This window comes from Ovis aries, chromosome 22 (genome assembly GCF_016772045.2).
Source record: "Ovis aries strain OAR_USU_Benz2616 breed Rambouillet chromosome 22, ARS-UI_Ramb_v3.0, whole genome shotgun sequence".
NCBI classification, from domain to species: Eukaryota; Metazoa; Chordata; class Mammalia; order Artiodactyla; family Bovidae; genus Ovis; species Ovis aries.
Window position 1 is genome coordinate 49,851,652 of NC_056075.1, and position 72,089 is coordinate 49,923,740.

At 50.8% G+C, this 72,089-nt stretch overlaps 1 pseudogene; it reads left to right on the plus strand.

Annotated features, from left to right (window-relative positions):
- Positions 1-28,910: 28,910 nt before the first annotated feature.
- On the plus strand, positions 28,911-29,569 carry LOC114110293 (small ribosomal subunit protein mS26-like; annotated as a pseudogene).
- The last annotated feature ends 42,520 nt before the right edge of the window (positions 29,570-72,089 follow it).

Sequence of the window (72,089 nt, forward strand, 5' to 3'; positions counted from 1 at the left end):
CCAGGCAAGAGTACTGGAGTGGGGTTGCCATTGCCTTCTCCGTCATATACAAGCACACACATGCAGACAAGAATGCCAGATTGTTCTATCCAAAAAAAAAAGAAAAAAAAAAGCACCATTGATTAGATCCATCAGGGGTCCATCAGGATCGCAGGCATTTCTGCAGTCCCAGTCACAGCCCTGGGATCCTGCGACCCACAGCCCTCTCTCCACCTAAGCTGATCCATTTTCAGTCCCATTTGCATTTCTTGAATTCCAGTAAAATAGTTTGACCATTATTCTATTGGTACATTTATATATTTTTGTAGGGTTTTTGGTGACATTCTACACAAATTTTATTGGATATATTAAGCATTCAGAATAATTCACACATCATAAAAGTATGGAGTGAGGAACTTTCGCAAAACGGATGGTTTGTTTAACCTCAGCCAGATCAAGGAACAGTCGTCACCACATTTACAGAAGCCCCCTCGCTGTCCTGCATCCCAGAGTCCACTTCCTGTCCCCACACTCGCCTCCCGCAGGAGAACCTAAAACTGACCTGCGAGAGCAGAGTCCACCTGCTTCCGTGAGGCTCTGCACGACTGGAATCGCAGTGTGCTTGCGTTTCCCTTGCAGCCGTAATTAGGGTTTCTGATACTTGCTCATGCTACCCACGTAGCCCAGTTCATCCTGTTGTGATGCTCGTCACCATGGATGGGCGTCTAGACTGCTTCCCATTTGGTGCTGAAACCAGTAATACCGTCATGAATATGACCACCCCTGCCCTTTGTCGAACCTGTGTACGAATTTCTGTCGGATCCTTTTCTGGGGAGGCAATCGCTCAGTTATATGGGGTTTCCAGTGTCGCAGAAACACCACACAAATATTCTAAGAGTGGCTACGGGTTCCCGTCCTCCTAGCAGCACAGAAGGGTCCCAGTTGCTAGAGCAGCTAGAGGTTTCCCCGCTCAGCGTTATCTACTGGTTCAATCTCAACAATTTTATAGCATGTGTAGTGGTACAGTACCGTGGCTTAAGTTTATCAAAGTACAATTTACGTGTTATAAAATATACTTTTTCTAAGTGAACAGTTGGATGAGTTTTGACAAATACACACTTTCGTCACCTTTAAAAGGCCCTGACGCTCCCTGTGGTCAAGCCTCGCACCCCTGTGTTGCGGCAGCCACTGGCTGGCTCACCGCTGGCTGGCTCACCACTCTCCACCGTGTGGTCTTGCTGTTCTAGACTTCATACCCAAACGAGGGCAGTTACGCAGCATGTGCTGCTTGTCTCCGGCTTCTTTCTGCTGAGAAGCATGTTTTTGCTGTTCATTCGTGTTGTCATGAGAACTGATGCTTTATTCACTTCTATTGCTAAGGATCACTCCCTTGTATTATGAACACTACAAAAAATGCTTACCTGTTTTGTTCTGTTGGGAACGTTGAGACCATTTCTGGTTTTACACTATTCTGAGTGAAGCTGACGTGGACATTAGTGAACACACCTTACCTGAGCTCAGATTTTCTTTTCTCTTAAGTAAACGCACAGGAGTGGGATTGCTGGGTAATATGGTGACTGTGTGTTTGACTTCATCAGAAATCGCTGAAGTGTTTTCCTAGCAGGCTGTCGGCTCTTACACGCCCAACCTCCCAAGGATGGATTTCCTGTTCTTCCAAGTTTTCACTTTACTGGGTGTCATCATTAATAACATGTATTAGCTTTTTAGTAGTGGGTGATGGTAGCTCACCGTGGGCTTTGTTTTGGGTGGACTTATAAAGAGCAGTTTCAGATTCGCAGCAAAAATTGAATGGCAAGCGCTTGCTGTGCTTGCTTTAAATTCTCATTTCTGATGACTCTCATTTCTGACATTACGTGTCTTCTTTGTGGTGACTGTTCATCCAAACACCTTCTGCTGAGGAATACCTGCATCTGCCGATCTTTAATTAGGTGGCTATGGACTGAGGATTTGTCCCCCATCCCCCAAATTTGCGTGCTGAAGTCTAAATCCCAGTGTGACAGTGTCTGGAGGGGAGCTTCAGGGACAGGAAGGGGTCTTGAGTGGGGGCTTCATGCAGGGTTGATGCCTTTATAAGGGGGGAAGGACAAGAGCTCTCTCTGCACCTGTGAGGCGAGGCTGGAGGAGGCCATGCCACCTGTAAACCAGGAAGACGTCCTTCTCCCAGAACCAGGCCTGCTGGCAGCTGACCTCTGTCTTCCAGACTCCAGGCCCATGGGGAATGGATGTGTGTTGTCTAAGCTGCCCCATCTGTGCCACTGTTGCATAAGCCTGAGCCCACTGGGGCGTCGGTCACCACCCTCATCTTCTGATGCCCCTTGCTATGTGCTGAAAGCAAGGTTTCCCCCCAAGTACATGTATTGTAAGCATTCTCTCCTAATCTGTGGCTTCCTTTTTCTCGTTTTCATTGTATTGACAAAGGGTAGAAACTTTTTTTTTTTCAAGACCAACTGATCAATTCCTTTCACTTATGCTTAAGCATGAATAAGAAACCTTTGCCTAATCCAAGGCTTTCTCCTCTATTTTCTTCTGGGAATTGTGTACTTTTACCAGCTACCCTTTGGTATATTCTGTTTCAAGCTACGGTCTGTGTAGGCAACGAGGAAGGAGCGATGCATCAGCTCTTCTGTGATTTGTTTGACTTTATGCTATTTCAGAGCAGCTTTCCTGCAGCTGCTGCTGACGGACGGCTCTTCTCAGTCTCCAGTAAGACCGGTGAGTGTTCGGTGTGGGCTTCTGGGTCCTGCAGTTGGAGGGGAGATGCCTTGTGAGCTTAGGATCTGTTCCACAGGGACCCTCAGAGACCGGACTTGGCACGCTCTGAGCTTAACAGTCAGGTCCTCAGGAGGACCCCAGAGCACATTCTGGAGCTCTTTGTCCAGAAAGAAATGCCCACCCCAGAGGGCTCTGCCCTGTGAACTCCAGCCACCTTAGTCTCCAGGATCCCTTTTCCTGTTTTGGAAAATTCTTACCATCACTCACTGAATTTTGTCTCTTCCCATGTCTCCTATCTTCTCATCCCAGGGCTCCAGTTGTAGATGTCTGAGAGCTTTCCAGCGTGCTGATTTTTGCTGCATTTTCTCTGAATCTTCGTTGCTGTGCTTCAGTTTAAGTATGCCCTGTTGACTTCTGCACTTTGAAATCTGCAGTTATGCCCACTCAACAAATTCTTCATTTCAGTTAATATTTTTTCAGTCCTAAAATCTCTATTTAATTCATCTTTATAAATTCCAGTTCTTTGGAAAAAATATTGTCTACTATTTTTCTTTTTTTTTTTTTACATTGGAGCTAAAATTGATATGCAACTGTATTTTCCAAAATGTGTTGTTTTCTACAAACTGGCCACAAGAGATGACTTGAAGGGGGAGAAAGAGGTTTGTGGGTGGTGGACATCTAAATCTAGGAGGTTCTTTATAGGATTTCTCTCTTAGGGATCTAAAATGCCTATTAGCTGTAGAAAGTTTTGCCACAAAGAAAACTATAGATTTATTTTTTCACACAGTGTTTCCAAAACTTCAGCAGCTGCTGCTAAGTCACTTCAGTCGTGTCCGACTCTGTGCGACCCCATAGACGGCAGCCCACCACGCTCCGCTGTCCCTGGGATTCTCCAGGCAAGAACACTGGAGTGGGTTGCCATTTCCACGCAGCATCTATGGTTGCGGCCCCGCCTCTCACTCTCCCTCTGCAAGGGCCTTGCCCCCACGGAGAAGACACTGGGTTCCCACTGTTCTCATCACACTCTCTCTGCTCCAGGACTTTCATCCTCCAGCTTCATGTCAGCTGACCCAGGTGGCTGACCCACCCGAGTTTTCACCAAGCGCTGCGGGCCCCCCATCTCAGGCTCGTATCTCCCTCCTTAGCACAGTAAGATTCCGAGAAACCTCAGAGCTGGAAGCGTGCGTGTGCAGCAGGGCCTGCCACGGCCGTCTGGGAGCTGAGCTTGTTCGGCCCGAGCTGGACGCCAGGGGGCTGAGCTGTGTGGGCCAGTGAGGGGCCCCGAAGTCGGGGGAAAGGACTCAGGACAGTGGCTGCGACTGATGCCACCACGTGCAAGGGCTCCAGGGAGACGGGCTCTCCCCGTCGGGTGGCTGCCTGAGCCCAGGAGCAGTGGACGTGGGCCCCCGGGCTCGGGAAGGCCCTCTGCCCCCCGGAACTCCTGCAGGCCCTCCCCGCAGGGAGGCTGGGGGCTCCTGACACCGCCCTCCTGGGAGGGGCCCCGCCCACCTTCGATGCTCCCTGCGCCTCCCTCCCCCTCCCTAGCGTGCCCCCACCCAGCGCTGTCCACCCCACCCCGCCTCCATCAGGTTCGCTCCAGCCTCGGCTCCATTAGCAGGCTCGGGTCGGCTGCACTTGCAGTCAGCCGGGAGCCCTAAAATGCTGCTGCCCGAGTCCCTTCCCAGAGATTCTGAGCCGATGGGCCCACATGTGACCGGGCGCCAGGTTCTCCCGTCTTCCCAGGCGGTGCTGTTGGGCTTTCAAGGCCGAGAACCACTCTCCCCCCGGAAATCTCCCTTGCTGCGCGCTCTGTCCTCAGTGAACGGCTGGGGCCCTGCCATCCTGTGCATGCCTCTGGGATGGCCTTGATCAATCAGCCTTAAAGACGGGCTCTCACCCGGTCACCGCTCCCACCAGGCCCAGGACGTGCACGAGGCTGCAACCGGCGTGGGGGCGGGGGACACGCACAGGTGGGCTGGAGGAACAGCAGGGCTCCGGGTGGTTTTCTGGGTCTTGGGCTGGGGTTGCCTCCACTATACGAAGTTCAGAATCCAAATCTCTTAAACCTTTCAAGTTTGGAAGAAATGAGAGTGTATAAATTTATTTTTTCTTTACCGTTTTAAATATTACTTGAATATTGCTCAAGAGTTAGAGATCACCTGTGTGTTTACATGGGATTGCTTATATATGTGTGTATGTATGAGGCATGTGCTTGTGCGTGTGTGTGTGCCTGCCATGTATGTGTGTGTTTATATGTGTGTATGTGCCTGCTATATATGTATGTGTGTGTGTGTGTGTGTGTACCTGTGTGTACCTGTTGTGTGTGTGTGTGTGTGATGCTGTCTCAGCAGGCTTTCCTCATTGCCCTGTCTTGAAAACTGTCTCCCAACACTCAGGTAGCAAGCAGTCCCCAGATTCAAAAAAGGGGACCCTCTGACTCATAGGCTATTTTCTTTGAGTGAAACGCAACCTTCAAAATCAGGGCAGCTACAGTCTTGAAGTGAAATGTCTTTTTCTTAGCCTCTGACAAGCATCTCCCCAAAGTACAATAAGTGGAGAAAATGTTTCATCACAAAAAATTTAAATATACTAAACCAGTTGCTAAATATGATTTTTGTAATTACTGGCATGGTCTTATTTTATATTATCAAGGCTAGATATTTTAAATGAGATTTTCTATCCCCTGAGCAGCCCAAAATGCAGAGGTGTTTAAATAATTGACTTCCTCTATATTTTGATTAAACTCAACCAAGAGCACTGCGTATGAAGGCGAAACAAAAGTCCTTTTAAAACTATGGTGACTTCAAATTTTCTGTTGGTGACCTGACCTTAAGTGCAATTTATTTGCTTAGAAATCTGGATGGAGAGATATGGCCGTGGTTCTATACTTCCTGGTGGCTCAGCGGTAAACAGCCTGCCTGACAACGCAGGAGACGTAAGAGGTGTGGGTTCGATCCCTGGTTTGGGAAGGTCCCCTGGAGGAGGGCATGGCAACCCACTGCAGTCTTCTTGCCTAGAGAATCCCATGGACAGAGGAGCCCGGCGGGCTACAGTCCATGGGGTCGCACAGAGTCGGACACGACTGAGTGACTTAGCTCAGCGTACACGGACACCCCTCACCCAGCCCCCGCGTCCTCTCACACCAGCTCCGGCTGGCTCCTGGGCTCCAACCCACCAGCCTCCCCGTCACCTTTTTGCACAACCTGCTCTGTCTGCATTTCTGCTCTGGGAACCCTCCTGTCTACGGTCCTCTCTCATCACAAAGCCCTCCTCCCGCAGAGAGGCCCTCCCAGCTCTTGGCACCCAGCTGAGCCCCCGCCCCTGCCCCACCCTGCAGCCTCCTCCACTGTGAGCATTTACACACTGAAGCCTCAGCGCGCCTGGGGATGGCGCCTGTGTGTGTCTGCCTGCTGGGCTGTACCTCCAGAGGCCAGGGCTGTGTCCCTTCACCAGGCTGAACCCACGCTGTGCCCGCCTGGCCCAGAGCCGGTGGTGGACGTGCTCCCAGGTAAATGGCCGGGGTTTGGGGGTTGAGAATCTCGGGCTGGAAGCAGGAGAGGCTGCCCCTAGATGGACTCCATGCACCCCAGGCAGCAGCGTGCTCTCCTCACACCCCCAGAGGCGATCCAGAACTCAGGGTCTGGAATGATGACCCTGCAGCTAAAGGCACCTTTGGGACCTGGAAACCTTCCGCTGTAGCCTGCATTTCTGCCTCTGCCGTTGCCCAGGCAGGTATCCTTGTACTTCAGGCTCTGAAAACAGTTACGGGGTATTTTAATTTGAAACACAGTTTTGGTGATGGGACTTCCCTTGCTCTAACCCACTGGAAAGATGCTCCATGCCTTCGGCAGGATTGCGCAACTCTCAGATCTTGGTTTCTAACACAATTTTCTAATAAAAGACCAGACTCTTCAGAGAAGCCGCTGCTCCTAGCACTGAGGGAAACATACAAGATGTGCTGGGGCTGCAGGGCCAGAAAGTAAGGATATGGTGACTGCCTCCACTGCACACACACACACGCACACACACACGCACACACACACACATGCGTGTGCACACGCACACACACACACGCACACACATGCAAGTACATACACACAGGCACACACGCGCACACATGCACACACGCACACACATACACACACACTCACACTGAAGAGGTTAAGTCAAGGGGCGCAGCAGACAACCCAGACAGCCCCTGGAAGCCAGGCCTGGGGAGAACGGAGGAATTGCGCGCAGTCATGTCGGATCAAAATCCGAAGAATGAAATGAACACGCGTGAGTCTGCGATAATATAAAAACGCTGGATAAATAAACAGGAGAGAAGAGATAGAAATGGAAGCATGCAGCAAGAATTCTAAGTAATCTATGTGGACCCTCCCCAAGGAGGGGGCATGTCTCTCCCCCACCCTGTTGGCTTATGTCTCTGAACCAGAGCGTGGGCTGGACTTGCTTCCAGAGAGCTTGGCACGCAGAGGGGGAGGAAGAGAGTATCCGGCAGTGGAGACACCTGCAGCCAGGGGGCCCGTCTCCGTCTGCAGGGAGCACTCTACCCTCGCTGGCCCCTGTGGCCTGGGGGAGTTTTTGAGCTCCAGGAGTGGGCGGATCTCAGTGGCCTCAGCTTCTGACCAGAGGGTCTGGGCATCAGCCGACTGTGCCTGTGGCTCCACCTCCTCTCTCTGGGGAGGAGATCATTCCTCTTCTGACCCTCATTTTAATTCCTTGGTGTTTTCATGAATCTGGAGACGGCAAAGGCAACCGCATCGTCCCCATTGGCCCAGGGCTCCTCCCTACACAGCTGCTGACCTCCCCACTCTGGGCTCCAGGGAACAAGCTCTCCTCACTCTCAGGCCAGAAGCCGGGCTGTGCTTCCATGGGGTCGACCCTGGATCTCCGGGGCAGGACCCCAGGGTCCTGGGACCTCCAGCCCAGAGGCCACATCTTGTCACCGGGAAGGCTCAAGCGCATCTCCCATTCTTGCTCACCTGGTGAGTCCCTGTACCGCAATTCCATGCGGTGCACAGTCTTGAATTTTATTCTGCAGTTTTAACACCAAGACCATTGCAGACTGTACATCCCGACACGTGGGCTCAGGTGAAACACTGGTGGAAGACGTCCAGACACCCACAGAGGGTCCTGCCCAGCAAATCACCCCATTCTGTTTCCTCTCCCGGACGGGCCCCTGCGCGAGCACCTGAGTACGGCTGGGAGATCACTCTTCTCCTGAGCAGAAACAGGCACTGCTCCTCCTTCACACACTGAAAAGTCGGACTGGAATGTGTGTGATTGTCCATGAGAAACATCAGTTCTGTCCAGTGAGCTCAGAGGAGCTGCTGGGTGGAGAAGGATCGTTTATGACCATGACTCTCAAGTTGGGGCAGATGGCACCCACAGGGTCTCAAACGAACTGACAGCATTTGTGAGCACCTCGACTATTTCCCTGTGTGTGTGTGTGTGTGTGTGTGTGTGTGTGTGTGTGAAATCGGACCTGGTGTCCATAGCTCGCCTCAGAGCCTCACGAAGCCCCCAGCTTCAAGCACCCTCTGCAGGTAGAACAGGAACCGCTTGACCACACCCCACAGAGGACATCAGGGGCTTCCCTGGTGGCTCAGATGGTAAAGAATCTGCCTGCATTACAGGACGCCTGGGTTCAATCCCTGGATCAGGAAGATCCCCTGGAGAAGGGAATGGCTACTCACTCCAGGATTCTTACCTGGAGAATCCCATAGACAGGAGAGCCTGGTGGGCTACAGTCCATGGGGTCACAAACAGTCAGACACGACTGAGCGACTAGCACTTTCATTTCCATAGAGGGCAACCTGTTGACAGTGACACAGAGACTCTGACCTTGATGAGAGACACCTCGTGAGGAAAAGGACAGCGGCCTAAGTGAGTGGCCAGAGCTGACGCAGAGACTGCATGGGCTTTTCCTCATAGAGAAGGGAAGATGTTTATCAAATGACATGCCGCGGTCCTGTGCTTCTGTCTCACTTAAAACATTTACCCTGCGTGACACTTAGCATCATTTTCCTTCTCACCTTTTTCCCAGCTAACCAACCAGCCGCCAGGCCGGTCGCTGTGGGCCCCACCAGAGGAGGTGGGCCTCGGTGGCAGCTGCTCTGGGCATCTGAGAGCAGGTGGTCCTGAGAAGGGGGCCATTCCCCTCTGCAGACCTGAGGGCTTCACCTGTGGGTGGTCTACAGAGGTAGGGAGCATGCCAGGCTGGAGAGAGAAGGGTGTCAGGAAGGCAGGGGCCCTGCAGCGGGGCCCCTGGGTGGCTGGTGGTCAGATGAGGGACGCGGGAGGAGCGGACATGCCTGCAGAGCTGGGCGCTGTGCAGACAGCCCTCGGTTCACCGCTCAGGGCTGGTCTGGGCGGGAAGGAGCAGGCTCTGGGACCCAGGCACTTGAACCTGAGCTGGGCTCTGCCCTTCCCTGTCCATGTGGCCTCTGCCTGAGCATGCCCTCCACACAGTGGACACAACGGAAACATGGCTTAGGGAAAAGACACGTGACTCCCACTTGGTTCAGCTGGGCAGCTGCTGGGCACTGAGTCCGGGAAGAAGTGAGGGTGATCCTGGTGGTCCCAGCAGGTTGTCCATCTGAGGAGGGGTCATAGGTCCACCCCAGTCTCCATCTAGGTCCTCAGACACACACCAGCCTCTCTGTCCACACACCCCATCACTCACTCACCTGCTGCACCTCTGACTTGTCCCAAGGCCCATCCCTGCCCTGAGTGGAGCCTTGGCAGAAGTCCACAGACCCCCAGTGCCCACTCCACACCCTCACTTACCCCTCCTTACACTGTAAACTGGCCCACAAGGACTTTCTCCCCATGATCTGGGCGCCACGTGTGACAGACAGGGTCACCAGGGACCCTCCAGGAGCAGCTGGCTCGGTGACCAGCTAGACACCTCCCCACACACACAGCTGGGCCCCCGAATCACCATGGAGAAGCCAGCCGTTCAGCCAGCACCGCCTGCAAGAACCGTCTCTCAAGAACCCAATAATCCAGTGTCGGTCCATTTTCTCTGTGGACTTCCTGGAAGCAGATAAAGCACAGGGGCCAACTCCTTTTCTTGCTCTCCAAAGTGAATGACTGCTGGTTTAAAAAAAATATATCCAAGTTAAATCCCTTCTACCGCTGTATCCATGTTCTATCACCGCTGCAACAGAGGCCCTTTAACACGGAAGCATAAACAACACAGAGCTGCGGCCTCACCGTCTGCGGGTCAGCGGTCCAGTGCAGCCTGGCTGGGCTGAAATCCGCGGTCCAGGGGAGACTCTGTCCCCTAACCTTCTCCACCTCCCAGAGGCACCTGCACCCTCTGGCCGCGGCCCCTCCCTGCATCTTCAAGGCCAACCGTGTCACTGGGCAGCCTGACCCCGCCCGGCTGCCACGCCTCCTCTCTGCTCTGCGTTGCTGCCTCCATGTCCCACGTTTAAGGGCCATTTTGATTACATGTGGACGGTCCAGCGTCACGCGTATTGTAAGATCCGCTCACTAGTAGCTTTAATCCCCCCTCTGCCAGGTAAGCTAACATACCCCCAGGCCTGGGGGCTTGGATGTGAGCATCTTTGGGTGCTGTTTGTCGGGGGGAGGGTGGTCTGCTCATCACAGCTAGCAGACGCTGGAAAGCAGCAGCAGAATGCCACGCACACACGATGGGATGTGTGCTTAGCCGCTCAGTCTGGCCCGACCCGTTTGCATATGATGATAGAATGCTTAGTATTTCTTTTGCAACCTTTTTAAACGAAAGAAAATAAATGGAAATATTTGTGCAGTCATTTTTAAAGATTTTTTTTTTTTTACTACACGTGAAAAAAAAGATAAAAATCCCGTATGAGAGGCGATGACGTCATTTCTTGAGATCTCTGATGTCAGTACATTAGCTCGTTGTCTACTTAGCATCTAAAAGACTTTACACAGCCATAAACGTTTAACAGGGAATAACCCACTATAATCCCTGGTCTTAAGCTAATCAACAAAATGGACCAGACAATTCCCAAAGCCTCTGTTCCCAGCCCTGTTTTTAACAGTCTTACAGTAAAATTACAGGGGTGAGGAGAATTGTGTGTTTGGGTTTGCTGGGAGGGTGGTCAGGGAGACAGGATGACTGATCACCCTGGTTTGTTTGAGGGTTTCCTGGGATGGTTGGTGGCACACCAGTACAATTGCTCAGCTGGGCCTTCAGACATGAGGTGCCTCCACACAGCAGACAGCCAGGCTGCCAGGAAGCCTAACAGGATGTTCTGAATCCCTGCAACATGAGAGCATGGATTTGCCAAATGCCAGCTACTCACCCATCTCCTAGGAGCACCCTGATAACCCAGGAGTGGGGAACCTGGAACTTGGGGTCACATCTCTGGAGCCCAGCAAAGCTTGGGCTCAGCCCCAGGCCTTTCTGACCCCAAAGCTCACACTTAAACCCCACCCCCAGTGTTAAGTGTTAGGCAGTCAGTCATGTCTGACTGCGACCCCGTGGACTGCCAGGCTCTGCTGTCCATAGGATTCTTCAGGCAAGAATACTGGAGTGGGGAGCCTTTGCCAGCCCCAGGGGCTCTTCTCCACCCAGGGGCTGAACCCATGTCTCCTGCATTGCAGACGGATTCTTTACTGTCTGAGCCACCAGGGAAGCCTGGCTCATGTCCAAAGCTGTTGGCTACTGATCTCCTGTTCTGCCCCCAGCCTCCAGTGGGGTGGTCGCATTTCAACTGATGTGGCCGTCAGTGGAAGTGACGCAGCGCGGTGTGTGGGTGTGTGGGTGTGTGTAGGTGTGTGTGCAGGTGTTGGGATGCAGATGTTTAAATCCACAAGAATTACCACCTCTCCCAGGCTTTGTTTAGATCCTTTATATAAACTTTCCACAGTGAACAGTCTCTGGCCTTAAACTTTAACCACAAAAAAACAAATGTGACCTGCTCCCTACCAGGAATTATTTGTGTCCTACACTTTTTTCCAGGCTCAGAGCCAGAATCTGCAATTACACTGCTCTGAAGGCTTGGAGGTGAGCCACCTGAAACCTGGGCATGGGGGAACTTTTGGGTCTTCCTCAAATTCCAGGCCTTTGCCAAAGATATCTCAGGCTCAAACGGCATCCTGCTGAAAAATAAGTAATTTTAGGAAAAAGGTGTATTGGATTTAAGGAGAAAAAGTCAAATGTAAATAATCACAACGGGAAAAGAGAGGCACATCCGTTGGAGGCTTAGACTAAGATAGAACTATTCAAAGATTGTGAAAAATTCCCTCTATCTGTGTAATCATCTCCGAGGTGACGGGGGTGGAGGATCAGTCTCCAGCTGAATTATTGGCTAATGTTATTCATGACCAGCCCTTATCAGGCTGCATCCAGCCTGCATATATTTATATCCTGTGAAATTTTCCTCCCTGAAAACTTGCATGGCAGGAAGACACCTGTCTTACCTCACAGACCACACAGACTAGCTGAGCAGAGATCGCTAATTGGTGAGCCTTCTGCTGTGGAATGTCACTGAGGTCCTCATCACCCCCGACTAATTGTGCTGTGCTAAGTTGCTGTGTATTCTTGCCTGGAGAATCCTGGGGACAGAGGAGCCTGGTGGGCTGCCATCTAAGGGACTGCACAGAGTCGGACATGACTGAAGTGACTTAGCAGCAGCAGCAGCAGCAGCAGCAGTGCTAAATTGCTCCAGTCGGGTCTGACTCTCTGCGACCCCATGGACTGTGGCCCGCCAGGCTCCTCTGTCCCCGGGATTCGCCAGGCGAGAAGACTGAGTGGGTTGCCACGCCCTCCTCCAGGGGCTCTTCCCGACCCAGGGGTCTAACCCTCGTCTCTCATGTCTCCTGCACAGGCAGGCGGGCTCTTCACCACTAGCGCCATGGCCAAATCCTAGTCGTGGGACTCTCCGTAAAGCGCCCAAACTCCTGCTGGAAGTAACAAGGGAAAAACCGCCAATGAGAGGTCCTGCCCAACAGCTGTGTTTTGGCAGCTAGTTTCTGGGCCAGGTGCTCCAAGTGGGGACCGCGCCTCATGGGGGACCTGTGTCCTGGGCAGCCGGCTGACAGCTCTGCTTCTCCCCAGCTGCGGCTGCAACATGGCCCACGGTGTTAACCTTGATCCAGCCAGCTCAACCCATGGACTGTAGCCTGCCAGGGTCCTCTGTCCACAGGATTTCCCAGGCAAGAATATTGGAGTGGGTTGCCATTTCCTTCTCCAGGGGGATCTTCCCGACCAAGGAATCGAACCAGTGTCTCTTGAGTCTAATGCACTGAAGGTGGACTCTATCCACTGAGCCACGGGGGAGGTCCCACAGAACAAATGGAGTTCATGTCAAATATACTTTTGAGTCATGAATAAAAATAACCCTTGTCTTATTCTTGGGCTTCCCTGGTGGCTCAGCTGGTAAAGAATCTGCCTACAATGCAGGAGACCCTGGTTCAATTCCTGGGTCTGGAAGATCCACTGGAGAAAGGATAGGCTACCCACTCCAGTATTCTTGGGCTTCCCTTGAGGCTCAGCTGGTAAGGAGTCCAATGCCATGTGGGAGACCTGGGTTTGATTCCTGGTTTGGGAAGATTCCCTGGAGAAGGGAAAGGCTACCCACTCCAGTATCCTGGCCTGGAGAATTCCATGGACTGTCTAGTTCTCGGGAATGCAAAGAGTCAGACATGGCTGAGAGACTTTTGCTTTCACTTTTTCATTCTTGTAGGTGATAAAAAGCACGTGGCTCTCTATGTTATGAGTATATTAAAGTGAAGTGAAGTCACTCAGTCATGTCCGACTCTCTGTGACCCCGTGGATTGCAGCCTAAGAGGCTCCTCTGTCCGTGGGATTCTCCAAGCAAGAATACTGAGTGGATTGCCATTTCCTTCTCCAGGAGATCTTCCCGACCCAGGGATCGAACCCAGGTCTCCCACCTTGTAGGCAGACGCTTTACTGTCTGAGCTGCCAGGGAAGTCTAGTCTAGGGAAGTCTGTATTAAACCTTTTTAAAAATAAGATCCTATTTTGCTAGATTCAAGGAGTTCTTGGAAGGTTCTTGCCAAGAACTTTTAGACGTACACGTTTGTTTGATCTGCTGTGTGTTCTTCCCAGCAGAGGCTGATTGTTTACACGATTAGAAAGGAAGCCAAGCACCTGTCCTTTGTTGCTTCCATGAGTGGCTGGTCTCATCACAGATTTCTATCAGTTCCCCTTCACGCTCATGTCTGCAGAGCAGACAGAACCTGTGGCCTGGGAAGCCTGGAGCAAGAGTGCCGGGAGACCTCACCATGGGCAGACCCCGCCCAGCACCGAACCCACCTGTCCCCCAGCTCCACCTCCCTGTCCTCCGTCGTCTTTCCAGCCAGCTTCCCATTTCTGAGTCTCTACACGTGCCCTGAGAACAGATGCGGTGGGGTGTGAGATGTCCCTCTCTAGCTGTCTAGCTCTGCGTCAGCTTCTGCCGACCACCCTCAGGGACAGCCGGCCCCATCCTGGGGCTCCCACTAAGCCATCTGCCCTTTTCGGATAGAAAGAGCTCCCCGGGCCAGCGCTGCGAATCTATTCCTGGGGCTTCCGACTCCCTCTGTGCCTACTTGTCCGAACCTCCTCTCACTCCTCCGCCAGCTGCGTCTCCCCCCGGGCACAAGAGAAGGGGGATGTGGAGCAGCCTGAGGGACTCGGGAGCCGGGGCACTCCCTGCGCACCTTCCCCGGAGCATCCCACAGGCCCTCGTCGGTCTCAGCCTCCCCTGGACTGGCCCTCTTCACCCACTGTCACCCCAAAGGATGCCGACATCTGTGTCCATCAAATAAGCGCCATCTGACTCTCTGGGCTCTGGTGCTTTTAACAAACCAGGGCCACCACTGATGGACACAGCTTCTTTGTGTGATCGAGGGAAGGGCCCTTTTCTCAATGCACATGAACAGGGCGTGCTCTGACCTGGCACCGTGGCATCACAGGGAGGTCGAAGGATGCTCCCTGGGACACACTCCTGCAGGAGCTTCTCCACACAACCAGCGGTGTCATAACAGTCGAGCGCTGACAGAGCCAGCTGCGTCCATGAGAAAGGTCTGGACTACCTTCTGCCACATCCACGTCGCCCTATGTCTCATGCGGTTCACAAACTAGTTTTCTCACTTGCTGCAGTGATTTCTAGCATTCGTTTGGCAGACTGTCTGATGAATCTGGTCAGGGTGTTGGAGATTCTTCTGGGAGCTGTGAGGCCGCTCACAGCTGCAGTTCCCTGTGGTTTGGGCAAGCCCCTGACTCCCGCAGAGCTGCTTCTCTCCACTCTCTGTCTCCCGAGTTCTGGCATGAGACACTAGGCTCACTTCTGAGAAGGTATGCGAGCGGGGGCAGACATCCAAGACCTGCTTTCTGACCGCGTGCGAGTCTCCCCCCCAGGGGTCTCCCTGGGCTCTTCTCACACTCTCAGGGGCTTAGAGATAGACAATATTTCTGGCCTTCTGGCTTGTCTTCCAGCTGTATCTTTGACTTACAAGCACTCAGCACCCCCACACGTGCTGTGTGCTGTGGGCATAGGTATGGGGTGCATGGACCCACCACAACTGCTGGAAATATTCTCTGAGAAGAGACTGGAGTTTGGGCCACCTTCTCTCCCTCCCAGCATCACCAAGGTCTCCAGGTGCAGAATCTGCAGACCGGGATCAATTAGAAATTGTGATTGAAGCTGAATGTAATTAATTCTGTAATTTGAGCGATTCAGGTTTTAATTATACTAAAATTGCCTTGTACACCCAGGGCATTTGGAAGGATCCTCAACAAAAGACAACCAGGTAGGAATCAGCCCCTGCACGCCCCTGATTCTCTTTGGCATCACACAGCTTGCTGCATCCAAACGTGGACCGTTCAACTGCACTTATGAACAGCCATGCAACCCGCGTGTCTGGCCCCTCGCTCTGTGGCTGCTGAGGCAGGAGGGTGCTGGAGCCCGCTGCTCATCGGCCATCAGGGAGTGGATGGTGTGCAGCACAGCTGACCTTGGTCCAGAGGCGACAGAGGCACCGCCCCTTCTGTTTGTGCACCTTAGGTTTCAACCTCTGCAAGGATACCTGCCCTTGTGTTCTCTTCATGCCAAAGTTTAATTCAAGCTCCAGGTGGTCAGCTGTCTATCTGACAGCTTCTGTAGGCTGCTCTGGGGAATGACCATTGGCTGGCTGATGTTACTTCCCATGAGATTAATTTCTGGTGGGGACTTGGAAGTCTCTGGAAAACAGAATGCTTCTTCTGACAGTGGTTTCTTACTCCTCAGAAGGTCAGATGGAGTCACATGCATTGGACCACTGCACAGCCTGGATTTGCTCCAGTGGCACCGGAGAGTGTGCAACCCCAGAAACAAGGGTCTCCCGGGCTCTCCGAAGGTCTCCACGGCTTGGTCACCCACTGTGTGCAATACCAGGCCTCCTCCTCCCCTCCACGTTGGCACTGCTGACGGCCAGGTAACGTTGCTGACCCTTTAACTCATCGCAGTGTCCACCTCTCCAGCCACTGACCTCTCTGGGCTGCGTTCTAACGTGACAAGATCAGTGCCAGCCAGCTGAGGGGAGGGCAGAGAGTCAGCGTGCCTGGGGACTCTGGGTGTGGGTCCAGGTTCCTTATCCTGGGCTGTCCCTCATCTGGGGAGGAGGAAGGGCAATGACCCTTCCCCTCGGTGCAGAGAATGGTGGCCCTGCCCCCACCCCACCCCACCCCTGCTGGAGCACTCAGGCCACCATCCTGCCTGCAGCGTCCAGAACCACGAGAGACCCTCTGGGAGGAGCCTGGCTGCATCACTTCATCCCCATCCCTTTAGATCCTGCTCTTTTCTCCCCCTCTGGACTTCTCACCACCTTCTTTTTGGCTCCTTGGGCCTTGACCTCCAGACTCTGTGCTCCAGTGACGACAGCTGGTAGAAGATGCCGCATGGGTTCTCAGGAGTGGGGCCTCCCACCCGGGCTCCAGTTTTGAGTAAATAACTAAACCACTGTTTCCCAGGAGCGGTGAAGCCTGCAGCCCTCTCCGCGGGGAGTGGAGTCTGATGGCAGATCCAACACTGAACAGACTGAGGGGCTGAGCATTTCGCGTTCATCACCTCCCCAACCATCCGCAAAGTACCTTCAGAAACGCCCAGTAGGTGCAAAGTCGAGCTGCTGGTCTGCTGCTACAGCAGCATGCTCAGCTCTAAAGACTCAGCTTATTCAGATGCCCAAGGGCCCCCGCTCACAGATGCGGCCCTGCAATTCCTCCTAAAGCTACAAAGACAGCTAGTAGCTGACTGAAGCATTAGCTAGGTATCCAAATTAGAGGAACTAGGAGACTGTCTTCCAGCTCATACTTCTCAATTCCTAACATTAGGCAGAGATTCCTACATTTAAAAAAGAAAAGAAAAAGAAATGTGCTCAAAAGTGACGCTGACACAATGCGTTTCTATCTCAGCTCTGTTCTTTCCAGCGGGACGCTTAGCTGTGCATGGGGGTTAATGGACCATCATCTCAATCGTGTTTGCTGATTCAGCTTTATGGAAAAGAGACCCTCATAAATAATAATTACCAACTTTGTTGATCTTCTTGCATTCTAATAAATTACACGAAACAAGTGACAGGATGTATCGATTTATACTTCGGGCCATATTTTTAAGACATCAGACCCCGGCCACCTCTGCTCACGTCTCCGCCCGGGACGTGCAGCACCTCTATTTCATGGAGCTGTTTCCAGGAGGTGAAATGAGGCCCCTGACGCAGGACAGCACTGGCTGTGGCTCACATCTTGCAGACCACTTGACCAGGAGCGCGACTACTGCTGTCCAGAGGTTGGAGGCAATGGCCTTGATAGGTACGAGTACTCTTTAGAGTAATCAGAAGATGTATAAGGCTCTTTAAATCTCAGGATACTTACGAAGAGATGAGTTTTGCAAACATGTCAATAATAGCTCTCATTGAAAATTGCCCATTCTGTGTCCGAGTTCATTTTCGGGAAGCTGAGTTTCCAGACCCGGTGGAATTTCTCTCCTCAGTAAAGCAGCACGCCAGCAAATTATAGACCAGGCATCTGATGGAGTTGGTGTTATCCACGAGTACACTGAGTGATTAAAAACGAAGCGACGGAAGCTGAAGAGGCTAACTGCCAACTCGGGCAGGGTGCCTCGGGGGGCCTGTTGCGCGCAGAGCCCTGGAAGCTGGCAGCCGTGGCCCTGGGGGTCGTCGCCGTGGCAACCCTGGCAAGACAGCTCTCGCCTCTCAGGGGGGGCCTGCCCCCAGCCTGCCCAGAGCGCACCCACAAGCTGAACGGACGCTGGCCCTGGACTTACTCTCTGAGCTCCATTCTCATCATCAAATGCTGCCTCATGCCTGAGGACTCATCAGGACGGAGTGCGGAGGCAACTTGCCACAAAGTCTTCTCTGTTCTGAGGTTCTAGAGTGGGGACCGGGGGCTCCCTGAGCCCCGTGTGTCCTCACACGGGTCCCTGAACGCCCCGCCACCTGTGATAGCTGCAGATTCTGCCCCTGGCCGGGGGAACCCTGAGTCTGGGGCCTGAGTCTGGGCTGGCTGGCCTCCAGCCTGCGCTGTCCCAGCCACTGTGCCAAGTCTGTGCTGAGCTGCTCCCTTTCCTTCTGGAGCCACAGCCCTGGCACAGCCCTGTTTTTCCTCCCTGTGGGAACGTCTCCATGCATCCACCCGGAGCCCTGATTCTGAGCATCCACCCAGAGCCCTGATTCCGAGCCTCATACCCTTCCTTGCTCAAATCTCACTGTGCCCAGAGGACTTGTCAGGACCTACATGGGGGCTGGAGACCAGCCTAGTACACCCCAGAATGTCGAGCCAAAAGACCCCCTTTCTAAACTCTGCTTTCTGCAGAATGGGGCCACGGCGCATGAGCAGGGTTGGGACTATAACACAGCCCTGAGTGGGAAGAGCGATGAGGAGAGCAGGGGACAGTGTTCCTTCAATGATTTCACAGTGAGCCTTCCCTGCTCAGAAATAGAGCTTAGCAACTGAGCGCTGCACGAGGAAGATGGCTGTACTGTGGGACAGATGTCAGGGGCAGACACCCGTAGGACCTCAGAGGCTTCGTCTGGCTGGCTCCCTTTCCCTGTGAGGGGACCTTGGAGCATCTGGCATCGCTGTGAAGGCCAGAGGCCCCAAACTCAGGGTCACGTCTGTAGGACCTTGGGGAGTGTCTAACCCAGTTTCCTAGGTTTCTGAGGCCAGAGTGCCCCTTTTTTTGAAACACAAATGCATACTTGGAGTGACTCTTGGTCCAGCATGAACCCAGGTAATGTTACTCTGGAGAGTAAGAACTGTGTTATCTCTCATTCAGTCTGTTGCAGTCCTGGCGTGGAGCACAGGGCTTGGCTGGGAAGGTGCTAAAATGTGACGAATGAAGTGAACAATGAGTGCCTGGATGGGTGGAAGTTTGAGGGGGTGAAGGGGTGAGGGGGTGAATAGGTGGGGGGTGTATGGGTTAGTGGGTGGATGGATAGGTGGAAGAGTGAGCGGGTGGGTGGGTATGGATGGGTGAGTGAACAGATGGGTGAACGGTCAAGCGGGTTTGTGGGTAAGTAGATGGGTAGGTGGGTAGAGGCATGAGTAATGGGTAGATGTATGGGTTAGCGGGTGGGTGGGTAGATGTGTGGGTGGGTAGAGGAATGGATGGGTACATGGGTGGGTGGGAAGCCAGATGGGAGGGTGAGTAGGTAGATGGGAGGGTGAGTAGATTGATGGGAGGTGGGTGGGTAGATGGGAGGGTGAGTAGATTGGTGGGTGGATGAACTCCCATGAGATCCAGAGATCACCCAGTAGCCTCAAAACCAGGCTTAGTACCAAGCAGCTCAGTAAGGTCCTTCCCAGAGAAGGCCCCATTCTCCTCGGCCCTATACACATACAGTGTTACACCAATTTACGTGCATTTGTGTGACCATCATTTGGAACCCAAGCTCAGCAGAGTCCAGGCCAAGGACACGTACTAGTGCAGAAAGCCCGCTGCTGGACAGACAGACAGCACGTGTCCCTGTGGTGTCCCCTAACACCCACACCCAGCCATGTGACAGACACGCAGCCCGAAGGAGCCCAAGAGCTTCTATCTAATGCAAGCTTAAACGTCAGACTGGGCCAGTCCAGGTCGGTTATTACCGTCTAACATTTCTAACATGAAAAGGAGTATAGCAATGAGTTCAGACCTGGTATCCAGAAGAGACAATTTGCTGCTCATTCAGTGAAACTCAGTTTTGCAGAAAGCAGTCTGGTTCTCAAAGTGTCCCCCAGCGAAGGACGCAGCAAACCATCACTGCACACGCGCCAAACTCGGGGTTCCACGTCCACAGAGGCTTTAGAGGAAGGACATCAGGATACAGGCTCACACTGCTGGATTGACGGCCCGCACCGCCGGCGCTGACGGCTCACACTGCTGGTGCTGACGGCCCACACCACCGGCGCTGACGGCTCACACTGCTGGTGCTGACGGCCCGCACCGCCGGCGCTGACAGCTCACACTGCCACACTGAAGTTTCACACTGCCGGTGCTGACAGCTCACACCGCTGGTGCTGACGGCCCACACCGCCAGCGCTGACGGCTCACACTGCTGGTGCTGACGGCCCACACTGCTGGTGCTGACGGCCCACACTGCCGCACTGAAGTTTCACACTGCTGGTGCTGACGGCCCACACTGCCGCACTGAAGTTTCACACTGCCGGCGCTGACTCTTCACACTGCCTCACCGACAGTTCACGCTGCCGCACCAATGGCCCACACTGCCGGATTGACGGCCCATACCGCCAGCGCTGACGGCTCACACTGCCTCACCGACAGTTCACGCTGCCACACCGACGGCCCCCACTGCTGCCGCATGAAGGCCCCCTGCAGGCTGTCTCAACCAGCCAAGCGGTTGCGCATGTATGTCGAGAGCCTAACTCGCCCTGTGCCTCAGCCTGCTGATGAGGTCAGGGGAGCTTGGCCCCTGCTCCCCTGGGGGGACGCCAGCCATCTCAGGACTGTGCCTTTGACACGAGTTCCAACTTATAGATACATTGAACTAATAAATTCCAAGTTGAGGGGTTTGAAAGCCAGAGTTTGCATTTCTGCATTTGAGTCACTGAACAATTGTTTACAACCCAGAAGGTAATTGACAAATTTCCCCCCAAGAAGTTATAATTAACCTCTGCCCATCAACTAACTTGAGATCTGGGTCTGTTGACCTTCTTCTCTGCAAGCTCTTAATCCTTCAGATGAGTTCTGTCCTCCACCGCATTACCCAGGGCAATCTGCTCCCTGATCGTCCATCCCCCTGTGAGGACACTAGCTGGGTGTGACTCCTCCGTGAGTCTGCAGTCTTTATGCTGCTGTGGGTATGGTTATCCACAGCACTGTGGTGGACATGGTTAAAATATAAGCAGCATTTAATAACATGAAAGAGGCTACAGAGGGGTCTGCTTAAAGATGAACGTTGCTAGATAAGCTTGATCTAATTTATTAGAGCCGGCTTATCTTTGTCTTCCAAAAATAACGCAACAAACTGACTGCGCAGAGAGATGATCTACGCAGACCAGAGAGGGGGCCAGAGGGATAATCCGTCATGACCTAAGTCACCAACACAGTGGCCTCATCTTAAATCAGCGTTCACTTTTAAGACAAACCGTGTTATCTTAACGATGTTAATTCTTCGTGGATAATGCTTGGGGAAGGCAGGCCTGAGGAGCGCTTAGGGCTGGAGTCCTGGGGAACCCTTTGATTGCTGAACTATCTGCTTGGATGTGGGGTCGCTGGGAGGCAGGCGTGCCTAGCTGGCATTGAGGGAGCACCAGCTTAGGTCTGAGCTATGTGTGAGCTTGCAGGTGACATCTTGGCCTCTCCAAGCGGGGAGGAAGTCAACTAGCCACAGAAGCAGAAATGTCATTTTCAGAGAATGTTCTGGTTGATGAGGCCTGAGCTTTCTCTGGGCAGGAATCTGCACTTGCAGTTTGCTTGACCACAAGTCCGGTTTCTGTGCGACACTCATCACGACTGCGCGACTTCCCTTTCACTTTTCACTTTCACGCACTGGAGGAGGAAACGGCACCCCACTCCAGTGTTCTTGCCTGGAGAGTCCCAGGGACACGGGAGCCTGGTGGGCTGCCATCTATGGGGTCACACAGAGTCGGACACGACTGAAGTGACTTAGCAGCAGCAGCAGCAGCAGCATCAGACCCCTGACCCTTTGTGTCTGCAGGTATCCTTGCCACGTATTTATAAATCCTCTGCTTTCTTGGGTGCCTTTGTCCTGGAAATTACGTTTTTTCAGTATGTCGAGTGTGTTGCTAGAGTAGAAAAGACTCAACAGTGTACTGTTCTTTTCATTTTCGCTACTCTGGTCCCTGCCCTGGGGTCAACGTTTGGCCAAAAAGTGTGCTATGGTCAGAGTCAAAGAGGGGGGTGGGGCTCTCAGAGTCAGATGGTAAAGACAGACCGGCGGCGTGGCCTGTTTTGTGTTTGTATTTTGCATAAGCACGCTTAAAATCTCGGAACGTTAACTAGGAGATGCAGCTGGAATTAAGAACATAAAGATGCAGTTACAGTTTTCACAAATGAAGCATTCAATAAGGTTTGCAGAATGCCCTATATGGTAGATCAAATGGAAATGTTTCTGCCGAGCTCACGGTAAAGGTCTAGGTAAATGCCAACTCACCTTTTTAACACCTGTTCTCCTCACTGCCCACCATCTCTTGATTATTTATTTACATTGATTTTTCTAGGAAAGTGTTAATCCCAAAGTTCCAGGGGGCCTCTAAGTTCACAAGAGTCAGAAGGACAGAGCTAAACAGCTTACGGGCTTCCCTGGCGGTTCAGCAGTAAAGAATCCGCCTGCCGGTGCAGGAGACATGAGTTCCATCCCTGGGCTGGGAAGATCCCCTGGAGAAGAAAATGGCAAACCCCTCCATTATTCTTGCCTGGAAAACCCCTCGAACAGATAAGGCTCGTGGCTACAGTCCATGGGGTCACAAAGAATCAAACTTGACTTAGCAAGCAAACAACAACAAACAGCTTGTCAACAGCCCTGAGCCCACCCCTCCACACACAATTCTGCATTTATAATTCAGTGACCCCCCTCCTTGCTTGAAAGAGAGTGCAGAGCAGTGTAGATTTAGATGCCACGTCGACATTTCTTCACTGTTCTCCTGCGTCCCTGTGAAAACACTTCAAAGCTCGCGGGACCAAGTGCAGTGTTTGCTGATCTCTTAGGAGGCTGGGGACAGTCCAGCCCAGACAATTCCTGAGTCTTCAGTCTTCTTAACATTGATCCCAGCCAGTTAAGATTCCCTAAATTCATGTCAAACAGTTCTGCTGGAAATGGGCAAATCTGCAAAATGACAGGCTCATTCCTAATTCTAAACGGTGCTAATGAGGTGGCATGGTCTTTTTAATCTAATTGACGCGGCACAGATGTGACAAGCGACTCTGAGTTTTACGTTGTCACAAACAGGAGAACTGGCAACCTGTATGCTGGTGAAGCAGTGGCATTTTTTAGATCAAGCCTTGGTAAACATGCATGACTGCCTGAAGAGAGAGCCCAGCATTAATCACATTGAAGTTATTTGCAATCGGATAAAGTTCAATTGCAATGAGAGAGGGGGTCTTCAACAGACTGCTCTGTTTAGCTGATGTGCAGCTAAGTTGTCCCAGCAGGTTCCCAAAAGCAGGAAAGTAGAGACACAGATTTTTATGGATGGGGAAGGCAGTCGACCGGAAAACTCCTGAGCGTTTTGTAAGATGGTCCCTTCCAGGCATGTTCCAGGCATTGTTTGGGTTTTTTTTTTAATCTTTAAAGAGTTTTGTTTTATTCTTTATCTTCTTTATTTATTTATTGTCTGCACTGGGTCTTCACTGCTGTGTGGCTTTTCTCTACTTCTGGCAGGTGGGGGTTACCCGTCACTGGGTGCCGGCTTCGCACAGCTGCGGCTTCTCCTGGGGCCAAGCTCGGCTGTCGGGTGAGTGGGCTTCAGCAGCTGCAGTCCCTCAGTAGTTGCGGTTCCCAGGCTCCAGACTGCTGGCTCAGTAGTTGCTCCGTGGCACGTGGGATCCTCCCGGACCAGGGACAGAACTCACATCCTGCATTAGCAGGATGACTGTTGACCACTGACCGTCAGGGAAGCCCCCAGGCAATGTTTTGACTGGGTTGGGGTAGGTGGTGGCTATGATTCCCCCAACACACCAAAGGACTTGCTTTCGATGAGCCTACCTGAGGCTAACGGGCCAAAGTTACTAAAAGTGGGCCCCAGATGCTTGAAAGCTGAAACTCAAGAGGCAAGATTGGTGGAAAGGAAAGCTTTCTTTATTCCTGAGGCAGGCAGCCTGGGGGAGGATGGGGGAAAGCCATGTCCAAAGGTGGACTCCCCCTCCCACAACCAGGGGGCAAGAGCTCTTATAGGCAGAGGGAGGGGCTACATGCAGAAACAGTACCAGCAGCTCTGAGAGTCATCTTGAAATTGGGCATCGGTGGTCTGATCAGCATCGTCTTGCTTGTTTTAGGTAGAATTAACCTTCAGTCCCAGGGCTGGTTTGTTCCCATTTCCTTGAGGCTGGTTCCCAGAACGGAGGGCAGCTTCTGTCTTGGCCGCAGTCTGGTCAACATGGGGTTAACGTCCCCATCTGGTGGGGGTTTCAGTATCTATGAGACAGCTCACAGGGCATGGCTCAGAATATTATCTATCGCCCCTGAAAAGCAGCTAAGGTCCTGGGCTATGCTGTGCTCGGCTGTGCTGCGTGGCTCAGTCGTGTCCGACCCCCTGCGACCCCATGGACTGTAGCCCACCAGGCTCCTCTGTCCATGGGGATTCTCCAGGCAAGAATACTGGAGTGCGTTGCCACGCCCTCCTCCAGGCGATCTTCCAGCCCAGGGATGGAACCCACGTCTCTCGAACTGCAGGCAGATTCTTCACTCTCTGAGCCACCAGGGAGTAAGCTTAATCAGAGAAGTGAGAAAACACAGAAATGAGGGAGAGCAGACAAGGAGACCAAATAATAATGATGATGGTGGTGATGACGACGATGACGATGATATCGTCATTGTTCCCCTTTGTTTCTGCGTTTTCTCATTCTCCGATCAAACTTATTCTTGGGCTAAAGTTTTCTACAGGAAAAAGGAACGCGGAGGATGTGGGGGGCAGTGGCAAAGACCATAGGATCCTTCTCTGTGTCACTGACACCCAGAAAGGCCAAGAATGTTCCAGCCAGCCCCAACATGGCTGTGGAACAGCTGGGTGGCCTTCCGGTCCTGAGGGTGGGGCCAGGCCTTCCCCGCATCCGATGGGAACCCTGGTGCAGGAGGTCTTTGGAACAGTGCACGTCCAGCTCGGCCCCCAGCTTGAGAAGTAGATGGCGGCTTCACTGCAGCAAGGCCTGAGGGGCAAATGTGGCTCCTGGGCCCCTCCTGCCAGACAGTGAGACTCCATCTCAGCCTAAAAGTAAGGGTCCGCTAGCTCCCTTGAGGGCAGAGCAAGGGAATGTGTTAAAGCAGTGGCCTGCAGCCAGTCCCACTGGCCACTCTGAATGATGTGTTTCTTTCTCACTGAAGATGAATCTCAAGAAGTCCTCAAATCAGACAAGCAGGGAGACTCGGTGCCACCCCCACCCTAGAGCAGGCGCCCGAGCATCGTCCACTACTTTCCATTTTTTACATCAAAAGAGCACAGTGTTTGATGTTCTGCCGCTGCTGCTGCTGAGTCGCTTCAGTCACCTCCGACTCTGTGCGACCCCACAGACGGCAGCCCACCAGCTCCCCCGTCCCCTGGATTCTCCAGGCAAGAACACTGGAGTGGGTTGCCATTGCCTTCTCCATTTCCTTTCTTCTTTGATGCTCAGAGGAAACCAAACGAGATCCCAGACTTGGAAGAGGAAACCCTGGAAACCCAGAGAGCAGCCTTTAAGCGGCCAGGGAGGATGGGCGCTCAGGGCAGACTGTCTCTCCAGCTGGACCTTCCTGGCTCCCGGGCCATCGCGGCACTGCAGCCACTGTGGAAGGTGGAAGGCGGCCTGCTCAGATCCGTTCGGGCCCCACAGAGCAGGGTCTCCTTCTGACTCACAGTTTCACTCACGTGAATCGTCTCTGCCTGCTCCTGCAGACGCTCCAAGACACCCCATTGGTGGGACTCAGTGTATCTCCTGCCGACGACTCGGGGCAGGGGGCAGCCACGCCATGGACTCCCCCTCTGAACTCCTGCCCGGGAATCAAAGCAGCGTCTGGGGAAAGTGAGTCCCCAGGTCAGCCTGGTGGAAGGAATGGGAGGAGAACTCAATCTGCAGGGGCGGGAGGAAGGGGAGACAGGGTCTTCTCTGGGCTGCTCTAGGGCCAAGTCTCAGGCAGAGGTCAGGAGGACGAGCCCCCAGCTGCCTGCCTGCTGGTCTTCTTGACCTGGGCTCCCGTCTGGGCCCACGGGAGGACCGACCACCATGCCCATCCTCTGGACGTGGAGCAACAGGGGAGCAAAATGCTCACTGACTGTGACTCCAAACGCTGGACTGGACGAGAGCCGTGGATCTCCATGGCCCAGCTGGGCATCCAGCGTCCTCCAGGAAAGCCAGTGTCCTTTCCAGCCCCACTGGAGAGGCCCCGCAGCCCCAGCCCGAGACCAGAGGGCTCTGCAGTGACAAGTGCTGGAGGGTCCCCTGAGCAGGGAGACACTACCTGTGCCTCCCATCTTGACCCCTCAGCCGGGCACGAGGAGGTGTCAGGTCACCCAGGGACCGCCTCTGGCTGTCCAAACGACAGGGCTGCCCAGGCGGCGCTAGTGGTGAAGAACCCACCTACCAATGCAGGAGACCAAGAGACCCAGGTTCGATCTCTGAGTTGGGAAGATCCCTGGAGGAGGGCATGGCAACCCGCTCCAGTATCTTGCCTGTGAAATCCCACGGACAGAGGTGCCTGGCGGGCTACAGCTCTTGGGATCGCTAAGAGTTGGACACGACTGAGCGACTGAACAGGCTCGCATGCACAGGACACTCTGTCTCAGCCTCCACTGGGCCTGGCGGTCCGTCACAGGGAAACGTCTGAGTCACAGGCAGCCTCTCATGGGGGGACATCTGTGTGGCTCCCTGTTATCCAACTCTTGTAACAGGCCAGACGCATCAGCTGGTGATTGGCCCAGAGTCCAGGCTTCATTCACTCAGGGACCGAAGTGAGGCAGACAAATGGAGATGCTTACTTCAGAATTTCCCATTAATGTGTGGGGCTGTAAATACAAAACAATATTGATGGCTCAGATCTAAATTCAGATCTTCTTCCTGGAGATAGCGATAAATAACATGACAACTCTTTATACATCAGAAGCCTTATTTGTGAAGAGCATCTAAGCAGATATAAATGTCACTCCTTCAAGGAGCAGAGAACAGTTAACTCTCCCCATGAGAGTTCTGGGGGAGATACTGGCAGGATGTGGAGAAGGGGGGTGGGCTAGCCACGGGGAGACCCTCGGACTACAGGTGTGGAGTCGCATACCTGCGACAAGTCCCCCCCGTGCAGGGGCCCAGTGGTGGGGCCGCTCAGGGGTACTCCTGAATTCAGAGCAGCTGGCACACCCCCAGCAGGGCTGGAGGGAGGCGAGAAGACGTGGACAGACAGGGGAGCAAAGCCAGTGGGGTCAAGAGGACAGAGGCAGACGAGCAGGCATGGCAGCCAGGGAGCATCCCCCTGCGGGTCCTGCTGCGCCTTAACCTGCATCGCCTCATTTAACCTTCCCTTCCCTGGGGAAGTAGGGGCCCTGTCCACTCTGTGCAGTGAGGGGATGGCTGCCCAGAGCAGCCAAGGAACAGGTGAGGAAGCACCCAGGCCTGCACAGCCAGAAGAGGAGAGTGGGGAAAGCCCATCCCTCCCGCCTGGACCCCCATCCCCCCCGGCGGGGCTCCAGGGGGCCTGTCCTCATATTGCAGGCCCACAGGACCACAGACAGAGTCAGGGTGTTTGGAGAACAGGGCAGAGAGACCTGGCCCATGTTAATCCTACCTCGTGGATTCACCTACTCACCATGATTTATTTGTAACCAAAAGCAATCCCCCCGTGCTTTCACAGCCTCTGGAGGGTGTGTGGAGGGGGGCACGGCTTGATTAGCCCTTTGGGCTCAGTGAGGTTAAACCAGTTGACCCTGGGAGCAGGGATGAGTCTGACTGGGGTTTAGGAGGCGGCGAGGAGACAGAGCTGCAGGTCCCAGATCTGAGAGGTCCAGCCGTGAACACTCCCATCACCCTCAGAGCCAGAATCTAGACCTTCTGTGCTTGGATCTTCCTTCTGAGGATTAAGGACAGACAGGGGTGAGCCTGTAGGACAGCTGTGGGATTCAAGAGACGACAAATTCAGAGAAGCCGAAAGTTGCAGGCATTTACCTGGAAGCAATGCTTTTTGCATGCCTCTTTTAAGGTACATCCTTACTTCACCTCTGCGTTCTCTCAAATGCAGAATCACTGTCACCAAATTCATCCTGAGCTTTGTAAACATTCAGACTGAAACTCACGTCACAGCTGCAGAACGTATCCGCCCCTCCGATCTAACGCCGGCCTCGACCCCTCGGGAATCTCCACATGGGATCTGACCTGACGCCCACCTGGAGCAGAGATTCGGGCCAGATGACCTCTCTGTAAACCTGTTACCCTTTCCTCACCCAAGGAGGTGCTCGCCATCCCAGACTCTTCATACTTGCATCTTATCTAACGGCTACAATGTCAAGTGCAGTAATGATGGAAACACAAGTGGCAAGAACATCAAGAGGAAACTGTGCTCGTGATAAGAGCCGCCCAGCCTTAGTTATTAGTAAAATTAGGCCACATGACAGTGTGGACAGCAAGGGCATCAAACCAGGCCATGCTAAAGGAAATCAGTCCTGAATATTCAGCGTAAGGACTGATGCTGAAGCTCCAATACTGTGCCCACCTGAAGTGAAGAGCTGACTCATTGGAAAAGACCCTGATGCTGGGAAAGGTAGAAGGCGGGAGGAGAAGGGGAAGACAGAGGATGAGGTGGCTGGACGGCATCACTGACTCGATGGACATGAGTTTAAGCAAGCTCCGGGAGATGGTGATGGACAGGCAGGCCTGGCGTGCTGCAGTCCATGGGGTCACAGAGTTGGACACGACTGAGCGACTGAACAGTAAAGTCAGTGATGGAACACTGGAAACTTATGTAACTCAGCAAGATCACTGGGAGAAATATCAATAACCTCAGATATGCAGATGACACCACCCTTATGGCAGAAAGTGAAGAGGAACTAAAAGCCTCTTGATGAGACCCTGGGCGCGGCCCTTGGGCCACCCTCCTGCCCAGTTTCTGCTGCTCGCGAGCGGCCAAAAAACCTGCCACGATCCGCCGGCCAAGTCCAAGATCGGGCGCATGGCGACCCCACCAGCCGTGGATCCTGTGGAATTATTCGTGCTGACTGAGCATTACTGGCAGTACCGCCAGACGGTGCACGCCCTCAGGAGTTCATGACCGAGGTACGCAGGAAGGTGCATGAGGCCCAGGCCGGTGACCTGGCAGAGCGCAAGGCGCTGCAGGATGCCGCTGAGCACCACGAGCTGATGGCCTGGAACCAGGCAGAGAACCAATGGCTGCCTGAGCTGCGGAGGCCAGGCTGTGGCAGGAGGCGCGGGAGCAGGAGCGGTGGCCAGTGGAGGAGGCGGCCCGGGAAGCGCGAGAGGCGGAGGCCTGGGCCCCGCTCAAGGAGCAGGAAGCGCTGCAGCTGCAGGAGGACCCAAAGACCTCATCACCCTAGAGAACCTGGAGGCGCGGGTAGGAGCGGCTCTGGGCTCCCCCGAGAGCTGTGCTGGGCCATCGCCAGAGAGGGGCTGGCAGTCAAGCCAGAGCACAAGGGATCCCGAGGTCCCAATGAGGACACTGCCCACCCAGGGACCACGGAAATAAAGGGGCTGGGCCTGATCTGAAATAAAGCAGTTGGTGTTTCTGATGAAAACACGACAACCCAAAACCTGTGGGACACTATAAAAGCAGTGCTAAGAGGAAAGTTCATAGCACTACAGGCATACCGCAAGAAACAAGAAAAAAGTCAAATAAATAACCTAACTCTACACCTAAAGCAACTAGAAAAGGAAGAAATGGAGAACCCCAGAGTTAGTAGAAGGACAGAAATCTTAAAAATTAGCACAGAAATAAATACAAAAGAAACAAAAGAGACCATAGCAAAAATCAACAAAGCCAAAAGCTGGTTCTTTGAAAGGATAAATAAAATTGACAAACCATTAGCCAGACTCATCAAGAAGCAAAGAGAGAAAAATCAAATCAATAAAATTAGAAATGAAAATGGAGAGATCACAACAGACAACACAGAAATACAAAGGATCATAAGAGACTACTATCAGCAAGTATATGCCAATAAAATGGACAACGTGGAAGAAATGGACAAATTCTTAGAAAAGTACAACTTTCCAAAACTGAACCAGGAAGAAATAGAAAATCTTAACAGACCTATCACAAGCACGGAAATTGGAACTGTAATCAGAAATCTTCCAGCAAACAAAAGCCCAGGTCCAGACGGCTTCACAGCTGAATTCTACCAAAATTTTCAAGAAGAGCTAACACCTGTCTTACTCAAACTCTTCCAGAAAATTGCAGAGGAAGGTAAACTTCCAAACTCATTCTATGAGGCCACCATCACCCTAATACCAAAACCTGACAAAGATACTACAAAAAAAGAAAACTACAGGCCAATATCACTGATGAACATAGATGCAAAAATCCTCAACAAAATTATAGCAATCAGAATCCAACAATACATTAAAAAGATCATACACCATGACCAAGTGGGCTTTATCCCAGGGATGCAAGGATTCTTCAATATCCGCAAATCAATCAATGTAATTCACCACATTAACAAATTGAAAAATAAAAGCCATATGATTATCTCAATAGATGCAGAGAAGGCCTTTGACAAAATTCAGCATCCATTTATGATAAAAACTCTCCAGAAAGCAGGAATAGTAGGAACATACCTCAACATAATAAAAGCTATATATGACAAACCCACAGCAAACATTATCCTCGATGGTGAAAAATTGAAAGCATTTCCCTAAAGTCAGGAACAAGACAAGGGTGCCCACTTTCACCGCTACTATTCAACATAGTTCTGGAAGTTTTGGCCACAACAATCAGAGGAGAAAAAGAAATAAAAGGAATCCAAATTGGAAAAGAAGAAGTAAAACTCTCACTGTTTGCAGATGACATGATCCTCTACATAGAAAACCCTAAAGACTCCACCAGAAAATTACTAGAGCTAATCAATGAACATAGTAAAGTTGCAGGATATAAAATCAACACACAGGAATCCCTTGCATTCCTATACACTAATAATGAGAAAGTAGAAAAAGAAATTAAGGAAACAATTCCATTCACCATTGCAACGAAAAGAATAAAATACTTAAGAATATATCTACCTAAAGAAACTAAAGACCTATATATAGAAAACTATAAAACACTGATGAAAGAAATCAAAGAGGACACTAATAGATGGAGAAATACACCATGTTCATGGATCATAAGAATCAATATAGTGAAAATGAGTATACTACCCAAAGCAATCTACAAATTCAACGCAATCCCTATCAAGCTACCAGCGATATTTTTCACAGAACTAGAACAAATAATTTCAAGATTTGTATGGAAATACAAAAAACCTCGAATAGCCAAAGCAATCTTGAGAAAGAAGAATGGAACGGGAGGAATCAACTTGCCTGACTTCAGGCTCTACTACAAAGCCACAGTCATCAAGACAGTATGGTACTGGCACAAAGACAGACATATAGATCAATGGAACAAAATAGAAAGCCCAGAGATAAATCCACACACATATGGACACCTTATCTTTGACAAAGGAGGCAAGAATATACAATGGAGTAAAGACAATCTCTTTAACAAGTGGTGCTGGGAAAACTGGTCAACCACTTGTAAAAGAATGAAACTAGATCACTTTCTAACACCACACACAAAAATAAACTCACAATGGATTAAAGATCTAAATGTAAGATCAGAAACTATAAAACTCCTAGAGGAGAACATAGGCAAAACACTCTCCGACATAAATCACAGCAGGATCCTCTATGATCCACCCCCCAGAATTCTGGAAATAAAAGCAAAAATAAACAAATGGGATCTAATTAAAATTAAAAGCTTCTGCACAACAAAGGAAAATATAAGCAAGGTGAAAAGACAGCCTTCTGAATGAGAGAAAATAATAGCAAATGAAGCAACTGACAAACAACTAATCTCAAAAATATACAAGCAATGTATGCAGCTCAATTCCAGAAAAATAAATGACCCAATCAAAAAATGGGCCAAAGAACTAAATAGACATCTCTCCAAAGAAGACATATGGATGGCTAACAAACACATGAAAAGATGCTCAACATCGCTAATTATTAGAGAAATGCAAATCAAAACCACAATGAGGTACAACTCCACACCAGTCAGAATGTCTGCGATCCAAAAGTCTGCAAGCAATAAATGCTGGAGAGGGTGTGGAGAAAAGGGAACACTCCTACACTGTTGGTGGGAATGCAAACTAGTACACCCACTATGGAGAACAGTGTGGAGATTCCTTAAAAATTGCAAATAGAACTGCCTTATGACCCAGCAATCCCACTACTGGGCATACACACTGAGGAAACCAGAATTGAAAGAGACACATGTACCCCAATGTTCATCGCAGCACTATTTATAATAGCCAGGACATGGAAACAACTTAGATGTCCATCAGCAGATGAATGGATAAGAAAGCTGTGGTACATATACACAACGGAGTATTACTCAGCCATTAAAAAGAATACATTTGAATCCGTTCTAATGAGATGGATGAAACTGGAGCTGATTATACAGAGTGAAGTAAGCCAGAAAGAAAAACACCAATACAGTATACTAACACATACATATGGAATTTAGAAAGATGGCAATTATGACCCTGTATGCAAGACAGCAAAAGAGACACAGATGTGTAGAGGAGACTTTTGGACTCAGAGGGAGAGGGAGAGGGTGGGATGATTTGGGAGAATGGCATGGAAACATGTATACTATCATGTAAGAAACGAATCGCCAGTCTATGTCCGATGCAGGATACAGCATGCTTGGGGCTGGTGCACAGGGATGACCCAGAGAGATGTTATGGGGAGGGAGGTGGGAGGGGGGTTCATGTTTGGGAACGCATGTACACCCGTGGTGGATTCATGTCAATGTATGACAAAACCAATACAGTATTGTAAAGTAAAATAAAGTAAAAATAAAAATTAAAAAATAAATAAAATAAAAAGCCTCTTGATGAAAGTGAAAGAGGAGAGTGAAAAAGTTGGCTTAAAGCTCAACATTCAGAAAACTAAGATCATGGCATCTCGTCCCATCACTTCATGGGAAATAGATGGGGAAACAGTGAAAACAGTGTCAGACTTTATTTTGGGGGGGCTCCAAAATCACTGCAGATGGTGACTGCAGCCATGAAATTAAAAGATGCTTACTCCTTGGAAGAAAAGTTATGACCAACCTAGATAGCATATTCAAAAGCAGAGACATTACTTTGCTGACTAAGGTCCGTCTAGTCAAGGCTATGGTTTTTCCTGTGGTCATGTATGGATGTGAGAGTCGGACTGTGAAGAAGGCTGAGCGCCGAAGAATTGATGCTTTTGAACTGTGGTGTTGGAGAAGACTCTTGAGAGTCCCTTGGACTGCAAGGAGATCAAACCAGTCCATTCCGAAGGAGATCAACCCTGGGATTTCTTTGGAAGGAATGATGCTAAAGCTGAAGCTCCAGTACTTTGGCCACCTCATGCGAAGTGTTGACTCATTGGAAAAGACTCTGATGCTGGGAGGGATTGGGGGCAGGAGGAGAAGGGGACTACCGAGGATGAGATGGCTGGATGGCATCACGGACTCGATGGACATGAGTCTGAGTGAACTCCGGGAGCTGGTGATGGACAGGGAGGCCTGGCGTGCTGCAATTCATGGGGTTGCAAAGAGTTGGACATGACTGAGCGACTGAACTGAACTGAAGAAGCAGAATTGCTGCACTAATTACCCAACAGTGTGGAAGCCTCAGCTGGTGACCCACTGCTGAGGGCCAGGTGCCCACAGCAGGCAAGAGGCCCCACCTGAGGGTGACGTTCTTCTAGGGAGGTCAGGGCACAGCCTGTGAAGGAGAGACACTCAGGGGCCCTCAGAGCCCCCAGGATGGACCCCAGTACCCAGGCCTCCCTTCTGGAGACAGCAGTTCTTGGCCTACATGTACTGTGGTTCACAGATTAATTCTTTGGAAAGTTGATTCAAGCTTAAAGCAGTAGCTTTAAGAGAGGTTACTCTATTACTAAGATCTTCCTCATCATGAAGATATTTTAATCAGGTCCCAAACTCCAGGGCAATTACAAAATAAAGATGCAGTCATTTTTCCCATGTGGGAATTGGGCTTGTTACATTCCCCATCTCCTGCCGTGTCTGGAGAGAAATCCCAGGGTCCACACACAGCTGGAGAAGGAAGCTCAGCTAACCAGCCGTGCCTCTGAAGAACCATCCCAGGGACCACACGCTGTGGAGGGAAGGAGCTTCAAAGTTCCCCATTACAGCCCAGACCTGCCCACACAGGACACAGGGCGCCTTGGGGGTGAGCCCGCGCCTGAAGCCCAGAGGGCATGACCCTCCCCTTGAGGATCCGGTCCTTGATGAGTGCTCTCTGCTCAGCCGCCTTGAGGGAAAATGAGATCGAAAGACTGCTGGTGACATTCCACATCACTGCCAGGTGAGTCTGTCCTCTCACCAAACCGGCGAGCGGAGAGATGCCCAAGCAACAGAGCCTTGTTTGCAGCGTCTCAGCCGAGCGGGTCACAGAGAGGAGACGCACCTCGCAGATGGGGTGAAGGAGACGGCGACTCAAGCGCTGAACCGTGTCCCTGAAGGACAGGCTGAGCCCTGACTCGGGGGCCTGGGGGTGTGACCTTGTTTGGAAGTCGTCATGCAGATAGTCAAGTTCAAATGAGGTCATGCTTGATTAGGGGGGTCCTGCCTCCGGTGGCCCAGGTCCTTATAAGAAGAGAAGAGGCACAGAGCCACATGGGGGAGAGGCTCACGCCGAGGGCCACGGGGGCGTGCCAGCAGCCCCTGGATGCCGGGAGGGCGCCGTGAGACCCTCAGATCCTGCCCTGAACTTCCGGCAGGAACCAACCCCCCCGACACCTTGGTTTTGAACTCCTGGTCTCCAGACCCTCAGACAGTACACTTCTGCGGCTCGAAGCCCTCAGCCGTGGCACTCTGTTGAGTCCGCCCCAGGCATCGAACACCCAGCTGCAGTCAGAGCTGGCCGTGAGGACCAGCACACTTACCCTCTCGTCCTGGTGTGGCCGGAGCGGCTGCTCCTGCAGAACCGAGTCACAGCAATCCACGGTCCAGGGGTCATGATGGCCGAAGCAACCACACTGCACGGGGCTGCCAGGGACAAAGGTCACTTTGCAGGTCAATGTAGCATGCACCTCAGTCAGCAACTAAGGCAGCCCTGGATTTGATTTGATGACATAAAGGCAAGGTTCTGAAAGCTCACTGTCAGGGAGAGCTGCGTGGCTGTAACAGGGGAGCCGGGGTCCAGCACAGGCTCCCCAGACAAATGAGAAAACAGCCTCACATTCAGCTCTCTGGACAAGATGCGCCAAAGACCATCCCCGGGTGCCCAGCCCAGCCTTGCCAAGCACACCAAGGGAAGGGCCAAGTTTTCACTTCATTATTACAATGATAGTCACATAATAATGTTGTAATAATGTTACAAAGTCAAGTCTTAACTTTGTAAAGAAATATAGTGTCTGTAAAATGCCCTGAAGTGAGGCTCGGCTACTTTGGGTAAGTTCTGAGGCAGGACGGACACGGAGCTCCCGTGTAGATCAGAAAAGGCGGGAGCTATAATTGAATTTTATAGAATTAATACTTTCACAAGAGAACCTCAGCACATGCCCAGCAGGAAGGAAACGTGTTTCTAATACCAAGGAGGAAGAGGACCCTGAAATGAAGGACATGAATACCAGGTGCATCCCGAGCTGACCCAACCAATGATGTGGAGCTTTGACACGGCTCAGCTCCCCTGAGGTCCGGGGCTGGTGGGCCACCCGCAGGAGGAAATGAGGCCACGTGCTGCTCTTCTGAGTGGGTCTCCTTCTGGAAGCTTCCACCGCCTGACTCCATCATAAATGGCAGTGGTGCGACTCTGCTTTCCTAATGTAAAAGCTGATTCTCTACTATTCAGCTGGGCTGCCTGCACTGGCCAGTAGGTTAAACCGAGAATTCTGTCCACCCCTGAGTCCAGGGAGGCCAAAGCTCCTTTGTCTCGGGGTTGCGCTCCTGTCCAGTTCTCTAACTCAGCAGTTGCTAATTTCACAGACGTCCCCTGTCCTGGGTCCTGGCCTTGGGCAGTCAATCAGTGAGTCTGGTCTCCTAGGAAGGGGTCTGCAAAGCTTTTCTGTGGCGGACTGGACAGTAAATGTTTTCAGTTTTGTGGGTCTGTTTCAGCGTAAATGACAGAAAACAGGGAATCACACAGGCGGGCTGGCCCAGTGTCGCTGGTCAGTGAACTCTGCAATCTGCTTGCCATACCGTTTTCACGTCGTCAAATACCATTGCTTTTACATTTTAGATGCTCGAAAGCAAAAGACTGTTCTTACTTTGCTGGCCAAACAAAAACCCCTTTGGCACGGGGGCGGTTTCCGCAGCCTTCAGGACATCCTGTGCAGGGGAGCCTGACTTCTGGTGACTCCTATGGGATCTCAGCCGCCTCTGTAACTCTCAGCCGCCTGCAGACAGACACACAGGCACACACCCGGGGGCTCTGCATCGGAGCGGCCTGAAGCATGTCGATCACGCCTGCTTTCATCTGTCTTTTCCACGTTTCCCAGAGATCTGAGGACAGAGGTCCTGAGAGCACCCTGCACTGAGAGGCATCTTAGGAATCTTCGGAAAAGCCTAGCCCCAGGCCCCTCTGGGAATGCCGACAGCTCTTCAGCCCATGGTCCTTCGTCCAGTAAAGCACTGATTCGAGTCTGGTTTGTTGAGCACTGGGATGTCTCTGCAGCCCCTGCTTCCTGCCTGCCCTATGCCTCACCAGATGGAACTGCTAGAACCTTCCCTGTGGCTCCAATTGCCAGCCCATCCTCAGCTGACTCCTGGATACTCAAGACTCAGGGAGATTCTGACACCTCAGGGCCCTGCTGCTGTCCCCCGGTCCCCTGTCGCTCTCCCAGTCGGCCCACAGATGCCCATTGAGAAACATCTGCAGGTCTGGGACTGTCAGGCTCCTCGTTCTGTTGTTTCATGGCCCTGGGATTCTTATCCAATGGTGCGCGGCATGGACTAAGGATGAGAGTGCCAGCCTGGGGCTCAGGAAGAGCTGAGGTCGCTCGCATGACAGGCGCCTGGTGTGGGCAGAGGGTGTGGGTGGGAGGCAGCCACGTGGCCAGGGAACTGGACTGTCCTGCGGGGTAAGGGCTGCATCTGATGGAGGGACATCTGGGGCTCTGAGCAGGGTTGCTGTTGTTTAACCTCTCAGTCGTGTCTGACTCTGCGCACACCTCCAGGCTGAAGACTGCCAGGCTCCTCTGTCCATGGGATTCTCCAGGCAAGAGTACTGGAGCGTGTTGCCATGCCCTCCTCAAGGGGGCCTTCCTGACCCAGGGATCCACCCACATCTCTTCCACCTCCTGCACTGGCAGGTGGGCTCTTTACCACCGGTGCCAGCTGGGAAGCCCTGGAGCAGGGTGGCAGTGTTCAGTTTGCAACTAAGATCCCAGACTCTTCAGAGGAGAGCTGAGTAGATGAGGACAAGGTGGATGAGAAGAGAATGTTTGAGAGGTTGGTCCCGAGGTCCGGCACGTATTAGGTGGGGGGGTTTGGAAGGAAACACAGCAAGGCCAGGAGGGCGACTCACCCACAGGGTGAGCAGGGTGCAGGCAGGGACAGGGCGGAAGGGGGAGGGCACCTCTGACTGGTGGTCACAGAGTCCCCAGGAGCAGGAAATAGGACTGTCCGCGTGGATGGGAATCAAAGGAATTGAGATCCGTCACCTCTCCTGACACAGAGCAGCCAGCAGCTGAAGCCACCCAGTGCCACGCAGCCTTGTGGCCATTAGCGAGGGGCAGAGGGACCTCTCTGGGTTTCGTCTCCCGACCCCCAGAGCCTGCGCATCGTCCAAGCACACGTGCAGGCAGAGAAGACAGGTGACCAGGTTGGGGAGCAGGGGAACCGAGTGACTCTGGCCAGTGGGAGGGAGCGGAGCCCCGTCACAGAGACCTCGGGGGCTACCGAAGCCTCTGGAATTCAGACAGACCTCGGAGAAGCCCGGAGAAGCCCGGAGACAGGCCCTCACAGAGGCCTACAGGACACCTGTTTCCCCTGTGAATGTGCCCTGGAACCGTGCTCCTCTTTCTGAAAACCATTCCTCCATTCCCCTTTCCAGGAAAACGTAGGGCCCCACGGCTCCTGGCTGTTAAAAGTCATTCAGCAGAACTGCACTCCAGTCATTCAGAAAGCAGAGGGTCCATCAGGGAGGAAGCGGTAATGATGCGATTAGTCTAGAAATACACTTCAAATCAGACGGACAACGCGGTCACGCGCCGTCTCGGCCCTTCTCTTTTGAAGGCGCAGCCAGACGTCTTGCATGGGTCTCGCGGCGAGCTGGAGAGAGCGAGAGTTAAAAGTGCCAGGGCTGAATGATGGGAGTGCGCATCTCCAGAAGGAGAGGGAATTTCATTTTCTCACTCATTATCCCCCATGACTTATCACCAATGGTCTGTGAACGAAGAGATGGAGAGGACCCCAGTAAATGTCCTCACCTTACCAAGAAGACGAGGGAAGAGGCCGTGTGAGCTCTCAGCCACTATTCTTCTCTTGGAACTTAAAAAATTAGTTTCCTAAGCAAATCTTTTAATATTCACATTGGCTAAAAAAAAAAAAATGAAGACAAGAGAGAAGGGCCAGCAAGTGGATCTGACAGGCAGAAAGGCTGTCTTAATAACCTCGTTTGGGTAAATGTCCTTCGAATGCTTTTTAAAAACCATAAACATGACGTATGCTTCTACTCAGATCCATTTTCTAAATGTTACATCGCTGCTGCTGCAGAAATGGCTTCCTGCTGCATCTTGGGGGGATGGAACCGATGCTGCAAATGAGAAACCGGGTTCCTCTTCTCTGTCTGCAGAGAGTACGTCTGACCTGGGAGGACAGTCTGTCCCTCCTCCTCTTGTAAGCAAGGGCCGCATCTGCCCATCTTTCCCCGGAGAGCTGGGGGTGGTTTCTCAGCAAGGGAGCATCTTCGGAAACAGCAGAGCAGGGCCCGACCTTTCTCAGCCCCCTTCCACCCTGGCCTCCAGGCTCTAATCGGAGGGGACGCCGAGGGAACCACGACGTCCACGGAGCATTGGCCTCGTCTCTGGGCAGCACACTCCCACGTGCACCGCTCGGCTAACCTGCAGAATTCCCTTCAGTGCCGGTGCAGGAAACACCCCCTCCCCAGAGGCGAGGCCACTGGCTGGAGCACGTGAGATAGGCTGGGGGCCCGGCAGCTCACGGGGTCTGAACTTGGGTCCTAGGCTGCTGAGAAGGTGACCTCCCTATGGGTTCAACCACCGAGCTCAGACAGGCCGCCGCTCAGAGCGGGGCATAGTGGACGCCATTTGTGTGTTTGCTGTGGACACTGAGGCATTTTGGCCAATATGACAGTTTGATTTCATTAAACTTTTCCAAGAGCCGCCGGAAGCATGGGGCCGTTTGCGCTTGCAACAGTGTCCACTTAGCAGGTGGAAAGCACTATTCACCTTCCCAAGGCTGATCCTGTCAGGTCCTTTTTCTTTTTCGAAAATCTAGAAGGCTCTAAATGTTGTGTCGAGGCCTCTTCACTGATGAAAGCAACGCAGTCCTCGGAAGGTGTGACCCCAAGAGCTGCGCTCACTGGCTCATCTGAATGCACGCCTGCCCATGGGGGTCCTAACCCGACTCCTCTTTGTGGACACGTCAGGGAGGGGGGAGCATTTCTCACCTTCCCAGCATCTGGTTCCCTTTCCATAGCATGCCTTACCGACATTTGGGCAATGCCCCACCTGTCCCCTCCCAAACCCATGCTCCGTAAATTGTGACCATCGAACGAGCTTTCTGAGCTGTTTATAAGAAAGACTGAGTGCCTTTCACACGCTGTGTATACGAACTCATGGGACGGGGATGAAAGAGGCCGCCCCCCCCAAGGACCGTGGAGGAGAGGGGTGGGGTCTCCTCTCTCGGGCGATGGTTCTGCATCGTGATGTCCGTGTGATGCCCATCAGCTGGTCTGTCTCTTGTTCCTTCTCCACTTCCTTGCCCTCCTCTTATTTCCTCTTTCTTTCCTTCATTCCCCACTCCCCCACCCGGACCAGCTGGGGGGAGTGACTTGGTCGTACTTGGCATAGATCCTTGGATGAGGTCACAGATTCTTACCTTATGAAATATGATAGTGTTACATGTGTATTTATTTTTTAACAGCTTTATTGAAAACAAGGCACAGATCAGTGAATTATCACAAGAAATAGAACGTCTTCCAGGTCAGGGCACAGAGCAACATGACCACCCAGAAGCCACACAAGCCACCTTTGGGTGATGCCACCTTCCCTTCTAAGAGCAACCACTGCCTGAGTACTAAAACCATGAACAGGGTTGGGGACACGCATTCCGCTGTGACTGGCTACGTCGCTCGCTTTACCCCTGTGAGATCCGAGCACGGCACGTGTGTGGTTTCTTTAGCTGATGTCAGGACTGCATGGTATTTCATTGCACAAATATTCGCATATGTTTAACCATTACAATGCTGATAGCCATTTCAGTTCAGTTCAGTTCAGTTGCTCAGTCACGTCCGACTCTGCAGCCCCATGAATTGCAGCACGCCAGGCCTCCCTGTCCATCACCAACTCCCAGAGTTCACTCAAACTCATGTCCATCGAGTCAGTGATGCCATCCAGCCATCTCATCCTCTGTCGTCCCCTTCTCCTCCTGCCCCCAATCCTTCCCAGCATCAGTCTTTTCCGATGAGTCAACTCTTTGCATGAGGTGGCCAAAGTATTGGAGTTTCACTTTAGCATCGGTCCTTTCAAAGAACACCCAGGACTGATCTTCAGAATGGACTGATTGGATCTCATTGCAGTCCAAGGGACTCTCAAGAGTCTTCTCCAACACCACAGTTCAAAAGCATCAATTCTTCAGCACTCAGCTTTCTTCACAGTCCAACTCTCACATCCATACATGACCACAGGAAAAACCATAGCCTTGACTAGATGGACCTTTGTTTGCAAAGTAATGTCTCTGCTTTTGAATATGCTGTCTAGGTTGGTCATAACTTTTCTTCCAAGGAGTAAGCGTCTTTTAATTTCAGGGCTGCACTCACCATCTGCAGTGATTTTGGAGCCCCAAAAAATAAAAGTCTGACACTGTTTCCACTGTTTCCCCATCTATTTCCCATGAAGTGATGGGACCAGATGCCATGATCTTCGTTTTTTGAATGCTGAGCTTTAAGCCAACTTTTTCACTCTCTTCTTTCACTTTCCTCAAGAGGCTCTTTAGCTCCTCTTCACTTTCTGCCATAAGGGTGGTATCATCTGCATATCTGAGGTTATTGATATTTCTCCCAGCAATCTTGATTCCAGCTTGTGCTTCTTCAAGTCCAGCATTTCTCATGATGTACTCTGCATAGAAGTTAAATAAGCAGGGTGACAATATACAGCCTTGATGTACTCCTTTTCCTATTTGGAACCAGTCTGTTGTTCCATGTCCACTTCTAACTGTTGCTTCCTGAGCTGCATACAGGTTTCTCAAGAGGCAGGTCAGGTGGTCTGGTATTCCCACCTCTTTCAGAATTTTCCAGTTTCTTGTGATCCCCACAGTCAAAGACTTTGGCATAGTCAATTGTCTCTATCAGGGCTACTGTGAATGATTCTATGATGGTCATTATTATACCTTTATTTTGATGCACAAATACACACACTTCTTCTGGGTACAGACTTAGGGATCATCAGGTCATAGGGTATGAACATCTTCACCTTCAGTAAATAAGCCATTGGGCCAGTTTTCACACTCCTCGCAGTACATTTAATTCGTATTTTTACCTAACCCTGTTATCATCTTTTAAAAAAATCCCAGCCATTGTAGTTGCCTCACAGTTTAATTTGCATGTCACAATGTGATTTGCAATTCCTTGATAATTAATAAAGGGAAACACCTTCTCATATGTTTACTGACATTTGAGCAGTATTTTCATATTCTTATGTATTCTGAAGCTGGGTTGATGGATGCTTACAGATTTGCAGTTAGTATTTGCATCATAAATCCCTTTATTTTTCTTGCTTTCAATCTTTCTGTACTTCTGTATTAAATATAGCATCTTTTATAAAAAAGCATATAGTTAAAGTTTATTGCTTTTATCCAGTCTGATGATCCCAGCCTTAAATTGAGTTAGTCACTTTGCATTAGTGAAATCACCATCCTCTCTCATCTATATCTGCCATTTCCATTTGTTTTCAGTGAGACCCATCTCTTTTATGTCTCTTCTTTTGCTTTTTGTCTTTTTCAAGGATAATCAAATATGTTTAATGATTTTGATTTTTCCCTCCATTAAATAGGCAGTTATACAGTCTTTCGTTGCTCTGTTAGTGGTTGCCAGGGAAATCAGAACATACACCATTTACCTGTTACACCCTAACACAAGTTTGCTTTCCACTGTCTCCATAACAACTGAACCTTGGAACCCTTCACTTCCGTTTACGCTCCTCCTGCTTGAGTTATAGGTAGCTGACCTTTAAATTTTTTTAAATGGTATTGAAAGTTTAATTTACTGCCTTGGAAATCACACCAGGCAATATTAGTTTTGTTTTTCAATAAATGGTCGATCTATGTTTATACATGTATTTACCCTTTCCATCTCCCTGCCACCGGTTCCCTGGTTTCCATTATATTTTTGCCTGTCCATTCGGGGTCTTCTTCTTTCTGCTTGAAGAGAGGTTTTCATGAAGCTTTTTTTCATGAAGCTCTGTTGGTAATAAATCCTCTCTTTTTTTCACAAAATATCTTTATTTTGCATTCAGAGTTTAAGGGGCTTCCCAAGTGGCTCAGTGGTAAAGAATCTGCCTGCCAATTCGGGCAATGCAGGAGGCGTGGGTTCAATCCCTGTGTCAGGAAGATCTCCTGGAGTAGCAAATGGCAACCGGCTCCAGTACTTTTGCCTGGAACATTCCAGGGACAGAGGAGTCTGGTGGGTTACAGTCCGTATGGTCGCAGAGAGTTGGTCATGACTGAGCAGCTACACACAGACACACACACACACGCACACACGCACACACACACGCACACGCACGCATGCACACACGCACACACAGGCACGCATGCACACACGCACACACAGGCACACATGCACACACACACGTGCACACGCACACACGCACACGCACACACATATGCACACGCATGCACACGCACACGCACGCACACACGCACACACATGCACACAGGCACACACGCACACACACGCACACACAGGATTGTAGGATCTTTTTACTGGATGCAGAGTTCTGGGCCGGTGGGCTCCGCTCTCCTCTGCTGGTGGCGCTGACCCTGTTCTCTGCTTCCTGCTTCCCCCGTACCTGCTGAGAAGTCGTCTGTCAGCCCCACAGCTGCCCCAGCAAAGGCAGTGTTTCTTATGCTCCTATAAGACCTCCCTTGTTTTCAGCATCTCTATCATGAAGAGCCTGGATTATTTTTGCTTGTTATTATTTTACTTCTTTCTTCTCCAACTTTCATGAGTCATTTTGAGTCTACACCATTGCATTTCACAGAAATTTTATATTTGTAAATTCAAATTGTATAAAATTAGGTTTTCTTCAAATGTAGCTTCTTTGAAACGAAACAGCCTATGCCCTGCTTAGAATGCCAGTTACAAGGATCTTAGGCATTTTCACTTGCTTTCCGTTGTTTTCTGACATTTCTACATTTCCTCGGCTAGTCGTCCTCCTGTGCTTCAGTTGGGAATCCTGCCACCATCCATTTCACACAACCTGCTTTCTGCCATGTCTAAGTCTCTTAAACCGACCCTTAACTGTTCACATTGTATCCTTCAGTTCCAGAGTTTTCATTTGACAGGTGAACCTATCCATCTGTTTGGCCCACCTGTTAGTTTGCTTTCTAAGTCTGTATGGGCATGTAGCTGACTTACAGTGCTGTGTTCATTTCAAGCGTGCAGCACTGACTCAGTTACACGTGTGCATGTATCCACACTTCCTGGAGCCTTTCCCACACGGGTCATTATAGAGCGTGGAGCAGAGTTCCCTGTGCCGCGTAATAGGTCCTTATATCCTATGGTATCACGTGTATGTGGAATCTAAAAACAGAGCGCAGAGGACCTAGACTTACTGGTGTGGAAGAGCAAACTCTGGTCATCAGGGAGTAAGAGGGAGAGGGGTGAATTGGGAGATTGGGATGGACATATACACACTGCTATATATTAACTGTTTTTGAAGATATTATTCGCTAGCATTTTTAAAAATTTTACTTGGGTAAAATTAGTTACAATGTTATGTTACTTCCAGGCATACAGCAAAGTCAATCTGTTACACAAACACAAACGTCCACTCTTCTTTAGATTCCTGACTCCTACACACCCCTGAAGAGTATCGAGCAGGGCCTTCTGCACTGTACAGTGGGTCCATGCTAGCTATGTGTTTTACGCACAGCGGTGTGTGTGAGTCGATCCCAGTCTCCCAATTTCCCCTCCCCTCCTTGCTCCCTGCTAACCCACAAGTCTGTTTCCTAACCTGTAACTCTCTTTTGGCTTTGTGGATAATAAGTTCATTTGTACTCTTTTTTAATATTTATTTTTACTAATTTTTTATTTTTGGCCATGCTGGGTCTTGGTTGCTCCACGCGGGCTCTGTCTGGTTGCAGAGAATGGGGGCTTCTCACTGCAGTGGCGTCCTTCTCTTGTTGGGGACACAGGTATCAGGAGTTGCGCCGAGTGGACTCCATACTAGTCGCCCACAGGCTCAGCTGCTCCACAGCATGGGGAACCTCCTCGGACCAGAAATGGAACCCACGTCCCCTGCACTGGCAGACGAATTCTGAGCCACTGCACCGCCAGGGAAGTCCAGTCACTGGTATTTTAAAGTTCTTATCTGCTAAGGCCAACACTTGTTTGCATTATCCCTGGGTCTCTTTCTATTGTCCTTTTTCTCTCTATTTGTATCATATGACTCTATGTCCTCCCAGGGCTCACAGTCTTTAATCTAATGCCAGACACTGTAGATACAGGATTATGTATACAACATCCCAAGGGTGTTATCTAAGCCAGAGAGCATTCATCTTGCCTCTACTAGACAGACACGGTGTGGACTGACCACCTTCATCTAACCCAGGGTTGCCTACCGGCAGCCCTGCCCTGGCCAGACGTGACATGTGTCCACGACAGCTGTTCCATTTAAAATAGTTCTCACCAAGTCTAAAGGAGACCCACCGTGAAGCTTCCCCGGCCATAAGTGGTTTTACTGGAGCGCAGCCACGTTCGTGGTGTCTGTGGCTGCGTCTCTCCCTCAGCAGCAGGCACGGGTTGTGGTGACAGAGACCCCGTGGCCTGCAGAGCTGGAAACACTGACTGCTGGGCTTCTGCATAAAGCCAAGCGCGCCAGCCAGAACTAGGCAAAGTCGAGGCCGAGGTGCAGTGCACCGCCGTTGTCCCTTCTTCCAGGGCGTGTGACGGAGAGCCAGCAGGCTCCCCACACATCTTCCCCTGGTGGGTCCTGGGCTCTGTATCGCCAACCCTGCACTCTGCTGGAGGGCCTCCCTGCTCTGCAGAGGCTTGCGAGTCGGGGTGCCAGCCGGGCATGAGGCCCCGGGTCTGTGTTCTCAGTCTCCAGCCCGAGACTCTCCCAGGGCTTTGCTCACCTCCTCATCATAGAGCCCAAATCCTGCCTCCTCCCTTGTGTCCAGAATCGGCAAGAGGACCAGCGAGGAGGCGCCTCTGTTCTCAGCGTCCGGTCACTCGGCTTCTCGGAGCTCCTGCAGCCCTCTGACCCTGCAAACTGCTACTTGGGTTTTCGTATCAGTCTCAGTAGCAGCCTTGACACTACAACTGCTTGATTCCACCCTGAAATGGAAATGCCCCTAAAATTTTACTCTTAACTTTCACATTTAAAACTGTTATCCACCTGGAATTACTTTCTGTGTTTAGAAGGAAATACCAGAGTTCATTTTCCTCCTGTAGGAATAGCCAGTAGGCCATCCCATGGATTTGCCTGGGTTCTGTGGTGTTACTTCTGCCATAAATTGAGTTTCTGCACACACAGATTTGTACTGAAACTTTAGGTCTATCTTTGGTTCAATAACAAACTTTCTTAAATCTCACTGAAAATAAATATTAATATGAGGGAAGTTCTCTCACTTTTTTGCTTTTTCTTCAGTATGGCCTTGAATGAGGTCTTTGCATTTCCATATAAATTTTAGGATTTTCCCATTAGTTTATTTTTAAAAATTAACCAAAAAAAAATCCCAAACAAACAAATGAAACCTGTTGGTATTTGGATTGCCATTGCATTACCTCTGTAGATAAATAAGGGGAGACCGACAACTTTACAATATTAAATTTTCCAGTCCACACACTGCACGCATCCCTCCATTTAATTAGGTCTTCCTTAATTTCCTCAGCACAGTTTTCCCAGCCCTTCTAATCGTTCTCAGTGGCAGTGTCGATCTAAATTAACTTGCCCACCATTTCCGAAAGAACTCACCCATGTGTTATCTTAATTACACAGAATGGAGTGCCATCGGCATTGTTCTGTTTTTCCTTATTCATTCAACTCTATAATCTATGTTGATTTATGATACCGACTTTATTGCTTCTAATTGCTGTATACTAATCCTACAATATCCTTCACACAGAAGGCGACCTTACAAAATAATAAGATTTAAAAGTCAGTATTAAAAGAAACAAGGGTAAAAAATTCCTAGCGAAAGCCAGACAGAGAGTCAATATGTATATGAAGACACGAAACCTTGCTAATAGTCAAAGAAATGCAAATAATGGCAGAAACCAACACAGTATTGTAAACCAATTATCCTTCAATTAGAAATAAATAAATTTTTAAAAGAAATGCAAATAAAAACACTAGCTACCACTACTATTTCTGTCAGATCAGCAAAGATTAAAGAAAAAGACTTATGACGCTCACATTTAGTGAGGATTTGGGAAAAGAGCCACTCCCGTTGTTTATTGCTGGGAGTTAAAAGTCAGTTTGTCAACATTTAACAAAATGAAATGCATGCACGCTCTTTGATACGGCCGGCTTTCTCCTTGACATTCATCAAACAAAAGCATCACCGTAAGCTCACGCACAAGCTTATAACACGATAGTCTTCCTGATACTGGGTATAAAAGAAAACAACGGTTCAAAAAACAGACGCTGGGTCATAAGGTAGTTCTATTTGCAATTTTGTAAGGAATCTCCACACTGTTCTCCATAGTGGCTGTACTAGTTTGCATTCCCAGCAAACTGCCTTATGACCCAGCAATCCCACTGCTGGGCATACACACCGAGGAAACCAGAATTGAAAGAGACACATGTACCCCAATGTTCATCGCAGCACTGTTTATAATAGCCAGGACATGGAAACAACCTAGATGTCCATCAGCAGATGAATGGATAAGAAAGCTGTGGTACATATACACAATGGAGTATTACTCAGCCGTTAAAAAGAATTCATTTGAATCAGTTCTGATGAGATGGATGAAACTGGAGCCGATTATACAGAGTGAAGTAAGCCAGAAAGAAAAACACCAATACAGTATACTAACGCATATATATGGAAGTTAGGAAGATGGCAATGACGACCCTGTATGCAAGACAGGGAAAGAGACACAGATGTGTATAACGGACTTTTGGACTCAGAGGGAGAGGGAGAGGGTGGGATGATTTGGGAGAATGACATTCTAACATGTATACTATCATGTGAATTGAATCGCCAGTCTATGTCTGACGCAGGATGCAGCATGCTTGGGGCTGGTGCATGGGGATGACCCAGAAAGATGTTATGGGGAGGGAGGTGGGAGGGGGGTTCATGTTTGGGAATGCATGTAAGAATTAAAGATTTAAAAAAATAAAAAAATAAAATAAAATAAAATAAAAACAAAAAAAAAAAAAAAAAAAAAAAAACAGACGCATCCCTGAACAGAAGACTGCAGACGTGAGCTCTTGGTCATCTCTACAAGTGCTGTGTTTTGCAGACTTTAAAACATAATTTGAAAATATGACACGAAAAGATGCTTTAGCTACGCAGTGATGTTAAAACAAATCCAGGCTCCCGAGTGTGTTACTGAGACATCTTTCTTTGTAGTTGCGGTTTCCATAACTAGCAGGTAGGACTGGTTGGGAGGGGGCTTCGGCAGTCAGAGTGTCTGTGTCAGACCCAGGTCTGGGGCAACTCTGGGCAAATCCCATGGCTTCCTGTGTCTTGTGAACTAATCCATATAAAACACAGACAAAGCCAGTCAGGCAGAACACGGCGTTACCCACTGCTAGGTGACCTGCACAAGAACAGTGATATCTCACGTACAGGAAGACTTCTGAAATAACAGGCACAATATTCTTCACAGTGACTATCTCTGGTTTTTATTTCTGAGTTAACCATACTCGTCATAGTTGAATTTTGAAATGAGCATGATTATTCTTCTCATGCTAATGAGACGATTACAGAGATACTTTGTAATCTTCTATAACTGAGAACCTTGATAAAGGTAAGAAGAACCTTTTAAAAGAGAAAGTGCTAGGGACCACTTTTTGGGTACAGGATGCTTACCCTGCTCAGCCTTGGTAACAACCTGGAGGGCGAAACATCTACCCCAGGAGGTAGTCTCATGGAAAAATGAAAGAAAAATATGTAGCCTCGGGTACACGGGGCCTGACTCTTACCAGAACTCTTGAGCTCCGGGCAAAAAGTAATTTACTGAAACTGAAAAAAAAAAAAAAAAATGCTACTTGGCCGTTACTCTCTCCCTCCAAGTATTAACTTTTAAAGGTTATTGTGCACTATTTTCCATTAAGAAATGGGATAAATGGCAATGCACTTACAGTGAAATTAGTAAATTTCATTTTAGACCTCTGGTTAACTTTTAGCAACAATTTAAGGCTTTCAGCTACCCTTGCAGTGCATTTAATGCTTTTTCTAAAAATAGCTCACATAATAAATATAAGTGCCTATGGATAATTTAAAAGAGAATAAAGAACCACGTGGGGTGCTTTAGAATGTTTCTTCGGGATTCTCTCTAACTTCTTGGGATGCAGGCTTAGTAGTCAGGTGCTGCTGGCCTCTAGCACTCAAGCCGAGTTGACAATCACCTCAGGCAGCTGACCTCTCTGATTGGAACCCTTCTCAGGACGACTCACCACGGGCTTCTTGGGTTCCTCCTCTGTGATGCACCTACTCCACGGAGCCAGAGACCAGGGCCAGAGTGTTCGTGGCCGTGTACGCCCCCGGGCAGTGTTGGAAGGACCAGTGAAGGGGCTGCACTTGACGTTGGTCTCTCGGTCAGCACTGCATGCTAGCACCAGGTGCCAGAACCAGCCCCGACTGCAGCCCACCGCTTCCCCCGACCCAGGGGCCTGCGGAAACCCTGGCTGAAAACACACAGACACACAGGAATAGAGATCTTATTCTCCGCTATCAGCATAAAGGAAAGCAGGCCTTCAGTGTGGATCGGAACCACGTCTCAGCAATGCTGGGCCCAGGGCTGGACGATCAGGTACGTTCCGAGTTCTGCTCTCTGGGGGGCTCTCCACTGCTCCTCAGGGTTGTTCTGGGTGGGGTGAGGGTGAACCCGCAGCCCACTGTTGGCTCAGGATGTCCCTGTGAGACCACAAGGAAGCCCGCCACCAGGGAACCATGGGTGTGTGTTAGTCGCTTGTGTGTGTCCAACTCTCTGCGACCCCACAGACTGTAGCCCACCAGGCTTCTGTGTCCATGGAATTCTCCAGACAAGAATACTGGAGTGGATTGCCATTCCCTTCGCCAGAGGAACTGGCAAACCCAGGGTTCAAACCCTGGTCTCCCGCATCACAGGCAGATTCTTTACTGTTTGAGCCACCGGGGAAGTAGCTCACCAGGGAACCGTGACTGTTCGCTAAGGAAGAGACTAGGGTCACACTCGGGTCAAACTCACTCCTCCCCTCCCCGCCCTGCTCCTGCCCCCTGGACTGTGGCCCATCCAGGAGGCTCCTCCGTCTCGAGGTGCACAGCTGCCAGGCCTGCCTGCCCTTAACACTGGCTTCCTCCGCAGCATCTGCTCCTCCGGTGGAGCTCTGGCCCCACGGCCCCTGCTGTCCCGCGGTCCGGAGCTCCGTCTCCTCCAGGCCTCAAGGCTCCCTAGCAGTTTTCCCAGAGGCTGTACAGTGCTTGTTGCAGATGCCCTGGCTGTGCTCCGGAACTCAAGAGACCTAGATTCTCCTCCTGAGGCTTGCCGCAAATGCCACCGTGTGCTTCCCCACTGCAGATACTGCTGGTTCGACACCGGGTCTACCTGCTCACGGAGCCCAAGAGGCAAGGCAGCCTGTAGCAGAAGCTGGACCTGCTGCGAGCCCTGCCCTGCTCTGGGCCAGGTCCCGGCTCAGCACCCTGGAGCAGCATTCCCAGGGGGCAACGTGGAGCCTACCGACTCCCTGCTCCTCTCCTTGTGGAAGGTGATATAGCTGCAGTGTGTTCTCTGCTCAGAAGGGAATTTCCCAGCATGCTCCAGACCACTGAGCCCCTGAAGATACCCCCTCCCCCAGAGAGCAGATGCCTGACTCTGTGTTGCTTGCTTCACACCCTCTGGAGCTCACGGGACCTGCTAGGCCCTCCAGGGAACTTGCTGCCTCCCATTCAACTGGTCTGATTTTACACATCATGGGCGTAGCTGGGGCTCCAAAATCACTGCGAACAGTGACTGAAGCCGCAAAATTAAAAGACGCTTGCTCCTTGAGAGAAAATCTGTGACAAACCTATTATTATATTATAAAGCATATTATAAGGCAGAGACACCCCTTTGCCAACAAAGGTCTGTCTAGTCAACGTTGTGGATTTTCCAGTAGCATGTATGGATGTGACAATTGGACCATAAAAAGGGCGAGGCTGCCAAAGAACTGATGCTTTCTAAATGTGGTGCTGAGGAAGGCTCTTGAGATTCGCTCGGACAGCAAGGAGATCAAACCAGGCCATCCTCAAGGAAATCAACTCTGAACATTCATTGGAAGGATTGATGCTGCTGTTGAAGCTCCAATACTTTGGCCACCTGATACAAAGAATTGACTCATTGGAAAAGACCCTGATGCTGGGAAAGATTGAGGGCAATAGCAGAAGAGGGCAGCAGAGGATGAGATGGTTGGATGGTGTCACTGACTTGATGGACATGAGTTTGAGCAAGCTTTGAGAGATGGCGATGGACAGGGAGGCCTGGCCTGCTGCAGTCCATGGGGTCGCGAAGAGTTGTACACAGCTAAAGGGCATAACAGACCCATGTGGTGCTGGACGCTGGGGGTTCAGGTGGCCCTGGACTCTGGAGAGTCACCACAAGACCCTAAATATGCCCTCTTGTCTGCCCTTCGTGAGCACAGACCACTCACGAGCTCCTTCCTGAAGGGGATGGAGGAGAGGGCTTCCACCCAGTCACTGGTCATGGACTGCAGCTGGACGGTGCACTAACCTGCTCCTGCAAAGACCGCTTCCGGCCCAGAGCTGCATCGGGCGCGACGTGGCTGAATCCGTGGCCGTATTGACCGTCTTCTGCCATGGCCTGGGTAAGTTTCATGTGGGCCCGTTTGATAAATTAAAGAGATGTATAGTGATGACTGGTCTTCCTTGGTGGCTCAGAGGTTAAAGCATCTGCCTGGAATGCGGGAGACCCGGGTTTGATCCCTGGGTCGGGAAGATCCCCTGGAGAAGGAAATGGCAACCCACTCCAGTACTCTCGCCTGGAGAATCCCATGAAGGGAGGAGCCTGGTAGGCTGCAGTCCATGGGGTTGCAAAGAGTCGGACACGACTGAGTGACTCCACACAATAGTGATGACTACTATCCCTATATTTTTAAGTCTCTGCTCTCTGCCGCTGCTCCCCCCCCAAAGATGTAGCTGTGCTTTGTTTTAACTTTTATTTATTTATTCTCTTGGGGGAAGGTTTCTACTTGGTCTTCTCAGCAGTGATAGACCAATGGAACAACTCAATAATGGAACAACTGTGAGGATTCTCCAGCTGCACAATACCCCCCCTCCTCCAGAGCAGAGGCCTGACTCTTCATGTTGCTTATCTCACACCCTCTGGAGCTCACAGGACCTGCTAAGGCCTGCTTATACTAATTTTGCATTCTGGGACAGGCAGACACCAGACAGCAATCTACAGACACAGAAGACACAGGGTCAGCCATACCTGGGACAGGACTCCTTGTATTACCGTGTCCAGCATGCCTCCACTGCACCAGGGGCCAGAGTGGGGCTGTGGGCATTTGGGTATAAATGTCAGTCTGGCCCAGTAGTCTCTCTGTTGTTTGCCCCTTTCCCCCATGCATGTTGCCTAAGAGAGCTGGCCAGACAGACTAGTAGAAACCAGTTACTGAGGTTCCCACAGATCAGTGGAGGGGCTGGGACCAGGCTTGCCTGGAGAGTCTGCCCTGATCTCAGCCTGGGCTTCCAGCAGCCTCCAACACACAACCCAGGGAACACACACTTTCACAGAGGACTCCAGAGGGGGATGAGGGAGGGAAGGCTTTCCCTTCGTGGCTGCACAGAGATGTCAAGACTGGACTTGTCTTACAGGGACTGGAGCAGCTGAGTCTGGGCAGCTGCCCAAGTTTCGGCCAGAACATTGGGTCAAAGCTGCTTCCAAAGCCCTCGGCCGTCACCATTTAATGCGCCCAGCATTCAAGTTTAGGAGACCTTGTTTTCTCAGATTATGGCTGGAACCAGCGGCTTTGAGGGCCAAGACACTGTGGAAAAGGCTGGTATTGAACAAAATCAAGGACCTAGGAGGCAGCTCTGTTGCTGCTGTGTGGAAAAGCTGCCCCTGGCTGTACATCCAGTGAAAAAGCGGCCTTAGATTCATGCGCACATGCAACCCAGTGGGCCCTTTGAAGCTTGAATAAACAGCCTAGGCCTTCAAAGTGGCCGTATTGTGAATGCAAACGTTCCAGGACTCTGTGACATGGCTGAAGGGAATCTACAGATCTTGGTCTCCAGTAAGATCATCAGAATGATGAGTGCTTGCTGAGTGTTAGTCACGGTGCATGCGTTTCTCACTTAACAGATGAAGGAACTGAGGCTCGGAGAGGGTAAGGGAGCTGCCTGGCCACGCCAGGCAGGATGGCAGAGCGTGAATGCAAGCGCGGGGGGCACGAATCAGAGCAGGAAGCTGCCCCTCTCCTGCGCTGACTCATCTCCAGCCCCACTCTGTGGCCTTTCCTCCTGGTGTTCATCACTGCAAAATGAGAAACCCCAGACTCAGGGTGCAGCCCTGCCTCTGCCCCTTTGCGACACTCTGGTTGGAAAGCTGAGCCTGCCCAGGGCTCCTGGCATTTCCCCACCTCCCCTGGGCTACAGGGAGGCGGTACTTGTGTCCGGCTCTGTCTTCCGGTGAGAAAGAGATCGGCAGTGCCAAAGGCTTCAGTCACGTGGTAAGAGGTGCCTTTCCATTTCTTACAACATGACACTCTATGTTTTCTTTTTCTGAATACAGGACAATTGCTTATGAGGACAGTCTGGATCTTTACAACCTATAGCCTGACCTTCAAATATTAGCTGTACTGCATGCTGTCTGCCAGGCCTCGACTGACACAGAGCAAACACTCAAAGAGACGTTTCCATTCTTCCATCTCTAAAAGAGGGGAGACACCCTTTTCCAAAGATAGGATAATTAAATCCACCCCAAATTGTGGTCAGATTTTCTGACTTTTATTGGAATTACAAATGAATGCTCAATACTAGTATGAAATTATTCAGTTAGCTAGGCAGATATTTATATCAACAATGAAACACACAAGTCAGATGCGGGACGTTTTCCCTGAACACATAAGGTAAATAATACAAAGTTCTGTCATTTCTGGACTTCAGTCTGTCTCAGCTTGGTAGACAACCATTTAAAAACCCCAAAAGTAGACAGTAGTTTGTTTAATTAACATTTGCTTGAAATGAATATGCATTACCTTGGACATATTTAAGCTCACCATGAATGTAATAATAGCTATTACCAAACGAATGAGTTCATGTTCCTTCACGTGCTAGCTACGCTTCTGTTTGTTTTCTTTCTAGAGCATTTGATTACACCAAGTCTCTGCAGAGGGTTGAATGCAAGGATGGTGCCGGAAGGCTCTGGCGAAAAAGGGTTTCAGTTGGTGCTGGCTTGCATCTCTGGCTCCAGGTGCTCACCTGCCCTGTATCTTTGACTTGAGGTTCAACCAGGTGACCCCCAGGCATCCCCTGGGTGTGGAGGGCATAGTGAACGGTTGTTGTTTGAAGCCCTAACGAGGAAAGCGTGTGCTAGAGGTGGCTTGGCAAGAGGTGAGAGGACTGGCCTCCGCAGAAGCACTAGGCCTGGTGATGCTGGGCTTCCTTCCCTGTTGATCCCCTGTCCGCCCTCTGGGACCCCTGGAGCCCCCCGCCTGGGGTGGCCCCAACTCCTGTCAAACGCACATCGCTTTCGGGCAGCACTGTCTTCTTCAAGTTCCTGCTCCTCTCAACCAGCATGTCTTCTGTATAAGGGGAGGGGAGAGGTGGGAGCACAGATGATTTGCATGTCTATTCCACTTTTTCATTTGAAAATACCATCTCCATTTGTTCTGAACGTGCAAAAAATTGAAGGTCTGGGACTTTGCCAGAGAAATGCAGGAAGGAGTCAGGAAGGGGAAACATCCAGACTGCGCTGCAATCTCATTACTATGGGAGAGACGCGTCCCGCCTCCGGGCCCCTCCCTTGGTTTCCAGGAAGTCGAGATGCAGAATTTACCTAATCCGGAGGCTCAGAGCGAGACCAGAGGGCGGGCACTCCCCGCAGACTCAGTTCCTTTGCCTTCAGGGTTTTTCCTGTGAGTAGGTCTCGAGTTTATAAGCTCAGTGAGTTTGCACAGAAATGGCCTGGCCCGCAGGGTCTTGTTTGGCTTGTGCTCCACTTCATGGTCTTTTCCCCTGGGGCCAGCAGCCTGCAGCGGAGAAGCCTCAGCCCTGCGTGGAGCCTGACCTCTGACCCCCTCTTCCGCTCCAGCCAGTTCCCTCAGGCTTTCTGCTTCCTCCCCACGTTCCTCTTCACGTCTGATCAATCCTGTCTCCTGACACACTGGCTCTGCAAGGCAGGCCCGTCCTCTGGTGACGCCTGCACCGGTTCCCGCCTCCAGCACCCTGGAGAACGCTCCAGTTACATCCTTTAAGGCCACCTCCAGGGGCATCGGCACCTCACCCCAGACAGAGGGGCTGGCAGGTCATGCAGTGGTGAAGCACCGGGTGTGGGACCACCAGAGGCAGGGACCCACACTGAGAGGGCCGGAGCGCAGGGCCACTCACGGGCAAGGGCTATCTGTCCAACCCCTAGTGCGGGCGTGTTTGCTCTTGCACACGAGACCTCTGAACCTGTGGAATCAGCCGCTTCCTTAGACAAAGCCTGGGGTGGCAGGAGCGGTAGATTCTGACTTGAGCAGGATGGTGGTAAATCTGAAATTTAACTTTGGGGAATTAATGATCACTTGTCTGTGTTGGATGGTGAGGGCGTTTGTGATTTCAAGATCGGGTTGTGAGGATTTCGCCAGCCGGATGGCACTCCAGACTCTTGAGCATGGTCAGACTGTGCAGATGTAGGAGGAAAAGGGGGAGCCCCTGAGGGCCGCGGTCTGAAGTGGGGGTGATACGTGGGTCCCAAGGCAAGATATGCAGAAAACAAGTAAAAAGACCCAAATTGTCAAGTGTTTCCTTTCCATTTGTTATTTATACACCATTCTTTCCACTGTTTTCCAAACAAATTATTGCCCATTTGTCCCAGAATTTTTGCTTATCTAAGGAAGCTATCGACCCACTGCAATTTGTCGTGTTTCCATGGATGTTTCTTACCATTTTTCTTTGACTTCACATAAAGAAATTATTTATTTAAATGTAAGGGCCTAGAGGAGCTATCCCACGTTGAAGGTCAGGAAGGGCAGCAGTGAGGAGATACCCCTTGTCCAAGGTAAAGAGCAGCGGATGCACTTTGCTGGAGCAGCCGTGAAGGGATACCCCACGCCCAAGGTAAGAGAAACCCAAGTAAGATGGTAGGTGTTGCAAGAGGGCATCAGAGGGCAGACACACTGAAATCATACTCATAGAAATCTAGTCAATCTAATCACGCTAGGACCACACCTTTGTCTAACTCAATGAAACTAAGCCATGCCCGCGGGGCAACCCAAGACGGGCTGGTCATGGTGGAGAGGTCTGACAGAATGTGGTTCACTGGAGAAGGGAATGGCAAACTACTTCAGTATTCTTGCCTTGAGAATCCCATGAACAGTATGAAAAGGCAAAATGATAGGATACCAAAAGAGGAACTCCCCAGGTCATTAGGTGCCCAATATGTTACTGGAGATTAGTGGAGAAATAACTCCAGAAAGAATGAAGGGATGGAGCCAAAGCAAAAACAATACCCAGCTGTGGATGTGACTGGTGATAGAAGCAAGGTCCGATGCTGTAAAGAGCAATATTGCATAGGAACCTGGAAAGTCAGGTCCATGAATCAAGGCAAATTGGAAGTGGTCAAACAGGAGGTGGCAAGGGTGAACGTCGACATTCTAGGAATCAGCGAACTAAAATGGACTGGAATGGGTGAATTTAACTCAGATGACCATTATATCTACTACTGCAGGCAGGAATCCCTCAGAAGAAATGGAGTAGCCATCATGGTCAACAAAAGAGTCCGAAATGCAGTACTTGGATGCAATCTCAAAAACGACAGAATGATCTCTGTTCATCTCCAAGGCAAACCATTCAATATCACAGTAATCCAAGTCTATGCCCCAACCAGTAATGCTGAAGAAGCTGAAGTTGAATGGTTCTATGAAGACCTACAGGACCTTTTAGAACTAACACCCAAAAAAGATGTGTCCTTCTCATTATAGGGGACTGGAATGCAAAAGTAGGAAGTCAAGAAACACCTGGAGTAACAGGCAAATTTGGCCTTGGAATATGGAATGAAGCAGGGCAAAGGCTAATAGCGTTTTGCTGAGAGAACACACTGGTCATAGCAAACACCCTCTTCCAACAAAACAAGAGAAGACTCTACACATGGACATCGCCAGATGGTCAACACCGAAATCAGATTGATTATATTCTTTGCAGCCAAAGATGGAGAAGCTCTATACAGTCAACAAAAACAAGACCAGGAGCTGACTATGGCTCAGATCATGAACTCCTTATTACCAAATTCAGACTTAAATTGAAGAAAGTAGGGAAAACCACTGGACCATTCAGGTATGACCTAAATCAAATCCCTTATGATTATACAGTGGAAGTGAGAAATAGATTTAAGGGCCTAGATCTGATAGATGGAGTGCCTTATGGACTATGGAATGAGGTTCGTGACATTGTACAGGAGACAGGGATCAAGACCATCCCCTTGGAAAAGAAATGCGAAAAAGCAAAATGGCTGTCTGGGGAGGCCTTACAAATAGCTGTGAAAAGAAGAGAGGTGAAAAGCAAAGGAGAAAAGGAAAGATATAAGCATCTAAATGCAGAGTTCCAAAGAATAGCAAGAAGAGATAAGAAAGCCTTCTTCAGCGATCAATGCAAAGAAATAGAGGAAAAGAACAGAATGGGAAAGACTAGAGATCCCTTCAAGAAAATTAGAGATACCAAGGGAACACTTCATGCAAAGATGGGCTCAATAAAGGACAGAAATGGTCTGGACCTAAGAGAAGCAGAAGATATTAAGAAGAGGTGGCAAGAATACACAGAAGAACTGTACAAAACAGAGCTTCATGACCCAGATAATCACGATGGTGTGATCACTCATCTAGAGCCAGACATCCTGGACTGTGAAGCCAAGCGGGCCTTAGAAAGCATCACTATGAACAAAGCTAGTGGAGGTGATGGAATTCCAGTTGAGCTGTTTCAAATCCTGAAAGATGATGCTGTGAAAGTGCCGCACTCAATATGCCAGCAAATTGGGAAAACTCAGCAGTGGCCACAGGACTGGAAAAGGTCAGTTTTCATTCCAATCCCAAAGAAAGGCAACGCCAAAGAATGCCCAAACTACCACACAATTGCACTCCTCTCACACGCTAGTAAAGTAATGCTCAAAATTCTCCAAGCCAGGCTTCAGCAGTACATGAACCGTGAACTTCCTGATGTTCAAGCTGGTTTTAAAAAATGCAGAGGAACCAGAGATAAAATTGCGAACATCCATTGGATCATGGAAAAGCAAGAGAATTCCAGAAAAACATCTACTTCTGCTTTATTGACTATGTCAAAGCCTTTGACTGTGTGGATTACAATAAACTGTGGAAAATTCCTAAAGAGATGGGGATACCAGACCACCTGACCTGCCTCTTGAGAAATCTGTATGCAGGTCAGGAAGCAACAGTTAGAACTGGACATGGAACAACAGACTGGTTCTAAATAGGAAAAGGAGTACGTCAAGGCCCTATATTGTCACCCTGCTTATTTAACTTCTATGCAGAGTACATCATGAGAAATGCTGAGCTGGAAGAAACACAAGCTGGAATCAAGATTGCCGGGAGAAATAGCAATAACCTCAGATATGCAGATGACACCACCCTTATGGCAGAAAGTGAAAAGGAACTAAAAAGCCTCTTGATGAAAGTGAAAGAGGAGAGTGAAAAAGTTGGCTTAAAGCTCAACATTCAGGAAACGAAGATCATGGCATCTGGTCCCATCACTTCATGGGAAATAGATGGGGAAACAGTGGAAACAGTGTCAGACTTTATTTTGGGGGGTTCCAAAATCACTGCAGATGGTGATTGCAGCCATGAAATTAAAAGACGCTTACTCCTTGGAAGAAAAGTTATGACCAACCTAGATAGAATATTCAAAAGCAGGGACATTACTTTGCCGACTAAGTTCCATCTAGTCAAGGCTATGGTTTTTCCTGTGGTCATGTATGGATGTGAGAGTTGGACTGTGAAGAAGGCTGAGCACCGAAGAATTGATGCTTTTGAACTTTGGTGTTGGAGAAGACTCCTGAGAGTCCCTTGGACTGCAAAGAGATCCAACCAGTCCATTCTAAAGGAGATCAGTCCTGGGTGTTCATTGAAAGGATTGATGCTAAAGCTGAAACTCCAGTATTTTGGCCACCTCATGTGAAGAGTTGACTCACTGGAAAAGACTCTGATGCTGGGAGGGATTGGGGGCAGGAGGAGAAGGGGACAACCGGGGATGAGATGGCTGGATGGCATCACTGACTCGGTGGACGTGAGTCTGAGTGAACTCTGGGAGTTGGTGATGGACAGGGAGGCCTGGCGTGCTGTGATTCATGGGGGAAGCAAAGAGTCAGACACAACTGAGCGACTGAACTGAACTGAAGGATCTGATCTTTTCCTGAAGAAGGAAAGGGTTAGTAGAACTAAAGAAGCTGGGAGACGTCTGACAGGCAAACGTCCAGAAAGGCTGCAGAAGCTCGCGCTTGTCACAGTCGTCGTCCCGCGGGAATTCTTCCTCTGAGCCTCTCACACGATGCTCACGTGGGTCTCACTGAGGGGACCATCTCCTGCTTGGGGGCTCCTTCCCTACAATGCATTCAAAAGGCACCAGCTAAATACAGTAAGAGCCCAGAAAGCTGCTAAAAGGAGATCATTGAATGATCACATTTTTAAATTTGAAATAAAATCACAGGTGGACACCAAACCACCAAGCTGGAAACAAAGCGCTTGTCTGGTGATATCACAGCACACAGCCACATGGACACACATGCACAGCGACACACACAGCTACACCCACAACACACACACACTCACACGGGCACATGGGCACCCAGACATGGACACACACGCACAGTGACACACACAGCTACACCCACGGACCCACACTCACACACGGGCACATGGGCACCCAGACATGGACACACACACACAGAAACACACACAGCTATACCCACAACACACACACTCACACATGGGCACATGGGCACCCAGACATGGACACACACACACAGAAACACACACAGCTACACCCACAACACACACACTCACACACAGGGATATGGACACCCAGACATGGACACACACACACAGAAACACACACAGCTACACCCACGGACACACAGTTACACAGAGGGAAATGGACACCAGGACATGGACAAACACACACAGAAACACACACAGCTATACCCACAACACACACACTCACACACGGGCACCTGGGCACCCAGACATGGACACACACACACAGAAACACACACAGCTATACCCACAACACACACACTCACACCCAGGGACATGGACACCCAGACATGGACACACACACACAGAAACACACACAGCTACACCCACGGACACACAGTTACACAGAGGGAAATGGACACCAGGACATGGACAAACACACACAGAAACACACACAGCTATACCCACAACACACACACTCACACACGGGCACCTGGGCACCCAGACATGGACACACACGCACAGAAACACACACAGCTACACCCACGGACACACAGTTACACGTTTAAACGGAACTGAGGTCACATTACACATACAGTTTGAGAGCTGTTTCTCTTTACTCGTCATTCAGCTGTGACTGCTCCGTGCGCGCCGCGCAGCAAAGTGTGTGTGAAATGAACCCCCCACCCCGGGCTCCAGACGGCCTGCCGCCTGTTCGCTGCTCTCGCGTGTGTCCTGGACAGCCCGCCTGCCCCTCTGCGGGCTTGAGGCTCCCGGGCTTTTTCTGTGGTCCTTCTTTGCTTGGCCATCCACGTTTCTCGATAAACATGCCCCTGAACACTTGCTATTGTTCCATTTCTCAGTTGTGTCTGACTCTCTGCAACCCCAGGGACTGCAGCTCACCAGGCTCTTCTGTACATAGAATTTTCCAGAACAGAATCCTAGAATGGGTAGCTATTCCCTTCTCCAGGGGATCTTTCCCACCCAGGAATCAAACCTGGGTCTCCTGAATTATAGGCAGATTCTTTACTGTCTGAGTCACCAGGGAAGCCCCATAACCATTTGCTATTACCATTATAAATAAGTGCCAATATATTGGAAATGTTTTCAAATACATTTGTTCTTGACATGTAGACAATTTTTATAAATTTGTTTTTAACCAGCCAGTGATCAAACTTCCTTAGCCCTCCAAGTGATATTTATTTTAGTAGCTTGGATTTCTGAATAGACTGCTCAAAAGATGTTGTGATATTTTGTCTCTTCTCATACCAGGACATCTTTCTCCTCATGATTTAATTTTTACCTAGAATGAGAATACTAATATCGAATAATTGTGGTGGCAGGAACCATGCTCCTCTGTTTCAAACTTTCAAACCCTGCAATCCTTACTGTGACTGCTCATGTTGCCTGGAAGCATTGATATGAATTCCTTTTCTCGTTGAAAAAAAATTCTTCCTAGATTAGGAACTGAATGAATCTTTGTTAAGAGCCATACATGTCCAATTTATGAAATGTCCCTTCAATTTTTGTTGACATCACCAAACAGTGCTTTTTCATTTACTCCAAAACCATCTGACAGTCCAGAGCACATCAAAACACTTTCTAACGTCAAAGTAAAAGAGAAAGTCACTCAGTTGTATCTGAATCTTTTCTCCCGGCCAGAATACTGGAGAGGGCAGCCTTTTCCTTCCCCAGGGGATCTTCCAACCCAGGGATCAAACCGAGGTCTTCCACATCACAGGTGGATTCTTTCCCAGCTGAGCCACAAGGGAAGCCCCTCCTAACATCAAAGTACCCTTGTATTCACTGAAAACTCTATCGCGTGCATTCCAATTACTCATAATAGGATCTGCCGAGTTTCCTGGTACTGGGCTCAGGATATTCGCCGGTGCTTATAATCGCTCTTGGTCTTTAGGCTTTTATTTTTATATTTGTGATGTTTTCTCACTTTAGATTTTATGATAGTTAGTGAGAATACATCTACATCGTAATGTGAAAATTGATAAGATTAAACATATCCCAGTGAAAAGTGCCTACTTTACTCATGTGAAAAAAACAATTTTATTTATTAAATGCTGTGTACAAATGCAGGCTTTCCGGGTGACACTGGTGGTAAAGAACCCACCTGCCGATGCAGGAGATGGAAGAGGCGCAGATGCCATCCCTGGGTCAGGAAGCGGCGGGCGTGGCGCCCACCCCAGTGTTCTTGCCTCGAGAATCCCATGGACAGAGGAACCTCGCAGGCGACAGTCCACAGGGCCACAGAGGGCCAGACACCACCGAAGTGGCTGAACACACAGGCACGCACACATACAAAAGCTTATTAAATAAGACGTCACAGTGCTTTCCTGATTATCCACGTCCTGCCAGATGACGACCGTTAATAGAGTCGTTGCACCAAATCCACACATCACAGCCGTGTGGGGAGGCGCGCAGTTGTGGCTTCATGCATTGCGCGTGTCGTCAAGGCCTGATTAAGTGGCTATGATGAGCCAAGCACTGTTCAAATGTTGTGCTGGCAACTAAAGGTTGAGGAAAGGTAAGGCAAGTTCTTCGTTTACAGGCAAGTGTTCACTCCATTAACGTGGAGACAGAATACCAAGGCTGAACTGAAATAAAATATCAGGTGACATAATCAATTCCTTCTAGGTAGCGTTACTGGAGGTCTGCTCCTGGCAGGCACAGAGGTTGGTGCGGAAAAGTATGCCTGTGTGTATGTCTGTGTGTCTAGTTCAAATTTATATTTTGAAAACAATAGATAAGTGACTGGAATGAATGGGACATCATGGCCATTTGAAATGGGAGAGTCAGAATGATCATACGGAACACGAGGGCAGCATGAATAGAAAACGGAATGCTATTAACCTGTCCACTGGGCTCCCCGGGCCTCTGGAAGGATGGACAGATGCTGACCGGGCACAGGAAAAGTGGCGTCAGCACCCACTCACCCCCCTCCAGGGGCGACGCGGATCCTGGATCAACCACCAGCTGCTTCTTGCTACCCAGCCCTAAGTGTAAAGAACTCTACCTTCACAGGTGCCAGTGGGGACTTGGCGGAGTGCCCACAGCTGCCACGAGGGGAAGCCAGGCCCATGAAGAAGGAAGGCTCTGGAAATGCACTCTGCTCCCTATCGCAGCCTGATCATCGCCTGTGTCACGGGATGTCTTGACGCTAGAGAAGAATTAACCCTACACAGAGGTAAATGCCCTTTGTTTGAATCACTAGGAGTGATTTTAAAAAAAAAAAAAAAAAAGGCAAGAGGAGAAGGGGACAACGGAGGATGAGGTGCTTAGATGACATCACTGGTTCAATGGACATTAATCTGAGCAAGCTCCAGGAGTTGGTGATGGACAGGGAGGCCTGGCGTATTACAGTCCATGGGGTCACAAAGAGTCAGACACGACTGAGCGACTGAACTGCACTGAGCTGAACAGACAGATCTAGAAGCTCTGTGCCATGACGCATGTGGAAGAACTCGTGCTCTCATCGATCTGAGTTTTAAACTGTCCTCAACCAGACACAGAATTCAGATAATCCGAACAGTAAGTGGGCTACGACTCAGCTCAAGGAGAGTTTTCTGCGGTGAGCACCCAGCCTGGCTGCTTGAGAAGTTCTGGTAAAGATTAAAGTCTCTGTGGTCTCAAGAGTCTGATTCATCCTTCCCCACGCGGGTCTCACTGGGCATGGACTGTGGCTAAGCCCTGTGCAGGCAACTCTGGACATTCCGCTGCTGACCAGGGGCGGTGGCGAACAAACGCCTAATCCCCAGGCACTGAGAGAGGTTGCAGAGGCCGGCGCCTGGGCCAGGTGGGCAGACGCACTTTAACCAGCGTGCACAGGAGGGGCCTCGCTGCGCAAGCGACGGAGAGCCGAGCCCAGGAGCAGAGCATGACCTTCCGCAAAAAGGCTAGGGTGACCTGAAACTGGAGAAGGCGACGGCAACCCCACTCCAGTGCTCTCGCCTGGAGAATCCCACGGATGGGGGAGCCTAGCGGGCTGCAGTCCACGAGGTCGCTGAGGGTCGGACACGACTGAGCGACTTCACTTTCACCTTTCACTTTGACGCACTGGAGAAGGAAATGGCAACCCACTCCAGTGCTCTTGCCTGGAGAATCCCAGGGACAGGGGAGCCTGGTGGGCTGCCGTCTGTGGGGTCGCAGAGTCGGACACCATGAAGCAACTTAGCAGCAGCAAACCTGAAAGAGAAGGGAGGAATGCTGGGCTGGCCAAAAGATTGTTTGTTTTTTCCATAAGGTGGACCTGAAAGCACTTAGTTGCCTTCAGCTTCATTCAGAACAACTTGGTTAGATTGTCTTGTGACATCTGTCATATGAGTGTGCATTAAAACAAGAGAAACTTACCAAAATTTGTGAATTTTTGTGTAGCTATTTCAATACTGAAAATGGAAGGAAAGTCATTTTCAGTGTATTATGTTTTATTATTCTCAGGCAGATCAACGCACGCCTGAAACACACACAAAGCAGTGAATGGAAGGCGCTGTGACTGACCGAGTGCGTCAGAAATGGGCTGCGAGTTCTGTGAGGTTTCGTGAGGGGTCTTTCCTGCTGGACAATGCTCCATGGTCAGGTAGGCCAGCTGAAGTTGATAGTGATCAAATGGAGACATTAATTGAGGGCAATCAATGTTTATCTATATGGAGAGACAGATGTACATATATACATAACTGATTCACTTTACTCTGTCCCCAAGCGTCTGAGAACCCACGACTCCGAGCAGGCCGGGGGCTGACCTAGTGTCTGGGAACCCGCGGCTCCAAGCAGGCCCGGGGCTGACCGAGCTCAGCTGCCCCCTGCATCCCACAGGCTTGGTTCATGTCTGCCCCATGCCTGCTGGACTGAGGACCCACAGGTGGAAGGGGAACTGACGGTTCCGTGAGGGGAAGTGTCTCCAGGAACGAGAGCTCCGTGTGTGCACATGTTCAGAGCATCCCCGGGCCCCTCTCTGTACCACCGTCTCCAAGGGAGGCGCCCAGGCCAGGGTTTCCTGACCAACCTACAGACAGAAAGATTACCTGTGAGGGGGCGAGACCCACACACAGCAGGCCTGTTTCCTGGGGGACTTGTAAGGACTCTGACACGTGATGATGATGGAAAGAAATGTCTCCTCCACCTGGGAAGCTGAATACAGATGATTCAGCCTGATGAATCTATTTAGATCAAAAAATACTAAGTTTGAAAACAGTGTGAAATCACTGTTTAATTCTGCAGTTTTGATCACAGTGGGTGGTAGGGAACTGTGTATTATTTTAAATTCCAAGGAATAAAGGGCCTGCATCTGCTGAGCAAACAGCAAATATTTTGACAATCGCTTAATTCAGTGATCTTGTCAACCATGTTGTGAAATCCAATTTCAAGTAAGAATCTCCACCACTGCACAGGGTTTTGCTCCATACTGTTTGACCTCTGTTTTTAATTTCGTGTGTATTACAAGGGATTTCAAGAAGATTGGTAAGAACAGATTTTCTCGTGAGAAAAGAGAAAGTGACAGGACTTATTAGAGGATCTTGAATCCTTTACACTGCTTGAAGATTAGTTACTAAATGCTTCGTGGTTGGTGGAAAGTGTGGGTGGAGTGAACCACAGATCTGAGACGTACTGAGGCTCCAGCATCGCTGGGACCTGAGGGGGTCATCACCGGAGCCAGAGGGGCTGGGTAGACCCGGCAATCATGGAATATCACTTTTCCACATCAGTCAGCAAGATGAGAAGAAAGTCAGCCAACCGGCCCCGCTCCCAAGAACACAACTGTGAAGAGGGTGACAGGGGAGTGTGTTTCTGCAGGTCCAAGGTTCCTCTTTCAATATATTGATGCATGTATTTTAAGTCCACCTCCTACACAAGGTTAACAGTAAATGTCACCTAAGCCTGGGAACTGGACTGAATGCAGTGGGTCAGATTGCTAGCTGCTGCTGTTTCACTGTTCCTATTGCCTTTTCCTTTTCTTGTTTAAAGGAAGAGGCCTCTGACAGCGTAAGAACCGCCATTGTCACTGAGTTGAACTGGGGTCTGCTCGCCTGCCTGCAGTGAAGCCCGTCTGCCGCCCAGGTTGTGGGGAAGGAAGTGCAGAGTTCACTGCAGGCCCCAGGCAAGGAGTCCAGGCAGCTCGTGCTCAGAAGACCTGAACTCCCTGAAAGCGTCAGGGGAAAGGCTTTCAAAGAGAGAATGAGGGAGGGGGTCTGAGGGGGTGTGGCCAGCTCATAGGCCCTCCCCTGATTGGCTGGTGATGAGGTCACTGGGAGTCACCATCATCAACTTTCTGGTTCCGGCTGTTCTGGGGCCTACTGCTGGGGGGCAGCATGCAGTCGGCTTCTCCCACGTGGCGGGGGTTTCCATATCTGCAAAGCAGCTGACAGGACACGGCTCAGAGTATTATTTTAACGCCGTACGATAAGAGTAAACCACGATACTATAGCCCTTGAAGGAGGTGCAAAGGCCCTTGACTTGTTAAACGGCCAAGCTCTGGCTATTTTGTCTTGCTTGACTGTTTCCCTCTGTCTCTGCATTTTCTCACTTCTCTGATTAAACTTGCTCTTTCGGGGAAGGCCTAGGGGGCTGAAGTTTCTCTATAAGCAAGAGGAAGGCAGAGGATGTGGGCTGGGGGGACTCTGTCCTGGGAAGGCTCCGACAGGAGGCCGCTTGGTTGCTCTGTCACAGAGCAGCCTCTGTGCACACATCCGCCTGTGTGTCCAGCAGCGGCGCAACAAGGAGAGAGGCTCAGACGTACTTTGAGGCCGCAGAGACTGAGAAGCCCTGAGGCCAGGTGGCCACCCATCAGGCTGGCCTCTCCCCACCTGCCCGCACATCCCTCGCCGTGGCAGAGTGCACGCAGCTGGAGGAAAGAGGCTGCGGCTCCACAGGGAGGGGCTGCGCCCCGGAAGGTGAAGGTCCATCAAGGCCCTGGGCTCCTCCAAAGTCTTCTCACGGGGGCCACAGACAGCCCACACTTGCCCAGCAGAAGGTTCCAGCAGCCTTGGAACTGGGGCTGAAGCCCAGGAGCCGCTGATTCTGAACTCAAGCCCTGCACCTTTGGAGGCTGCTAGGCACCTGTGTCTTAATCAACAATAACAAAAATGTTAGTCATTGGTTTCTTCCAGAAACTGCTTTTCTTGAAAAGGCAAAGTGTCTGCTAGTGAGGGAACAGTGCTGAAACCTTTGTTTCTAAACATAAAAAATCAAAGCAGAGGCCTCAGAGGCGGCTCCTGTGGAGGCGAAGACCCCACCCCATGCCCGCCCAGATCCATCACAGGAGGCTAATGAATAGGGGCTTATGAATAAAAGAAGGAGCCGGCTTCCCAGGCGTGCGAGGGGAGTGCCCACAGTCTCCAGGTTCTCAGCAGCCTTTAAAGCAAAGCCACAGTCCTTAATGACTGTAATGATTTTTTCCTCCTCTGTCATGTACCACCCTTTTAGCTTTAGGAACTATCAGGGCATACTTGTTAGGGAAGGATGTCTTTGAAACCCGTCTAGCTCTGCTCCACATCTGAGCCATTTATAATGGAAGACTGATTAATGTTTGAGGCAAACCCAGTGAAAAAGAGCTTGGGCTGAAATGCCTACCCAACTTTCAATTTTTAACCTGCACATCTGGTTGAGTATGCTAATTCTGAATATGTGATGAGGATGAGGAGACAGCTTTGGGGGTAGGGGACGCAGACGTGATCCATCAGATGACACCCTTGCATCGCGCGGGGGCCCCGGGAATGCCTGTCATCCGAGGCTCCCTTCTAACCACTTGATTTATTTCCATTGTGAAGAGCAATTTCGCAGAACACTAAAATTGCCATCATTTTTAAGTTGTGGCATTACCGCTATCTCCATCAAAAAACCATTGTAAGTATTACAACACTTATACTATAAGTGATATAAATTTTGAAATTTCTCAGAGGAAGAATGACCGGGAATTGGGAGAGCTGGTGGGTTCAGGGAAACAGAAAACCCGGAGCTCCCCACCACCCACCTCTACCCCAGCCCCTCACATCCTAGCTCTAACACCATCTCAGCCCTGCCCACGTGGAAAATAAGAAAGAGGAAAATGATCAGAAGCACCAGCTGAGCAGCCTTGCCTCTCCCTGGACCTGCCCATGCTGGGCACCCACAGGAGGTCTCCTGGGCCTCACGTCCTATGGGCCGCAGCCACTCTCGGCCTGTCCGTCGCCCACTAAGACCCACAGCCTCCAGGGCCCGTGAGCCTTCAGTGGACTCCGGGCACGTCGAGAGCTCCGTGGTGAAGAACCCGTCTTCAGACCTGAGCTTTCCCTTCTCGGGTCTGTGACCAGACCATCCCAGTGCCTCCCAAGCCTGTTTCCCAGGAGGACAAACGGTCCCCATTCTGCTCACAGCCCTCCGTGGTCCCTTGTCCTTCAGGGATACCCAGGACAGGGGGGCTTCAGAGCCACGTGAGCTGAAGCCCCTCTGCGGGGCTGGGGCCTCGCTCCCCAGGCAACCCCTCCTCTCCAGTGAAGCCTGGGAGCAGAGCCTCCCTGCTTGCTAGTGAGCGGGGCTCCCCCTGAATCCACCCCCAGGAATGTATTTGGGTCTTGCTTCACAGGGAAGGCAGGGGTCCACCCGGATGTCGGGAGGCGGGGGTTGACCCACAGCCTGCACCACCTGCCCCGCCTGTCTCCCCAGGGACCCACAGTCACAGTGCCCCGCCCGGCTGCTGGCACCAGGCAAGGGAGGTGGCTGGGCTCACTGTCCGTGTTTGGACGTACAGTCACCACAGGGCATCGTCTGCAGGACATGAGGACCCTGGTTTCTCCTGCAGGGGGTTCTGGCCGCTGCCCTCCGAAGTGGAAGGAGAAGCAGAGGTCGGGGCGGAGCCGAGACGCAGACACCCCACCCCGTCCCCTGGGCACGGCCTACTCCCCTCCTTTCTCCTGCCCTCCCTGCTCTGGCTCCCTTCCAGCCCCTCCTGCCCTCCTCGGCCCCCTCTCACTTCTGTCCTCTGTCCCTTTCTCTTTCACGTGCACTGATGCCTCTACTTTCCCGCGGAGTCATCCAGCCTTCCATTGTTTCGCGCATTCTTCTTCATTACTCACCGAAACGCTCAGCCTCCTCTGTGAACATTAACAAGTCCGTGGCCGAGTAGATACTGGGGACGCCCGCGGGTCTCAGGGCCTGGTGTCCCCCCCAGTGACTCCATACTGGACCACCACTCGGGCCACAGTGCGCCTCCCAGACCCCCTGACTCAACGGCTCCTGTGGGCAGTTTCCAGACCCACTTTCCTCCGTGACTTCGGTGTTTGGCACAGACATTCCTACACGAACCCCTTTCCCAGCAAGGTAGGGACTCTCCTGCTTCTGGCTGGGATCTGCTGGGCTTGATGCCTTTGCAGTCTGAGCTCCTGAGGCCCCTGCCCAGGCCCGGCTCTACCCCCCAACACCTCCTGCCTCTCTCCAGCCCCCACCAGGCCAAGGTGCAGCCCCGCTCTTCACCTGCCTCCAGATACTTCTTGCAGCATCTTCCTCGGGTTTGGCGCGGGGCGCAGGAAAGACCAGCTTGCCGGGGAGGGCATGGACCCTCCTGGTGGGAGGACCCTGGCCCAACTGCCCTTCACTCAGCCCCCACGGGCCCTTGTGAGAACTGAAACAGAGCTGGTGCGCTTTCTCTCCAGGCTTGGCACTTAGATTGTACTTACCTGCACATTCAAATGCAAGGCACCGCAGTCACTTCATGCTCTAAATTAGGGTTTTACTAAGTATTTATAAAAAGCTTACAATGGCAAGGCCCCGCAGCCCAGCCCCTTTTTTGGCTAATTTCAAAATACACATTTCTTTAATGGTAGACACAGTCCCCGGCCAGCATGTGCTGAGTCTAGGTGGCTTCCTTCTCTGGATGTCTCAGGCCTGGGTGAGGAAGCGGACAAGCTCCCAGCGGGAGGATGCCCCCTGCCAGAGCCCACGTGGGGACGGGGTCTGGATACGGCAGGATGACGCTGCCTGCCACCTAGCTGTGGTGTCCAGCACCGTGGTCAGTGGGACCCAGCTCCCTAGCACCTTCTCTGGAGTGAACTCGGGCACTGCTGCCATCTACCTCCTCCTGCCTCCTCTCTTTCTAAGCCTTAACCCCAAATCACAATGTAAAACAGCAAACTGGAAACATTTAGTCTAAGGGGAAGACCCAGACATTCACCCCTGTCCCACGGCTGTTCAATCACAGTGTCACCAGCGCAAGCCAGGAACCACCAACCACCGTCCTCCCAAAGCACCATCCTCCCAAAGGGCCGAACATCTCCATCCCTTGGGAATCATATCTTATTTACAAAAGTAGCAGGCAAGCAGCCCTTATTTTATGCTGTTACATAAGACACAAGCAAAGCTCCCCTCTTTTATGATCTGAGCTACTGAAGTTACCAGCAGTGTTTTCTCTAGGACCTTGGAAATATGTTGCAGCTCTCTTGATCTATGACTTCACCAGAGTGAAATGTAACAAGGCATTTTTAATCAAAAGTCAGCTTAAAAACGCAGTAAATTTCAAAATGGGAAAATGACAGTTCCTGTAGAATTGCTTTCAGAGAACACTCTGGACATAAACTAAGTGTAAATTACGCGCAAACGTGCATGCTGCCTCACCCTAAAAATGCAGCCCTTAAAAGCCGAGCTTTGCAGAAGTCCGTGGTCAGGGGCATAGTGGCTCTGGAGGCTGGGGCCGCGTGCCCCCAGACCCAGAGAAGGATCTCAGAGGAGCCCCTCGAGGTCAGCTGTGCCTCCACATGAGAGATGCTGGCGGCAGGAGCGGGATTTCTGACTCCTGGTGCGGAGTCTGAACGTGAGCTCTGAGGAGCACCCGTCTCTTCTGAGACATAACCACGCTTCATGGCTGATGTGCCCCTGTTTGCGGGGTGAGGAAGGGCCCAGGGCGGCCCTGGGTTGGATCATCCCTCAGCAACCTTGCTCACTCAGTCCAAAGCCCACCCTCAGATGAAACGAGCTACTGCTTCTGGGCATGGCCGGCTTCCTGGCATGGGGCTCACACAGGGAATGAGCTTGGTGCTCCAAGAGCCCGCCACTGGCCTTGGGCTCTGTTACTGCCATCCTAAAAGCCCTAATAGCTTTTGAATGGGGGACCTCACACTATCGTTCCTCAGTGGGCCCTCGGTTTATGTAGCTGACTGCTCCCCTCACTGGGCCCAACGACAAGCCCTGCACCAGCCTTCTGCTGTCTCTGCAACCTGGTTCTTATGTCAGAAATACTCTTAAGCAGCCCAGCATCACCTTGTCAACCAAAGGGTCACCTGTCATGGGCCCTTTCTAGTTCCTCTGTCCTGGACATGCCCCATAGAGGGTCACATATAGGCACCCTGGTCTTGAAGAAAGGAGTCAAGTCACCCTTGCTGACCCAGAGGGACGCAGGGGAGGCAGAAGGGGGAGGGGGAAGGAAGGGGGAGGAGCGGCAGGGAGGTGGGTGGAGCATGGAGGAGAGGGGAGAGAGGAGGCCAACTCACTGTCCCCTCACTGTCTGTCTCCTTCTGATGCCTGCCCGTGGCTGCACTCACCAGGAGGCCTCCCAAATCCACCTCAGGGGGTGGAGAGCAGTGTGGACCCCCATGTGACAGATGGGAGGTGGGAGGCAGAGAGGGAACCAGGAGACGACGCCCAGGCTCCTGGTTTTGTAACCAGGTGAACAGTGAGGGAGAGAGCAGGCAGAGGAGGAGGCTGGATCTCGAGGAAGCAGAAAGGGGATCGGGGTTTGCACCTGCTGGAATCAGGGTCATGCTGGCCTCCAGGCAGAGCCACCACGCCAGCCGGAAGGCTCCAAGAAGATCGGAGAGCCTGAAGGATTTCCTTCTGGATTTGTCACATGAAAAAAGAAAGAATGATGCCTGAAGGAACAAGCTTGCGTCACAAGGAAAGAGCTTTAACTCTGGAAAATGCACACGCGTGGACTAATTTACTCTTTAGCTCGGTGCAGTCATTCATGTAACGCTCAATGAGGGCTCAACACGTGCCAGACCCTGAGCACACAGCGGGGGGGATATGAAGGGGCCCCCGTGGTCGGGGGGCAGCACAGAGAGCTGTGAAGACCCCTCAGCAAGACTGCCCTGGCTGCAGCAGAGCCTGGAGCCAGGCTGGAGAGCAGGGGGAGCAGAAACACACCCCGTCCCGTGAGCTGCCTGGGTCTGCACAGACGGTTCGCCTGTCGCTTACAGAGACTGGAAACAGAAACGGGAAACAAAATGTAAAATCGCTAAAACTTGCATTTTTAACTATAAATCCCTTCTTGCACATTTAGCCATATTTTATATTTTCAGGTTAAAATTTATTGATTCCCCGGTTTCCT